Source organism: Topomyia yanbarensis, chromosome 2, assembly GCF_030247195.1.
Source record: "Topomyia yanbarensis strain Yona2022 chromosome 2, ASM3024719v1, whole genome shotgun sequence".
Classification (NCBI taxonomy): domain Eukaryota; kingdom Metazoa; phylum Arthropoda; class Insecta; order Diptera; family Culicidae; genus Topomyia; species Topomyia yanbarensis.
In genome coordinates this window covers 171134106-171206194 of record NC_080671.1, presented here as the reverse complement: position 1 = coordinate 171206194, position 72089 = coordinate 171134106, and the positions used below count along the sequence as shown (strand labels likewise).

The 72089-nt window shown below is 36.3% G+C and overlaps 1 protein-coding gene and 1 pseudogene across 3 annotated transcripts; one reads left to right on the top strand and one right to left on the bottom strand.

The window, feature by feature from the left end:
- Positions 1–4090: 4090 nt before the first annotated feature.
- Positions 4091–5565, top strand: LOC131679892 (uncharacterized; annotated as a pseudogene).
- Positions 5566–22313: 16748 nt separating this feature from the next.
- LOC131682115 (uncharacterized) lies at positions 22314–47448 on the bottom strand. Of its 3 annotated transcripts, none has more exons than XM_058963340.1 (3): positions 47068–47448; positions 25171–25282; positions 22314–25089 (listed from the first exon to the last, which is right to left on the bottom strand). In XM_058963340.1, the coding sequence occupies exons 2-3, from the start codon at positions 25262–25264 to the stop codon at positions 23435–23437; spliced, it is 1749 nt and encodes a 582-aa protein (XP_058819323.1). In that variant the 5' UTR covers positions 25265–25282; positions 47068–47448; the 3' UTR covers positions 22314–23434. The 3 variants fall into 3 exon arrangements, with proteins under 3 accessions (XP_058819323.1, XP_058819326.1, XP_058819325.1); XM_058963343.1 differs by lacking the exon at positions 47068–47448 and adding an exon at positions 46849–46867; XM_058963342.1 differs by lacking the exon at positions 47068–47448 and adding an exon at positions 45664–45979.
- Between the last annotated feature and the right edge of the window lie 24641 nt (positions 47449–72089).

Below are 72089 nucleotides of genomic sequence, written 5' to 3'. Positions count from 1 at the left end.
GCAAACGTTTGCATTCCAGTATCTTCACTGGCTTAAGCATGGGGTCTTTGAAACAGCCAGTCCCATATTTTAGCAGGTCCTCGCAATTCAGACTCGAATCGGAAACGACCCCACTGACTTCAACCCTGCTAGCTGGAATATACACCCTGTACTCCCTCGTAAAGGGCTCGTATCCAGCAATATCGTTTACCTGAGTTGAACTGTTAACCACCACCCGAAGCTTATCAGGCCGAATTTTCGATATTTCTGTCACGGCCGAATACCGATCCGTCAGAACTCGAGAAATCTGCAACAGATTCAAACACTTTTTTTCTTTGGTCCGAAAGAAGATCACAAATGGCCCGGTGGCCGAGCTCGGATATACCTTGAGCCGGGGAGCCGATTTTATTTCGACGTCCATCTCACCTTGAGATGAACCGCCGTCAGGGGAAGTCATTTTTGCACGGGCCTATTGCCCAGTGCACGTTATTAAGACAACCAAGAAGGGGAAACGAAAACTAATACTTAGCTTGTGTATGTAACGGTATCCAGACGGCTTACTAGAAGAACACTGTTTCACTTCACTGACCGGCTAACGGTACTCAGAAACAGAAACACACAAGAAGGGAAAAAATACTGAAACTTCAACTAGGCGCAGAGTGTGTAAATAACCTTGAACGCGGATTAACACTATTTGTCGCTATAGAGTGTACGGACCGATGACAAAAGACTTCTATCTCGACTGAGTGCTCGATAACGAATGGCGCAGATTCATATGATATGCGTTACGTCAATTACCTTGGAACGATCCACAGAACCTGCCACCATACGAAGACCGTTGTCGATGATTAGGACTACAAACTTTAGAAGATCGTAGACACGCGTCGCAAACTACCTTCGTGTCTAAGTTTCTTTTGGCTGAATATCATGTTCCCAATCTCTTATCACAAATTAACCTCTTCGCACCAACCCGTGTCCTCCGTTCTCGAACACTGCTGCAGACTGAAATTCGCAACACTAACTTTGCTGCCAACAGATTGATAATAGAGATGACCCGTCGCTTCGACGGTTATAGCCACATCTTCGACTTAGTCATTAATTCTACACAGTATCGTAATCGTTTGTTGCCACTTTAGATCATTTCTTTTTAGTTTAGTTCATTAAGACTCAGTGTGAGTTGGACTTCAATTATTTAAATACAAATACAAGAGAATGTCGAAGTTCGTTACAAATCTTCTGATCAGGCAGGCTATTTGTGGATGTGCAGAAACGGTTCAACTACTATTTAACTCAACTTTATAATATTTTCAATTTAAATGATAATACATTAAAGATTATTCTCGGCAATATTATCAGACAAGTGAGAACAACTATTTATTTATCTATTTAAATATTCAGATTTTTTCACAGATTAAATTTTTTATGAAATTGATACTTTTTATATCATTAGACAGACTGATTTTTCTTGGCAATTCTTCTACTAGATCCTTGAAACTATAGCAAAAGGCAGACCAGTAATTTTGCTTGTCAAAAATAAAATTGTGTACAAAATCTACTGATTCCTCTATAAAGAATAAATAATAACTTTAGCTCTATTGACTTACAATATTGCAAAACCGTTGGGACTCGATAAGATTACCTAGATTAAGCAAATATTATATTTGAGCCCACATAGCTTATAGGATTTTTGCATAATACAAAATATATGTTTCAAAAAATTAATCTTCTGAGCTAACCGGAATTTCATCTATTAAAGGACTGCTCACTAACCGAATAGAAATTCCTTAGCACTGATTACTGTTATCTTCTAATTAACGTAAATGTTTTTAAATGCAACATTGATGACACCACTAAAATAACTAGAAACTATAAATATTGGTGAGCTCATTAGTTTTAGCATCACACTTTCTTCCTACAAATCAAAGAGAACACATCGCACTTGCTTCTCCTGCGCCAAAAAGACTTTCTTTTAGATTGCTCTATTTTTGAATTACTGCAATTTATCCGATTCTTGTGAATCTTTTATAACATTTTTGTCAGTGGCAGTGACCACGGCTTACTGTCTAGTTACTTCTGGCAGTTGGATTTGCTATGATGTTTGCAGTTACACTTTCTAAGTCAATTCAAACATGTTGACGCTAATCTGCTCAGTAATTGGTTCGTTTTTAATTAGCACAAGTATTTTTACAATCATCAAAATTGGAAGTGATGCATGAATTCATTATGAAAGCTGTAATGCTCTTTGATTACAGGTTTATTTTACCAAAATTTGGGAAACAATTTCATTTAAAGCTGTTGCACCTTACGTAGAACGTTGTGCGGGTAACGAAGATGTAAGCTTTCGAACATGCCGATTTTTTTCAAACCGAACTGAGAGAATCAGAACGCAATTCCGAAAGCACTCGTTCTGAGTGCATAGAAAAGATAGAAGAAATGATGTTGAGGCGATTGAGATTAGCTGATTCTTTTTCCCTCCTCCGTGATTTCTGATCTGATTATTTCAAAACCAACAAAAAACAGACCAAAAGACTGAAGACATGAAATCGAAATTATTGGACTTATTATTTCAACCAATCACATTTTAGTCGCAACAGTGTTTTAATACGGAACGAATTATTCGCATGAAACTGAAATTAAGTTCCAATTAAAATGATATTGCGTTTAAATGACGCAAAAGCAAAAACCCCCTTCTCGGCTATATCGTTCTCAGTAAATTGAAATATTTGTTTGCCTAGTACGCTTGAATGTGATACCTAGTACTTATTCAAAGAGTATAGAGCCCACAGACCTAATACGTAACTTCAAATTGGGTGCAATTCAAAAACTTGTCATTTAAATTTATAATAGAGTTGCCAATATCGAGTATTATATATGAGTTTTGTTAAACGTGACAATTACTTGCTATGAAGCGTTCACTTTTGGAGAATTTTAGTGCTCAGTCACCCATAAAACTTCGGTTCGGTTGAATGCTTTAGCCAATCAGAGCAGTGGTTCTTTTATCTATTTCTATCTATTTCCAACAATAAAAATAATTAAACGAGTTTCAATGGTTGTCCAATAGATTTCGCATAAGCTCTTATTATTGACCAACTGCGTATAAGGAGTCGTTTAAAACCAGAGCTCGAAAAAATTGACATTCCCATATGAATGCGAATGGAAATTACTTTCAGTGCATATATTTTTTACCATCCTTTGTTTTTCTTATCCCGCCGCGATATATATTTTGAACGAAGACGCTTCATGCGTTCATTCATTCATTTCTCCAGAATTTCATAAAAGTCATTCCTGAACGCAAAGTTGCCAAATCCTTCATTCATGCGTCAGTTTAAGTTGTTGGCAGAACTTCATTCATTCAATTCATTCTCTTCTTGGTGAACTGAACGTTGTGAAAAAATTCAACCTCTTCCACGTTTAGTGATATTTTCCGATTTGGATATCTACAAACGAAAATGGCTGAAGGAAATTCTTCGACAAAGAAAGATGTGAAAAATCGAAGTGGCAGAAAACGGTCAAATGTTGAAATTGGTGAAGAATTTGTTAGTCGAGACGGAGAAAAAGCATTTTGCAAGATCGATATCAAGAGCGGCTGTACATACGTGCAGGTTGAATATGATATTGGAAACTTCATTCGCCATTTTCGTTCTCAATACGCAGAGAAGGCTCATGAAGTTGGCCTGCTGAAGGATTTTGATTTATCTGCGAAAAAGCCCAGGGTTATTGCAAAACGTCCTGTTGCCATCGATAAACTGTTGCTTTTAGATTCCGCGATTAAAATGGTGTCATACCACTAGTTCCCGCAATCGTGTTTCGAATGGGAAGGAATTCGGCAGATTTTCGAACCCTTAAGAGCTGCAGTTGGATGCAAGATTAATTCAACTGATATAAGGATGCACATGCAGAACGTCGCGGAGAGAATCAGGGAACTTTTGAAGGAAGAAATGCAAAATCGATTAGTTTCAGTAAAAATAGATTCGGCATCTCGTTTTCATCGACATATCCTCGGCATCAACGCACAGTACGTGATCAGAAACAAAGTTGTTGTGAGAACTCTGGGTAGGTCTTGTTACTAAAATATAGCATTTTACTTTAACTCGGATTTTGATTTTCAGCTATGATTGAAGTGAAGGAAAGCCAAACTTTCTTCTAGCTTTCTGAAAGGAAAAATAATGGATACATTGCTCAGTTTCGGAGTCACAATAGAACAGATCTTCTCCATAACATCCGATACCGGTGCTAACATGTTAGCGGCTGTTCGGTTGTTGAAATCAGAATTGGAGCAGACATTGTTAGCGGATTGGGACGAAGATGATGACAATACAGAACAACGTGACCTTACAGATGAGCTTTGTGTACCACATTTAACGAACGATTGAATCGCATTCGATGTGCTGTGCATTCACTTCAATTGGCTATTTTGGACGTGGTAAAAAAAAGTAATGAATCAGTGAAAAAAGTAACTGATGTGGCAAAAAAATGTAAGCTAACCAGGTACAAGTCGCACTTTGAATTCCGGAACGCCCACTATCCACCTGTTTGGTGCCAAATTCAGTGGGGTGGAATATTTAGAATGCTCGAAAGTTTTAAAATTCAAAAAGAATTCTTCGTTGAGCTTTCTGGACAGTTCCCAGAACATGGTAAGTTTTCGTTCAGAATGTGCTACCCCTTAAGTCACCTTTCGAGATCCGAGGAAAGTTAGGAGTGTCTTTCTTAATCTACAAATGTTTTTGATTTCTAAATTTTTCATGTAGCTGGGAATTTATAGAGAAATATGTAGATGCATTAAAGCCTGTATACATCTGTACAAAAAATATACAAGCTACTCATGTTTCACTGCCAGATTTTTACATGGGATGGTTGTTGGCTATCAGTGAGGTACAGAAAATTGAAAACCATCCTTTGTGCCGGAACTGGTAGAAGCGTTGACAAACCGGCTGAATAACCTCCGAGACTTCCGTGCATTCAAAATGGCGTTATATTTGGATCCCAGGTTCAACTATTTGGGATCAAAAATATTCACGGGCGACGAGAAGGACCAAGTTCAGGTACGTTCATACAAGCATTCCTATGATGATGATTATTATTATTGATTATGATTCTACACTGCAGGAATATATGGTTGATACTTGGAACCGAATTTCTGAACTTGATCCATGTCCAAGCTCAAGTCGAACGACTGAACCAGTAACAGAGACTAGAAATGATGACTTCGATAAATTTCTCACCGACTTGTTCGGAGGTTCGGCACCAGCGGAGTCTAGCTCTGATCGGTCCACTTTTTTACAACAGCTGAATGCTCTGGATGTGGAACCAAGGCAGAACCACGGCTATGACTCATTTCAGCATTGGCTAAACCGAAGTCAAACACATCCAGAACTTTACAGAGTAGCAATGGTAGTATTGGCTGTTCCGTCGAACCAAGTTTCTGTAGAAAGAGCTTTCAGTGCCCTTGGACTGGATTTGTCCAACCGGCGAACTGGACTTGCAGAAGACACTCTTGCTAACATACTACTTGTTAAACTGAATAGAGAGTTGTTCGACAAAGTCATGCCAAATTTGTACAACTGGAAAGAACCAGAAACATTCTAAATGATTTCGTTTGACATACTGTGTATATATTTCAGCTGAATTTTTTCTGCATTTCGCTAGTTTGTTTTATATTTAGTTTTATTTTATTTTATGATGATGTCTTTATTTTAGAATTTAATTTTCTTTCGTTGATACCATTCGCCTGTTTCCATATTTTTCTTTTTTTCTCATTACCACAAATACTAAAAAATAAGATTTTCTATTACGAATAATAACGATGTTTGAAATAAAAATTAAGATGCAAATACGCTACAGAGATGTTTTTAATGAAAAGAAAATGCTGTTAAAAATAATCCTCCCGAATACTACGTAGAAATGAAAAGTGTTGAATTGTGGATTTCGTATGTGACTAAATATTTGCATTTTGAACTATTCCAATTTGGCAGGTACTTGACCATTGCTAACCAGACGATCATTGCGATAATACCCTTCGGCAGGAGTACTATGCTATTAGCGCGAGGTATTTTTAGGCCGCTGATGTTGGCGCGTTTTAGAATTGAATCAAAATTACAAAAAATTTCGTCTATACCCAATCCTTCTCAATTATAGAAGAATATCAAAATAGATTATTTTTACATGAAATAACACGAAACACACGTTTTTCTACGGTACACATAAATGGGAGCAGAATCAAGTAGGGTGATGTGCCTATTATGGCAGTAGAGCCTATTGTGACCCTATTTCGTACCCCTTGGTTTCGAATCAAGCATATGAGATAATGACACTATCAATTTGGCTAAAGCAGGTGAGAAAAAATAAGCTCAAGTTATATTCTTTATTTGTTGTGCACATACGTATTCAGAACTATCCTCTAAATCCAACTTTTAATTAAAACAAAATCACCTTATTGAAATATCTACTATTCCGCCTCACTCACGTAGTGGACCGAAACTGGATGCAACGGCGCTTAGCAAAATAAACACTTACGAGCCAGCATTTACCGCCTCATATCTCGTTATTCCAGCACAAATATGCTAAACATTGCACTGATACATACCTTTATTTTAGCTGGAGAAGCTTTTTACGATAATTTCACTTTAAAATCACTCGTCAAACACTAGAATAGGCCTAGTGTTATAATAGGATAAAACTAAATACGGGGGTTCCTATTATTGGCATGTTTTGCTGATACACTACCACAATCAAAACCAACTTTTTGTATCCATCATACAGAGAAGAATCACTAGTGCGGCCAAACCAAAACATGAACTTGTAAATATAATGTAATGCAATTTCAGGTATAAGTAATCAATTACTTCAAGTTATTCAACTAATTGTTGATTGCAGATATTTTATTTTCATCTGCACATACAATTCGGATCGGGAGAAAGCAATGTGATGTGAAACTTGTCATTGCAGTTGCTAACCTTCGAATGGTTTTTTTCTGCCTGCGCAATTCTGGGCGCTCTTCTAGTAACAGCTGATGAGTTTCATTGATGTGCGTGATGTTTACGTTTGTTTTGATCGGCTGAAAAAAGCAGAATGATTCGTTTTACAAATCACACGTTGGCGTCCATGATCTGGATACCTAGTTAGAATCGACGCAAATGGAATATGAGGCATTGCGTTTCAAGTAGATTGTTTTTCGATGAGGTGGAAATTGGCACACCCATGAGGCGATAATTGGATCGTTGAGGTGGGAATAGATGCACAGAATGGAACATTTATTTTCATTTATGCTGAAAATTGAGGCAATTCTGCTAAATAAGCATTATATAGATGTTTAAGAAACAGTACACTGATACTTTATGCTGAGAAAGGTTATAGATAATATGGCTTCTTTTAAAATTGTTCAAAAAATAGTGCGACCCTCTCCCTAATGGTGCCAAAATAGGCTCATCACCCTAGTAGAAGTAGAAGTAGAAAAATGAAAAAAAAAATCAATCTTTGATTAATATCATCGTGGCAATTGAGACGGCGGAAAAACGTATGATACATTGAAACAACTTCAATCGAAAAGTAACGTTAATCACTCGTGTGATGTTATCATCGTTTCTGCCATTACTAGTCCCATACCGACTTAGCTCGTTTAAACTTGGGTGTAATATGTCTGCCTCTTTTTCACACTAACCCGGTGTACCATAACTATGCAAACGAAACCACGTGAGTACGAAGTCGACTTATTACAACAAATTTTAACCGTAGTGTAGTTGGTGTTAAATCAACGTGCTGCCCAGACAAACACGACGTATAAGTATAAGAAGAAAAATTTAAGATTTACGCTATTCTTTCTTATCAGTATGACGTATCACGTCAACGGTACTATTATTGATACTCGAATGGAAAGTTTTTACTGGTCTTTAGACGGAAACTAAAGTATCTTTTCTTAAACTGATCTGATCATAAAAATGGTTACTTACTCTGATATTTTATTCTGGGCTTATTTGGAATTGCAATAATATGTTAATATATTCAGTTCCAATAAAATATGCATTTAGTTGTAGTCTTCGAAATCTTTTAGCTGAAATTAAAACGGGATCGTTAATATATTATTGACGTTTTTTATTATGCACCTGATTCTTTTTTCTAAAAATTCCAAGTGATTCATCCATTTTCGGGTGAGCAGCTATGCTATACCATGCCTAAAAGCTTGAATAGGTTGGCGTAATAATAATACCAGCTTGAGATTGAAATGGGATCGGCGCTTAGAGTTGGAAATCAGACCTGCTATCAATTCTTGGGATCCATAAGCTTGACGAAAAAAATGCTTGTTTGATCTTTTCGGTTTCACTAAATCTGAATGTCAAAATTAAACTAAGCCTACTGATTGTAATAATAAATTCAACGTTTCATGTTAAATATATCTTCCATACTACAAGCGGCGGTGCATCCCGGTATTAGCGAAATCTATCCTGCTTTGGTTGATCGAAATTCCCGATCGAGAACTCCGGTCGGCCAAGTAGACGCTTTGAGTGCAATGTCCTTTAGTACGCTCGAAAGATCAACTCGAAACGAGACGTAATTGAGTTTCGTGAGATCGGTATTTTTTGACCAACATAATTGCTCTGGGTGTGTCGCTTATTCCCAGGCATTCTTGGGTCATAGCAACAATCTCCTCCACTGTACGGCTCGGGTCAAGGCGACTTAGATAGACCCAGAAAACAAAAAGTTAATATTCGTCAAAAGAATCAAAACAATCATCATTACATCAAATCGTGGCGTTTCGTGTATTTTAATGTCATTTGGCATCAGAAATACAAATTCGACTTTTAAATTTTCCTTTATTCCACTATTGAATATTATTCAGTTACTCCTTCTATGGGCTCAAGAACGACTTTGGTTTTTCATTAGTGCTCTAGATTAGCAAATCTAAGTAATTTTGCACTTATTTTAAAGGGAGGTTCTCATTCAAATGATCAATAAGTAAGCAAAATTTAGATTTTTTTGTATTACAATGAAAAAACAATTTATTTTCTAAACCGTTTAGTTTCAAAAAGCTTATATTTTCCTCTTCATTTACAATTTTTTTCAAGACGAAATGTAGATTCTATTGGTTATTCTTAGAGTGAAAAGGGTTTTCATTCGAGAGGTCCAAAGATGAAGACTTTAAATTGAATCGTTTTCTAATGAGATGTTCGCTGTTTTGAAAAAATATGTTTCAAGATAAACGCGTTTAAAGTTTTGAGAAAAATTTCGATAAATTATTCGTGGTAGAATGTGAATATTTTGTATCAATTATGGGTTTCAGACATCGGTGATTATGAATCTGAAGTCAGTTTATCGAAATTCGAAATAGCCGATTCAATATGATAGACCCCACTAAACAGTAAGTGTTATTTCAGCTAAAATAGAGAAAAAAGGTTTTGTGATTTATAAACACGAGTTTGAGTTATTATGTATCCAAATCAAAAAAATAATAATGGCGATTCCAATAAGGCGGACTAACATCTGTGGTTTTATGATAACTCTCGATTAGTCTGCGATTCCTCTACAGATCAAGTCATGAAATAAGTTTGTGAAAAATTCCACCCGATTTAACCGTAATGTCACACTAACACAGCTGCACGTTAATTAGTCAATTTCTTTTTTTCTGATCCGGCTTGAGAATCCCATAAGGGTTGCGGTCACACACATATAACCTGCGATCACCATGGTATCAAATCAATGCGAAATTTATTGAAATGGGTTGAAAATTACTTGGATTTGGTACTCTAGATCACTAATGACTCACCAAAGTCGCTTTGATCATATTGGCCACTTACCACGGTTATTGATCCCATATAAGCAGGAAATGAAAAATGTTCAAAGGAGGGAATAAAGGAAAAGTTTAAAATCAATGATGCCAATGGTGTTAGAAATTCAAAATGACTTTTTTTGGGTTTAGTCGATTTGGCCCATTTTTGCATTTTTCATTTAGAAATATTGTCCCGATCATAAGGAAAAAAAAACAAGATTATAGTCAAATGAAATTTTCCTAACGAACTGTGTTATAAACTAGGCCTCGTGAGTATTTAAAATAATTGAAAATTGTAATACGTCTCAGCAGGAGATATAATTTTAAATATCTTGCAAATTCTGATCTGAGGAGGAGGGAGGGTTTGTCTTACGTAATATCATAAAATATGCATGAAAAATGAAATCAATAAGAAAAAATATTATTTTCATAAAAAAGATACTATTTCTTATTTGTGCAATGAACATTTTGTGTATCAAACAATTTAAGTATACATCATGGTTAAGGAAAGGCGGACCTCGAATTGAAGTTTTTTGAAGCGACGGAATATGATTGTTATATTAGTTATGCGTTAGCGGCTTAATTGTCAATGGTTTTGGAGCAGTTACATCAATTTCTTGACTCTTGGTGGTACATTGTTCTGATCGTGAACTGGAGTCACAATCTGTCTTACAAGTTAAGAAGTGTTGATACCTTTATAGTTGGAACTCAGAATTAATTCACAGCAGAAGAGGCTATAAATTCTTTTGAGTTCTACATCACAAGGAAATAGATTCAAAGAAAGTGGAATATAGTGAAGCAAATTATGTTGACTAAATCAAAGTTGCAGAAAATCTCCCAAAAGTTATTCTGAAATTTCTACTGGGCGATATTAGGATGCAAATAAAATTACTGGAGATGATTAACGTTAAATTTTGTCCTGAATTTTCTTTTAATAGTTCTATAAGTATCTTTTTCGCAACCGTATAATTTAATGAATTAACAATATAATTTTTTAATTACTCAAATCATGATAAGATCTTATGTAGGGGGAGAGGGGGAGTTCACCAAAATCTTACGAACTCTTATTTGGGGGGAGGGGGAGGTTGAAAAGTTCTAAAAAAGCCTTACATAATTAGTGTACAGCCTCTATGTCTTCTGATCGGGATGTCGTCACTCTGAAAATCGTCAACCTAACCCGGCCAATTTCAGGATTTTAAACTCCGCATATCACACTATGAGTTGGTTCATTCAATAATAATATCAACATAATTTAAAACATAGACTAAAGGTACTTAATATGTAAACCAGACATTTTTTCACCCGCAACATACCATATCCTCATTCCGCTGTTCATAGTGATTCCCAGAGGGCCAATATGACCAAAAATTTACTAGTACATAATATGGATATGTCGTTTCGAAACTTTCGCAATCAGTGCAAAACATGACAATCAGATATCTGGCTTTTCGAAACCAAACATTGTAGTGGATGTAGTTTTATGTCTACGCATATAACATATCTATCGTTTCAGACTAATTATGAGAAAATAAATTCGAGAAAAAGAAAACATTTTTGTAGTCAAATTTATGCATTCAGGAATCTCGTTTTCACAGTTTGTGCGACAGAAACCCTTTTTTGGAATGATAGAAAACTACATTCCATGAGAATAACAAGAAATTAAAATACTACCGTTAAGCGGGTATGCTTTATGACCCGCGTAATCGCCATTTCGTACCAGCTTGCAAATCACTACCTGATATATTGTGGTACCATTGAAGGCCGGTTGTTGACCTTAGCTGCGTAATTGTATTATCTTTAAAACAACCAGCAGTTAATGCCCTGTGCGAGCGGGAAGCAACGTGGAAAGTCCGCCCCACATTCATTAGATTCATTCTACAACTGAGCAGTGTGTAAAAAACGAAAACTGGACGGTGCGTAATCACTATGACTATATGAGCGGTAAGCGTCGTCCGCTAAGCTTTCCAGGTAATAACGAAAGTGAACGAGTGTTGGCGAGTGAACCGATCTGAATTGATTTCTTTATGATTTGGTTGCGCACGTTAAGTGATTCCTTATTCATCTCTTACTAAGTCTTGGATTGCTCCAGTGGTATTTCTATACCACTTACGACTTTTATCAGCATCCAGATTATACTTCGTTTTTCTCAGATGCAGTGCAGTAACAAAATTGACGTGAAAATTTTAAAATGCGCGTGTTGGAGTGCAGCCAACAAAAACGACTCTAACGAAACCTTTTTTTAAATTAAAACCCTATTATGAAAGATTTGCGATATTAATTTGTTTTGAGTTATGGTTTTTAGTTTCTTAGTGGAGTATATGGGTTATATTGTCAAAATACGTGTTTTTCACAAGCGTAATGAATAAATTCTATTTATTTTACTCGTTTACTTACTGCATTGACTTCTTCTTATTTCAAGTATTCAATTTATGTATGTTTGCCATTTTATTCATTTAATTAATTTTATGCTTTTCATTTATTGTATACATTTTTCGGAATGTTCATTTCATTTGCTTCAATTACTACATCACTTTCATTTGTTTTATTTTTATATTCAATTCTACTCATTTTGTTAATTTAATTCGTTTCATGACTTTTATTATTTTACGCTTTTATTGCGTTTCTTGTTCAAATAATTTTATTAATTTTACTTAATTGATTCAATTATTTATTTTTAGAATTTTATTGGATTTATTCATTACATTCATATCCCTTTCGGCTCAATTTGTAGAGATCGTGTATGTGTATGTATGTGTGTGTACATTTTCTAATCACACCTACTTTTCTCAGAGAAGGCTGAACCAAATTGCTCAAACTTATAAGGTATTGCAATTGCTCTGAAAACCGACTTTTCAGTTCGTCGAGTTCGGCAAATGTCTGTGCGTGTGTATGTATGTGTGTATGTGCGTCTGTGTGTATGTGACCAAAAATGTCACTCATTTTTCTCAGGGATGGCTGATCCGATTTTGACAAACTTAGTCTCAAATGAAAGGTGAAACGTTCCCATAGGCTGCTATTGAATTTCTAATTCCGACTTCCGGTTCCGGAATTCCAAGGTGGTGAGCACGATCACGCAGAAAATGTCGATTTTAATAAATTCTGCAATGAATGTATCAAGGTGAATTTTTTTCCAAAATATGACCACAACTACTTCGATTTGTAGTATTAGGTCACCAACTTCCATTCAAAGTCTCTTTGGCCACATTGGCCACCATCATCGGTTCCGGAAGCCCCGGCGAAAGTATCTAAATTCAGAATAACAGTCACATTGGTTTCTCGAAGATGGCTAGACCGATTCAACCAAACTTAAACTCAAATGAAAGGTATTGCGCCCTCGTAAATGGCTATTTAATTTCATCCCGACCCGACTTCCGGTTCTAGAGTTACGGGTTGTGGCGTGCGATCGCATAGCAAATTGCGATTCAAACCGATACTCCAATGAAAGCAAAAAAGGTAAAAATTTAGCTAAAAGGTCTCTCAAACAACTTAAATTTGCAGTTCTAGGTCACCGACGGCCAGCCAAACTTTCGTTGACTACATTGACCACCATAGACGATTCCGGAAATGCCCGGGAAAAACCGCCATCTTTCAAAATTAACGAACTCACATCAGTTTCCCGGAAAATGTTGGGCAGATTTTCACAAACTTAGTCCCAAATGATAGCTATAATATCTCAACAGATGTCTATAAAATTTTGTACGGATCGCTTATATGGTTCCGGAAATATAGACCAAACTGTCCGGTCACATATAAAATTCCCATGTAAGCCGGATTTCAATTTTTTTTTGAAATTTCGGAAATCGAATTTTTGATGCTAAACATCTTTGAAATGCATGAAACGCCGAGATTTCATGTTATCTCGAAAAAACAAATTTCATAAAAATCGACTTTTTGGGACTCCCCATTTTGCACCTTTTTGCATTTCTCAATAGTTCAATTTAATATTGCCGTGGCTGGTTTTCCTTTTACAAAATTTTAGAATTCGAATAATGATTTCATTTCTTGAATATAGTTGTCATGTCGTGTATAATAAAAATGTAATATATGGATTCTAAAGTTTTTTATGAATATGAACAACTCAAAAATTCTCGTGTTCATGATTGAGAAAGGCATAATTGCACCGCTAGGTGGATTAAAACAGGATAATTATTTTCAAATGAGCGCTATAGCATTCCCATAAGCTACGATTAAATTTTTAGTTGATCCGACTTCCGGTTCCGGAGTTACGAGTTTAGGAGTGCGATCACACATAAATTTTTGCCTTTCTCATATAGAAAAGATATACAATTGGGTGTCCGGAGCAGCTAGTGTCTTAGTGCAGATTCTACAGAGAGTCAGTATTGGATTCCAATTAGCTTAATTGCTTTAAATCCTATTCCTATTACCACCCCGATCCCGTGAGTTAGAGTAACGTTTGCTATCTGTTTTGAACATGTCGGAACGAATATTTGAGTGAAAATTATGATACTTTATTCAAAGTTTCCCTTCACTCAAACTAAAATGATTTTTTTTAAATATGCATTCCCAAATTTGTACTATTTTATAGGAATAAAGTGAATAGATTGATACCGAATTGTTCAAAATTTACTGTTTGTAGGTCGAACAATAATTGAAATAATGTAGCACCCTTCCTTGTATTTTTAACACATTTGCATGTCCTGAAAATTTTCAAGAAAAACAATTCATTGGATATTATTTTTCCACATATAAAAAATCTCTATCAATCTTTGCAAATAAACAAATTTTCAAAATATCCGTTAAAATGTTCCATAAAAGCCTAGCCCTCTCACGAACATTCGATGCTGGAATAGCACAAACGAAGGAAAGGAAGAAACAGGTTAGAAAGCCAGCCAAATGTAGGTTAAGTGAAAGAAAACTTGAAATACCCATGCCGATAAGTCGTTTGAGTGTATTGTTTCTCTGGGTGAAAGACGTGCGCACTCGGTCGCGAAGAGGGATGCTTTCTTTCTTTCTTTTTTCTTCTTTCTTATTTGGCGTGCACTATCCTCAACACATCTTCGTAGGCATGTACCACTTTGCCCGTTTTCGTAAATAACACACTTTTTTCCATCCACTCTCCTGTATGATGAGATCCGACGATTTCAAGGCATTAGTTATGACGCGAGTGGGAAACGCAAATGGGATAACAATGAAATAATAAGGTGTTTTGCGATAACAGGTGTTATAATCACGATGGGTAACCATGGAAACGGGCAAAAAATAAAACATGAATTAATTGAACTACACCCCTACAAACTAGTTTTTTTTCAAAAGTGATGAAAGTGAGTTACAGTAATTAAAACAATTGATGTTATGCTGTTGACCTGGCTTAAATGTACTAACAAGCAAGTAAAAAGCGCATTAACCCATTATGTCCTAGCGTATGAAATTTCATACGCAAAAACAACACATTTCTGGATCATATTTGTTATACAATAAAGGCGTTTTCTAACTTCTGGTCTTCTGTGAACGTTAATTAATACCCTATAGTTTATAATGTGTATGCTCAATAATATTTTTTTTATAAAATTCCTTTGTGTTTTCGAATGTCAAAGTTAGACAAAATTCAAACCAAAATATGAACAATACGTATTATTAATTTTCTCTTCTAAATCACATTCTTGTTTCGAATTGTGAACGAAGGGCCATAAGAGATGTGAAAGATGTGGGTCAGTGCGAAAAAATCGAAGAAATTGGTGAAACAATTGCGAAAATTCTGCTGGTAGTTCAAGGTATGAAATTTCATACGCTAGGCTGAACCGATATCTTTTTTCCTAAGGCAAAATTATTTCCTCTTTAGGACCAGGAGGGGATTCACAACTTTCTCGCTGATTTTATCGTTGAATCAGTGCATTCAAGGCTAACAAATGCTTAATACGTAGCAAATCATACCTGGTTCCACCCAGAATATTTTTTATGTAAATTCTCGTGAGAAAATGTTCTTTTTCTTAAAATAATTACAAAGTTCGAGGGAAATATGGTTTAATGCAACGAACCAATCATGAGACGAAACGGCACGAGAAAGGAGATAAGTGTTAAAATCATTCAAAAAAACTTGTAAATGAATGATCTCACAAGGTTGAAGATATTATTCGATTTTATGTTGAATATAAAGATTTTAGCCGAATTTTCTCTGTAATGATTTTTGATACCCTATCAGCCCAGCGTATGAAATTTCATACGTTAGTTTTTTTCGCAACAAAACGTTCCAAAGTGGTTATTTTATTTTTCCCATACTTAATTCGGCATAATATGAGGGCTCACGAAGTATTTTACAAATTACCAAAAGTTTTAACATAGCTGGTTTATAATGGGTTAAAATAAATACGAACAAAAAAGATACAATCCAGCTAACAGTAGGTAACATTCCCATTTTTATCACTTGCTAAATACCACTATTAATTTACTTATGGGTACCTACATTAGATAAAGCACTAAACTTGACCTTTAAGTTCCTCGAAAAAGTCCTCATGCAAAATTTGAGTGCAATCGAAAAACAATGATGCGTCGAGATCTGGTGTAATGTTAAAAAATGTCTGTGGTACAAGCAATATTTTTGAATTGAGATGGGACTTAAGTTTGGAAATGCAGTTTTTATTTTTTATGTATGCCAAATGTTTTAGAAATCAATGAGATGTCAAAATCTGATGTCAATTCGAAAAAAAAACAAGTTTTTTTGATTTTTATTTGAAGTTTGAAAATTAAAAGTACCAGAGAGGCAACTTTTGTCAATACAATTTTTATGAGAAGATACAAGATTCGTTGTTTCATGCAGTTCTAAGACATTGGGCATAGAAAATAAATTAAAATCAGCTTTTTCAAACCACAGTATCAAGCTAAATCTTGAATCTTCCAAGTTTCATAAAGGTTATCTTAAAACAAAATTTAGAATGGTAGTAGATCTCGACACTTCATTACATCCTAAACCATTTATCATAAAAAATTGGATTCAATTTTTGAATATTTTAAGGGTCCTTTTGTGTTTTTTCGCGGGTGCAAATTTTTGTACTTTATCCGTTTTACGCAACCCCTTAACCGCGTTCGATTGAGCTAAACTTTTTACTTTGTTGATGTGCGTCCGGTTAGGAAATTCGATGAACATCTGTTTTCCATAAATGCCATTGGCACTCCAATATACAGCCGTCTGAATAGCTGCTCCCTCCGTTGCCTTCAAACACCTAACTGATTTCCTAAGTATACAATAAAAGATTTGTGGCTGGAATTTACATGAAATGAACGATAGTCAAACATGAATTATTTAGGAAGAAATTGGGTCATTTCCAAAGTCCTTATATAGGAAGGTCCTAGCATGCTTCAAAATGAAAACTGTGCTCGTATGTGTGACAGGTTCTAAGGCGAATGGTAGCGTCTACGTAATCAATACCGCGTCTTATAGGCAGTTTTCACGCATGCTAAGACCTTGTTTAAAGGGACTTTGGGCCATTTTCATGTACACAAATTATTATTTGAAGGTCGAACTGAAAAATTGCCAAAGTAAACCAAAGGGCCGCAAAACTGAGACTCCGCCAAGGGCGCCAGAGGACCACGCTACGACTCTGCCCACTACATACTTTAGTTTTACATGCAGAATTCCAGGAGAATATCGATTTTTTGAACACGCTGAGCTGATTTTTTTTGTTCAACTGGGTTCACTTGATCCCTTCAAATTCGTGGAGATTTGATCCCCTTCGTCATGATTATACACATCACTGAACATAACAAAATTCGCTCCATAACAATTGAAGTAATTGTTGCCAGAAAATAACAAAAATAATTTGTCGATAATGAACTCTTCGGTGCACAGAAACTTAACTGTAATTTTTTACTACAGTATAAGTAGCAACTATGTATTCCACATTTGAAGTTTATCAACCATAATAACGGCCAGCTTTCAAATAATTGATCAGATTTTCAGAGGTGAGAGATGCGTAATATTTAGTAACAAAAATAACAATGTCTTATCACAATAAATAAATCAATACTGCAGTCCATGTATAACATTGAATAGGGTTGGGTGCCTATGTTGGCCCTATTAGAGAGAGTACCAAACTATTTCATTAACTATTAATTCCATTAAATCAGCGTCTTAGCTTGGTGCCTAAGAACTAATATAATAACAAAAATGCCCCAATTATCGCACTACAATTTGAGCCAATGCGTTGAGCAAAGATGGCAGGCGTTGCTCTAGCCACAGGCTTCATACAGCGAAACACAGCGAAAATAGGCCCATTACCTTACATGCTCTTTTAAACATGTTTTCAAAGAGAAATCAAGTGTCTCCAAATTAAGGATCGTGTCTTCACTAAGAATTTTCCATTTTTTGTAGTTTTCCAGAAATGCTCATAGTTCTTGTTCAGCGTAATATTTCCATGAATTTTTTTATGATTATCAGTCAATCCTAGAAACTATGTACAACTACTCAAAATGCCTAGTTTTTTATTTATCATTTCATGGAGTTGGATTCAAAATTAAAAAAGGCATCAAGTCTCCTCAGTCATTTCAGGAAAACATAATTTCAGGTCAAGATGACGGCAAACTTGGGCACCAAACTTGAATTTGCAGGTCTTGATCACTAATGGTCAGCCATAATCGCTTTAACCATATTAGCCACCTACGACGGTTTTTGATTCCCCAAAGAAAGTTGCCAAGACTGGAGTTAATGCTATACATATTTTATAGAAAATTCTTTGTTGTCAAACGGTGGGATAACAAAATTCTCACAAGTTTCCTATCTCATGCCTCCACGCGAGTCTAAGTCTATTGATGACATTTGGTCCTTAGACCGGCGACGACTGGGTGCTATCAGCCTTCTGCCTATAGTAGCAGAATGAGAGGGTGCGAACAGATCTAGTCGAGAAAACATTGCCGTAAAAATGAATAGTTGATCGGAAATTAGCCCCAATACGACTAATCTGACTAGTATCTATGATCACGGGTCAATACGTATTGAAAATTCGCCGCGTCTGTTTTTATGAACCTAATTTCAAGCTTTGTGATTGCTAACAAGCCCGTGCATCAGGTTAACAATCCTTTATATTTCCCTTCAGTGTTCGTTATTATCGCTCCTATACTTGTATTCCACAAACAATCCGATATGGAAAATAAGAAATACTTTCCTTGATTTATAACATCTCGCGCTATGTTTGCCTGTATAATGTGTTATCACTCGGTAGTTTTCAAGCCAATAAATATATCGTAGAGAAGAAGTAGCAAATTCTGTGTAAATACTGTTGCAATAAATAGTGATCCGGCCCATTACGCCGATAACATTAGCTTTTTCTAGGCAATACTCCCACGGTCGGCTGTGTGGAGTTCAAATTGCTTTTGTTTAGGGAACATAGTATACTCTCGGTAGCCGGCTGCCCAAACCAAAAACTAAACAAGATCTTCTCTTTTTCGAGTGATCGTGCACTCGAAGACTAACTAAACAACTACCTAATAAAATATGCTTTACAGGTCGCATCGCTTGCTTGGAGCGAATCCTAGACCTGATACCCTTCCAAACCACCAACTCCGCGACACCTATGGAAGAGTCTGATGAATCGTCGTCCTTCCGTTAAGTAGGTGGAGCATCAACACTTCCTGTCTACCTTATCCTTTATCATTCCTCGTGAACGATGGAGATGGGGGCGGCCGGCAATGATGGCTATCATGCTGTTGAGGTATTAATATGGGTCGGATTGGTATGAATTCCTACTTACCATTTCCTAAGCAACTCTTATTAGACAATCAGCAGTCAAACATGATGAAGTCATTTCATTTCGATTTAACCTCCGTTTCTGAAGGTACGGTAAGGTTAGGGCGCTCACATCGGTAGTACCCATGCATTAATCAGCGTTCTCTCGTTTTTTTCGTGCGTTGTTCCCGGTTTTCGTCTAGTTTCTGACTCACGGTCAACTGTCATCCGTACTTGTAACTTCTGGAGGATCTTTGAGACGGTCGAATGATGTTTATTCTTCGGGCTTTCCAAGGCGCTTTGTGACACGTCAGCATTTTTCATATGGGTGAACAAAATCTTTCCACAAACGGTCATCCATGTCAACCAGAGGTTCACTGAGGGCCATTCATGTACCACATGGACCAAAAATGGTCGGATTTCAATTTTTCTCGAACCCGAACCCAAGAGCTTGAAAATTACAAAGCCCAAACCCGACCGGATCCTGAAAATAGAATATATGAAGGACCCGAGCCCGAACATTTTAAAATTGATTAATCCGAATCGAACCTGAGAATTTTAAAATTTGAAAGCCCGAATCCGACCCGAGCCAAAAAATTTAAAATTTAAAAAACCCGATCCGAACCTAACTTCCTAATACGGAGAATCAACCAAAGATCCCAAAGATTTTTAATCTTTAGGCACCCGAGCTGGGTCTTAGGCTTATCTAAAAATAGTAGAATCACTCGAACCTGAAGTAGCACCGCACTGGAGTTGGTTGGGTTCGGTTTCTGTAAATTTAAACTTCTCGGACTCGGGTCGCGTTCCGGGGCTTTTAATTAAAATTTCTCGGGTTCGGGTCGGGTCCGAGTTTTTGAAATTTTAAACTATCGGGTTTCGGTCGGGTTTTTCGAATTTGAAATTTTCGGATTCGGGTCGGGTTCGAGTTTTGAACAAATTACTACCTAGCACTTCTTGGCGCTGTTTACGTCTATACACAACACCCAGTCTCTTTTTGTAGTAATTAACTTTACTTCGTGATATGAATGGATGACACATATAACCGTAATAAATTTTACCACCTTTGAATAGCTAGAATATATTTTTTTCTGATGGTCACATATTGTATTTTTTATTCAAATATAAAATTACTGCTCTTCAGATTCGCAAACTTCCCGAATTACTTTATGTTTTAAACGAGCACTCATGAGGCAGAGAAGTGCGCGCGTTGAGCTATGTGTCCTTTAAGGTGAGCATGCCAGTTAGTCTTAAGCCAAAGCTATGTCAGCGGATACATGACGAATAGGGATTCTGTTTCGTGAATTTGAGGATACAGGACGAGCCGGTCAGAATTTTTGGAGACCTCCGCATACTCCAATTCCATTCCTGATCGCTGTGGAGACGCCGCTAACATCCAAGTAAGCTCCGATTCTTATCGATTCATTCACACCGTACACTTGACCGCTGAAGGTTTCCTGTCCGTCTACTACCAGAACGTCCGTGGAATGAGAACAAAAACTCAGACCTTCTTGCTTGCCCTTACTTTCTGCGATTACGATATTATTGTTCTCACCGAAAGCTGGCTATGCGATGATATATTAAATTCCGAGCTTACGACGAACTACGCTGTTTATCATAGCGATCGTATTCTACCAGCCATCTACGCCGCGGAGGTGGTGTTCTCAAGATGGTGTCCCTCAAGGGAGTCACATAGGGTCACTTATCTTTATATTATTCATCAACGATCTCTGCACGCGCATCAAGTCCGGAAAATTGCTCTACGCTGATGATCTGAAAATATTTCGTTCAATTGCTTCGGGACTCGATTCAGCTGTGTTCCAACAGGATATAGTTAATATTGAAAAGTGGTGCTCGCTGAATGGAAGGCAGATCATCGTCGATAAATGTAAGGTGATAGGTTTCTGGCGCTCGACAACTCTAAGGCGCTGTGTATATACCCTTCAAGCGTGTGTCATCCAAAGCGTGGAATCTATCCGTGACCTAGGAATGTTATACGACAGAAAACTTCGCTTCGCCGACCACGTCACAGCGACAACGGCTAAAGCTTTTGCAACATTGGGTTTTTTGAAACAATTGATTTCGAGGATTTCTACACTCTGAAATCCATATACTGGTCCGAAGCATTTTTGAATACGCTGTACAAGTCTGGGTACCGTACAAAGCAACCGATTGTTCAAAGAAGCTTCGTACGGATTGCTTTACGCGGTGAAATTTTTTTACCCATTTTATATATTCAAATTGCCAATTTTCGGAAGTTATTCGAGCTATCAAAAAATGGGTACTTTTTTGTTTCTGACAATGAGTATGAGTTTTTATCCATTTCACAACCACTCGATGAGGTCATGCCAATGGGTATATCTTAATAATTGGTGAAAAATCCTTAAATATTATTTCAAGCGAATCAACCTTCAAACTAAGGATAGTAGCGGAACCTGAATATTATCGGCCAGCTTCGGAGTCCGTGGCGGAAACGGAACATTTCGGTAATGCTCCGAAAACAACGGCTGTTTAGACTACTGAGGATGTTTTATGTTTTATGTTTTTTTTAATTCAGAAATAATGCCTATCATGCTGTTGAGATTTTAATATGGGTCGGATTGGTATGTATTCCTACTTACCACTTCCTAAGCAACTCTTTTTAGATAATCGGCAGTCAAGCATAATGAAGTCAGTGTTCAATCCACCAAAATCATCGTCACAACGCAACGCAACGCAAATACAACAACTCCACTTATAGATACGAATATTAGTTCCAACGATGAAACGAAAAAATAACATTTCTCAATTCAATAAAGTACGCCATTTTTCTTCCTTCCTGGAGCATTATGCAAACATTTGCTTCATAAGATTAACGTCTCAGTAGTTGGTCTGTGATATGAAAACTAATAACGAGCAGTATATTTTTTAAAAATATATATATTTAAATACATAAATTTGATACAAATTATACACATGATGTTTCATATCTTTCCTTAATTACGATTAAAAATGACAATTTTAAAACTACCGAATAATAGCTACTATAGAGTCAGTAGTACTGAATTAATTAATTTGTAAGTAGTGTTTTAAGATCAGTTCTGAAAGTCGGCTAAACTTTGTGGAAAGGAATTTTCGAATTAATTTGATGGGTTGTATTACGAAGATAAAACGATGTCGATCGCGTTATAGCATATATACGATCTCGTAGGACTGGACACGAAAAGGCCCGCACTATCACCTAGTTTTATATCCCGGTGATGGCATCAAAGATATAACAGTATTACTGAAAATTTCACAAATTTCTTCTTCAGTCGCTTACTCTAAATAACTGTGGTACTTATATGACGAAAAATAAATTAAAAATAACCTTCTCTTCTGTTCACTGTTCAAAAAATTACATAAAAAAGAAGGTCAATTTGCTCAAACTGCTGTATCAAAGAAAAAAATATATCACAATTCCGAAACGTCGTGCCTATTCACTAGACAGGTCTATTGTTTATAACTTCTCCAGCAGCTATTTATGTTGTTCCGTCAATCGTTTTCACTGTCCTATCATCTTCCCTGAAGATAAATATCGTTTTAACTGCTTGTTTATTTTAAATGTTGCATTAAACAGCTCAGTTAAAATCTAAATTATCATACATGGACTGTTTTGCTTTCGCACTATTTCCATCTCACTTGGAACCGGGCTACGGTAAACTCTCCACTATCGGTAATTTCAGCTTGCGCTACCGTAGTTTCATAGGACGACTTGTTTACTTAAAAAAATAACAACTGACGAAAATGCTATCTTTCTGCCTTATAAGTAGTAATAAATATTCTCTTTTGCTTATAAAAAAAACTGTTCACCATATCTTACCACTGAAAGGCGCACACACATTCGTTCCCAAGTCTTTTTTGCACTACACTCTCGAACTGTTCAGGCCTCGCATTTCACACATCATTTACAAACCTTTTACAGAGCTCATCACAATTTGGGTTTTTCTTTTCTCTCTCTCTCTGCCGAACTAGATCTCGCGGTTACACTCGTTCCGCTTCCGTCACTGTGCCGCGGCTGTGACACCAAATCCGCTGCCAGTGGTGTTGGAAATCATCATGTTCTTGATAGTGGCCACTTCCGACTCCAGCCGGGCCAATTTCGACTGGAGATGGATGTTTTCCTCAGCCTTCTTGCTGATGACGACGGACGCCGGAATTGAGGTAACCTTTCCGCCGACGATGTTAGTCGCCGATCCTGTGGATGCCATTGCCATTGGTGAAACCGAAGTGGATGGAGGTGAGCATGGTAGCGGGACCATCATTTTCTGTTCCGCCTTCGTGGGCCATTCTGTAGAGATGCCTGAATCGCGCTCATCCGAAGAACCATCCCCGTCATCCCAAGGGGAAGATGATCGCAGTTGCGGTTCTTGTTTAATATTCTGCAGGGCAAGCAAGGCGGAGGCTGCGTCCTTATCACCAAGATGTGATTTGTGTCTCAGCTTAACCGGTAGACTGTTGTTGTGATCGTGAATCTGTTCGCGATCGTGTTCGTCATCGCCGGAGCTGCTGTGACTGCTGTTGGAACCGGTTCCGTTGGATGTTTCGTACGGTGATGGAGCACGGCGACTAAGGTTGAGCACGTTAGCGGTAAGCAAAGCGTTGATCTCTCGCGGTGGTGACGAGTAGAGGTTGCCGTTGTAGCTTACCGGATAGTTTGGAATAGAGTACGGACCAACGTACGGATGATGCGAGATGTGTGGTCCGCTAATGTGCGAGTTTGCTGAGCCGAAGGTAGGAACCGGTAGTGATGGAACATCGATACGATCGCGATCACGTTCACGGTCTCGATCTCTCTGATCAACCAGTGATTCATTGCGATGCTCGTCACGCTCGAGCAGGTCGACTCTGGCAAGAGGGCTTCGAATTGTGGATTCGCGTTTGTTGCTATCACATCGACTGCTACCGTTGGTCATTGGTTCGTACTCGCGGTACATGGCTGCAGGTGAATGGTGACTATAGTGTGAGTTTGTGTGCTGAATTGTGATTTGCTGCAGCTGTGAAGCGATGGACTGTGGCGGAGGAGGAGATTCGATGTTTGGATTGGGGTGAATGACTGCGGCTTGTTGCGATTGTTGCTGGGGTGGTTGATGTATCGAGTGTTGTTGCTGTATAGCCTGCTGCGGCGTATGCGGTTGATGAAGATGCTGAGGTACTTGCTGCATTGGTTGCGGCGTTAACGAAGGCTGTGGTACCGGTGTCCTTGACAACGGGAATACTAAAGGCGGAGTACTATTGATTTTGACTCGTTTAGTAGAACTTAGCACTTGTTCATTAGTCGGTAGCGTAGCCATGATTTGATCAACACTGACTAAATTTTCACCGCAAATATTATACTTGTTTTTGATCGCGTCCAATTGTGCTTTTAGCACGTGGTTTTCCTTAGTTAGCTCGACCACTCGCTGCTCTAGGACCATATCATTGAAGCGACGCTTTTCGCGGGAACGTTTTGCCGCTTCATTGTTACGGCGTCGCCTATCCCAGTAGCTGTCGTCTTTCTTATTGTCTGGAATGAACTCACGCTGCTTGCGCTGAGAGAATAGCTCCTTGCGCTGCAGATGGGATGAGAGATCGTATCCGTTTCCATTGTAATCAGTGTCCGGACTAACGGGACTACCGCGTCCGGTTGATTCACTGCTCATTAGCAAGGCACTGTGTGCTAAAGGGGAATAGACAGGAGAAAAAAAATCAAACGATTAGTATAGTTCCGGGTAGCGCTTGCGGGCTAGGTTCAACTGACCGGGCATGTTGGAGTTATTGTGATTCTGGCCGGGTATTTCACCGTTGATTGGCGAACCGTTCTGCTGTCGTGTTACAAAATCCGCTACCATCATACTTTCTCCTTAGTACATCTACAGAGAGAAACGAAGGGAAAAACAAACATCTCGATTAGTAAAAACGTGCTACACTAACTACGCCGTTGAGGCAGAAATATTCGACTCGGTGAGAACTTTACGACAGGTTATTCAAACTAGGCAAACAACAAGCGGCAGTTAAGCGTGTGCGCCTGCAGCGGTTCGGATGAGCGCAGAGGGTGTGTTGTAATCACTGGAATAATGATACACGTGAAGTCAACATGTGACAACGTGCACTGCTCTAATGGCGTATGCATAAATATTGTGTGGAGAGTGGCGGTTATTGATTTTTATCGTAGCCTCTTGCTTCCCGCCTTCCCAGTCGGTCTACCAAACACGACGCAAGAGCGGTTGGTTTCAAGTCGCAGTCATCTTCGTCTAGTTGCAGCTGAAACGTGATCGTCGGAGAGTTTCATTTTTTCTGCTGTAGCGGTTTTTTTAGCCAACCACCACATGAAAACAACATTGTGTACGGGTGAGAGGGATGGAGAGGTACACAGACAGACCGATTGTGAAGGGGAGAGACGGAGAGACCGAGATGCCGGAGAAAACAAAAACGGTTGCAAACGGAATGTGTGTGTGCTAATTTGTTGACCATTTCTAGCTCATGAGGTGTTTATTGACTGGAGGTCGTCAATCATGTCCTTTGCTGAGTGTTTGTTTACTTTTTGCTGAGCTTGGTAATATTTTTGTTGCTGAAAATCGCTATATTTATGTTGGATCGTACGCTTGCAGTTCGTGGAACTTTTAAAACTTCAAAGAGATTGTAAACTAGTCAATGAAGAAACAAATGAAACAATTCCACGCCAAATTTGCCACCAAATATGATTCTACTATATTATTTTTTTTGGTTCAGAAGACAAAAATATTCGATGCATATTTTATTTTAATATAGAATTCTCGAGAATTTCTAGATTAAATTTCCACGCTTGGAAAAAGTACTATTTTCAATTGTTCATACTGTAATAACTAAAGAATATGCAAAAAATTGTCCATAACATAAATTGTACCCCGTTTTTTCATCTTTCGTATGAATTATTTTAAAACTCAGTTATTTTTCCAATTTGAATGATTTTTTTTGTTGGATGAAATCTAGAGAAAATTTTCAATAGGACGTAAGTAACATTGAGAGCCTCTCTTTGTTTACTTTCTCTTTCGTTTATTACGACGCCATTACAACACTTTGCACTAATTTTCCAGTACATATCGAAAGCCGACGGTTTTTACTAGAATATTAGGCAAAGAGTAGAGTAGTAAATGTTGAATTGGCCGGGTAATGAACAGAAGAGAAAGACCAAAGAGAATCTCTCATTGTTACTTACGTCCTATTGAAAATTTTCTCTAGATATATAGGTCATTTGATGCGGAATAGAATGTTCTTCCTAAATTTCTATTTCAATAAAGATGTTTCCTAATAAAAATGTAGAGCCGTTTTCATATTTATAATGAAAAAATCGCAAAATAATGGTTACTTTCATATTGTTGTCCCAAAACCGCATAGTATTTTTAACAAAAGAACATAACCTAGCATACCCTTGAAAAGGTCATTTCTTCTTCTTTTCAGAGCACTTAGAAAATTTAAAATCGGTTGAAAAATGGCCACGTGAAAAAAATTTTCGTGCTGAAGATCCTTAAAAATGTTTTTGCTATAAATCAATATTTTGAGGGTATATTAAATTGACCAAACGTGGTTTTGTGCTGAATTTGGTGAGATCTACAAACCTTATCAGATCATTTTAAAAGTACATTCATTTTTTTTAATTTTGTAGCACCGTGTACTTAATACATATATGAATGTGTCTCATCAGCTCTTACAAGACGAGCCCCCCAATTGCGCTCGCAGGAAATAACCACGCGAAAGCTAACAACTGGAAAGGCTAGCTTCTCTTGCCACGAGATGAATTTTGCAGTCAGCGATCAGTTGAATAACTTGCAATAAATGATTACTCATACGTGAAATAATTACAATATAGTTCATATTTTAGTTTGGCCGCACTGCTGAATGACCTGAGTATTGGATGCGGAAAAACATTTTTAATTGTTGTAGTGTCAGGCCCGTAGTGTGCGGTTGGCCAGCTTCGAGATGTATAGGTGTCCATATTTTTTCTGTACAAGCGTTGGCTGTCAGTTTTTTCTAGCAAACAAGAAAAAAGGAAGGAGAAAACTTTTTTACTTTTTAACGACATTCCATTAGCTGGGGATTACTGAGTAGGGAAAGTTATGAAAAATTAGAGCCATAGCATTTAAAGTAGCATTTAAAGTTTTATATAGCACGCATACAAGTGCAATCTAAGTTTTAAGAGATTTTTCAAAAGTGTATTAAAACCGCAATTGTTATTTGGGTAGTACTCAAGAGTGCGCAAGGATATGAAATATACAGATCGGAAAACTAGAAGTGGTAGGGTCATTAGAAACAGGCTGAACATCTTATCTTTTGTCTTCTGTTGGTAGGAGTAGGAGCTCATAAGTGGATCATCAGAGCCGCATTCTTCCTGAGCGAAGGTAGCCTAGCGTTTTGTCGTGGTGAGCGGTGTAGCTTTTTTAGTATTTCTGCAAATCAGGGCTTCCAGTATCTTTTTAGAGAACGCTTCAGATTCTCCAGGCGCTGTTGGTACGCGGGGCATGGTCACGGATCATATGAACTCAGAGACGAACCTTGTCGAACAAGACGTAATTAAGCATAACAGTTCCATCAAATGTACAAGTAAGAAGAGACACCAAGCCTAAATCGGTCGCACTGGGGTACAAATGTACCCAAGCCTTCTTTGGAGTCGTGTAAAGACGAGAATTCGGCATAATTCAATTTAGGGTTCTTAGTAAGAGTAGGAAAAGATGGTATAACCAGTTTGCTTATATCCTTCATGGAAGCAGGTGTCAAAGTTTTTCAGAACAATGGCGACTGCTGTAACAGTAACTTGGCATATTACCATTGCATTACTGCACAGAACTTTTTTTTCATTTCAATTTCTACCCCATTTCGGGTATTTTCCAAAACCCGATTTTTAAACTTTCACTTTTTCAAATAATTGCACTTTTCCAAAAACATCGAAATTACATTTTATGCCGTTTCTAGACCATTCTTTCAACTTTTTGAATTATTTGATTTGTTTTTCAAATAAGTTGAAAATTCGCAACATTATAGTAATTTTTGTGAAAAAAGTCAAAACCGCGATTTTTTTCACTTTTTTGTTCAAACCAATTTATGTATCATTGATTCAATAAATTCCGTACTTTCACTTACACAGCTGTTTTCGCAATTAAAAAACGAAAAAAAAATGTAGGGCGATGAGCCTATTTTCACCATACTAAGCAAGGTGCCTCAATAATTCGTTAATTTCTCGCCTTACAATCAATGGAATGCGTAACAATTGACATCAAACGCGTTGTTTCGTTGTTAAGAACCAATATAATAACACAAATGCGTTCAAAACAGAAAAATTCTCGTGTTTGAGTACAATGAAAACTCGAATCGAGTGCCCCTATTGTTGCGCTACCATTTGACTCAATGCGTTGAACAAACATGGCAAACACTGCTCAAACAGCTTCAAATGGGTAGGGTGATAATAGAAACATGGCGCAAATAGGCTCATCACCCTATTATATATTTCTTTTGTTTGCAATTGTAACCTGCGAAAATTGCGATCAAACGTGTGGGTTACGTTTGTACCCCAGTGTAACGATCTAGGGTGGAAAACGCAAGTGCAACGTTCTAGGGCTAAATATTCTCTCTAAATAATTATTAAAACAAACACGCTTCTTCGTTGAGAAATTTTCAAAATTGTGATGAAAAATTCGCAAAATGGTAGTTTTCAAAATTCTGTCCTAAGACCACATAGTATTATTAGAAAAAGAGCGTAAGATTGCATAGCGCTGGAAAGGTCATTTCTTCTACTTTCCAGAACACTCAAAGAATTGAAATTTAGTTGAAAAATGACCGCGTAGAAAAAAATTTTATGACTAAATATCCGAAAAAATGGCTTTCGCTATACATTGAGTTAAATTTCTTATTATGGCTAAATTTGATATATTTTTTCAAGTTACGAGTTTTTGGACTTTTGAATTTTTTAAAATTGAACATCTTTCAATCACTGATAACTCGGAAACTATTCGATGCACGGAAAAATATTAACTAATAAATGTTGCGTAATCCTAATAGTTGTTGTTATTTAAGTTATGTATTCTGCAAATGATAGAAACAAAGAGAGTGTTTTTTGTCATTTTATTTTTCTTTTTTTAAAATATTTATAGTTATATTGAGAAGATCGTGTAAAAAAATCAGAAAGAATTTCGAAGTTCTTCTCGAGATATTGCAATTATAATAGGCCTAATACTGGGCGTTTAGTACAACATTGCGCTTTTAAATGCGATAATTGTAAGATCTCGCAAAGTATTTTGTTATCCACGCCAAAATTTCTACATAATCCTTTTAGCATGATTATTACTATTTATAGCAAAAATTAGCAAAAAATATTTGGTCCAACTTTAAAAACATTCAATTTGTTCATAAAAAATACAGAATATATAAAAGTTATATAACATGCTAAACCTTTTTCGTATTTTTTTGCAGTAAAATCACGCAAAAACTTTTTTATTTAATATTGTTTTCAATACATCGAAAAGTCCGACCGAACGAATACATTCACCGACCATGTCCGCCGCGAAAGTATATGAACAATATTTCGACTATTTTTACACTTCCAAATATACTATCCGATGAAATAATATTTGAATCACATATATTTAGTAGCGTAGTTCTATATCAATAGTTCCCACTGCCCCATTGTCCTTTATATATTTTATTTGCCTTTTATACATTTATAATAATAAACATAGACAAATTATTTGTGTGTCCATCGGATTACTTACACAAACATTTTTCATTGAGATTTTTTCCGCGAAAGATGAGCACTGAACATCAGCTGATAGCGCTTGAGGATCATTCAGTTCGCTTTCATGGTTGTAGCTTTCGTTCATGCTATCGTCACTGCTCTATATTGATGATTGCTTTGACTTGTTTGCAACGGTTGCAATATTTCTACCTGAAGAGGAAGCTGGAAAAAACGCATTTATGCGAAGGAGCACAACAATTAGTTGTAAATCCAGGAGTTTACATGTCAACTTCGTCTCTTCAGAATCTGACACTGGACTGAATTGATAAGTAAACCTAAATTATTCTCTCTCTGGACATTGAAAGTGCGTTCACAAATAATGTTTCCAATTTTTGGCTAGCGTCAGCTTGGTACCTTAGTCAAGTTCCAGATTCAGAAGATGCAAAGTCGAAACACAAACCCATCCATTTATAAGTGTCACTGATTGGGCAACAGTTGGTGTTGAAATTTCTGTATTTGTTTTGTTTAATTTGGTTCTATCGCGCAGAGGTCTTCATACGGTCCTGATTGTTCACAGCATCGACATGTGAGATTCTGATTGTCATATGTATGCAGCGTCGTCTGAGAATAGGCAGATCCAGGTTCCGGTGTAACGATGGAAGAAATGGGATACTTTAAACGTATTCTCACATCTGAAACGCCATTGAGAATACCTGCGAAATAGGGGCCTTCATTGATTCTCTTCGACGCAGGGAACTTATGACGGCATGATTTTTTTCTAATAGAAGCTTCGGATGTTTCCGGAGACAGATCGTGTTATAGCATAAAGCAAATGTTTGTTCTATGGGTAACCACCAAATCTTATACGAACATTTCGGTTATGTTGAAACTGAATTTATTGAATTCGGCACACATTTTATCCATTAGTAAGCGCTCCACTTTTTGAATTGAGGGTCAAATTTTACCCCCCTGAAGTCCACAATCCATGGTTATTACTCGAGGTCGAAATGCAATCAAAAACAATGTATGATACATATTTTGTTGTAATAATTGAACTACATTTTTCTTTATTTCCAAACAAGAGAATCATGCGAATTATATTTCAGACTATCCTACATTTTGTTTTTCATGTTTACAATAAGTATTGGAATATTTAATGTATGTGTGATTCCACGTCAGATTTACAACCAAAATTTTAATTTCTTCCGAATTGCGTTCTTGCGTTCATTAGTTAAAAATAATTGACTCGTATTTTTTGTTTTGGCTGAATATGATATTTTTTCAAGTTACTAGTTTTGGAAATTTTGAAGTTCATAAAATTAAATATTTTTCAATCACTGATAACAAATTAGCTTACCGAAAAACATTTACAAAAAGTTATTTGACTTATTAAATATTCAATTATTGGAAACAAATTGAACCTTTTTGAAATAATAAGAATCATGTTAAAAAAACTATGGAAAAATTTGGGAGTGGATATCAAAATACTTTGCGAGATATTACAATTATAAATATAAAACAAGGCAATTTTACATTACACGTCCAGTGATACGCCTGTTATAATTAATCTTGGAAAATACTTCAAATTCAATTCTGAAATTTTCACACAATCTTCTCGATATAATCATAAATTATTTTAAAAAGGCACGAAAAAAAATTGGTTCAGGTTTAAAAATAATGTTTATTTCTAAAATTTACAGAAACATAACTTGTTTATTATTCACAAATATCAGAAATAAATTTCCGGTGAGATCCGAAAGGCGAAAATGCAACTTTTATTATTTAATGATTCTTTCCACAAATATAATAGATTTTGAGTAATCAGTGATTGAAAAATATTCAATTTTATAAAATTTATAAAATTCATAAATTTATGAAATTTGGAAAAAATGTTTTTTAAAGTTGGAAAATTCATAACTTGAAAAAATTATCACATGCAGTTAAAACAAAAAATTCAAGTAAATAATTTTTAGCTAAAAAATACAAAAAATGAGGGAACTAAAATTTATCTGACGTATAATGACCCATTTTCTGCAAATGTTAGAAGCAAATAACTTTTTAAAACAGAAGGCCGGACAACCTTTATTTTAATAACGTAATCACAGACATAATTCCATTAAGAATATTAGGTGAAAATTTCAGAATTTCGAAGTATTTTACAAGATATTTCAATTATAACAGGCATATCATTGGACGTTTAGTTTAAAATCGCCTATAAATTTTTTACAATTGCAATATCTCGCAACATATTTTGATATCCACTTCCAAATTTTTACACAATCTTTTTAACATGATTCTTAATATTTAAAATAATGGTAAGTAAAAAATTTGGTGTAATTTAAAAAAAGTTAAATTTTTTTCTAATAATTGCAGATTTCCAAAGTTTTATAACAAAAAAAATTGTGAATTTTTTGCGATAAGCTTATTGGAAAACGCAACTTTTTTTATTTAATATTTTTGACATGTATTGAATCGTTTCTGAGTTTTCTGTGATTGAAAAATGTTCAATTTTATAAACTTCAATAGTTCAAAAATTAATAACTTAAAAAAATATAAAAAATATAAAAAATCAACCAAAACGTGTCAATTAATTTTTAGCTAAAGAATGAAAGAAAAAAATTTGGAAGAAATTAAAATTTTGGTTGTAAATCTGACATGGAATGACTCGTTTGTATAATAAAACTAGTAACCGTGTAACTAGGATGTGACCTGTATATTTTTACATTTCTTATAAAAGAAATGTATAGAATTCGCTCAAACTTTCAAGATTTTTTCCGAGGCCCGGAGGGCCGAGTCTTATATACCAATCGACTCAGCTTGACGATTTGGGACAATGTCTGTGTGTGTGTGTGTGTGTCTGTGTGTGTGTGTGTGTGTGTATGTAACGGACAAATTCTCATTCGTGTTTCTCAGCAATGGCTGAACCGATCTTATCCAAACCAATTTTAAATGAAAGAACTAAAAAACAGTATGAACGCTATTAATTTGTTTTTGATTCTGATGTTTAGTTTCCAAGATATGAATGTTTGAATGCGCAAAAATGGCGTTTTTTGCAGTTTTTTTTAAATTATCTGCCGAAATTGACAATGTAGATTAACAATTTATATGTTTTTAGACAGCTTTAACGAATACCTTTCGAACAAGCTATAGATTGTTGAAATCGGACTATTATCAAAAGAGATATTTAACATTAAATGCGGACGAAAGATTTTTATCATTTCCCATAGCCAGAAATATGACCAAAAACATGTAATCTATTATTAACGCCAAAACGGCTTATTTTAGGTTAATTGAATCTTCGGAGAATTTAATGGAGACAATATGCCCTTTCTTTTGGTATTGTGCTTTTGCTAATTAATCCCCCTATGAGTGAGATATTTTCACAAATTTTCTTGGAAATGATTATATCGAAATGATGCCTTCAGCAAATTTGTAGCTCTTACTTTTGCGAATAACTTTACTGAAGACTTCAAATATCTATTTTGAATACTTAAAAAGTTATGGCTTGTTGTTTGTGGATTACTCTTCGTCGCCTATTTATTGTTCAATATAGTAATAATCCATTGAAATAAGCCAAACATTATTTCGATAAAACGAATTTTGTATTTCATTTTACTATCTACAACTAGAAATAATCACCGAACACTTCCAAGTTGTCTGGAAGGAACTTGATAACTTATCAGTACAAAAATGTTCATTTGTGCGAACCTTCTCTCTGCAATTTTTCTAACTTATAACCATCGGATCGATCTGAAACATATCGGAAAATGAAAGCGAAGTAAATAACTCCAAGCATCGGCGTAGCCAAGAGAAGGTTTTGGGGTTTAACACCATACAACCCCCCCCCCCCTCAACCACACCCAAAAAAAAAATATTGGATTGAAGTTGAAAATTTATTGATGCAGACTGATTTAATTCAATATTACAATAACAAATATCTGATCCGTAGATTGATAACCTGTTGTTGTAAACATCATGAGGACTTTTGATAAATTTTCGGAATGGGGTCCTCCTGATTTGCAACTGATCTATTGGTCTTGATTTCACAGTTGTCTAATAGCATCAATATCAAATTCCTGTCTGAAAACATTCCAATAGAAAATTCCAGAGTTCTGTAATCAATCATAATCCTCAGATTTATTTTCAAAGTGATCTCGTTTTTGTAGAGATGTACTGTAATAAGGGTCTTTATTTAATAGGAAGCGAAGTTAAAATTGATTTAATTCTATGAAACATAGAACTGCTCAACGAAAAATGCATAAATTTCAACAATTGCTTAAAATGTTTTTGCCTTTCTCATTCACTCTAAAATTCGTCGATCTAATCCCGACCGGGAGGACCGAGTGTCATATGCTAATCGACTCAGTTCGTCGAGATCGGAAAATGTCTGTGTGTGTATGTATGTGTGTGTATGTGTGTATGTTGAAAAAATGTGACCTCTGTTAATCAGAGATGGCTGGATCGATTTGCATAGTCTCAAATGAAAGGTACAATCTTCCCATCGGCTGCTATTGAATTTTTCATTGATTGGACTTCCGGTTCCGGAGTTACGAGTAGAAGAGTGCAATCACACAACAAATTCCCATATAAACTGAAATGAAAAATTTTCAAAATCAAATTTGTATTTTTGATGCCAAATGACATTATAATGCATGAAACATTGAGATTTGATGTAAACTCGAAAAAAAAAAAACGTTTGACAAAAATTGTTTTTTTTAGACTTTGGTACTTATTTGCTCTGTTACTATTTTCTGAAAAATTAATTCTGCATAATTTTAAAACTTCAAAAATTACGGTTTCGGAATTATGACGTTTAGACATTAAGATCGATTTTCACCAAACCCCCACCAATTGTAAAATTGGTATTGTAAAAAAAACGTAAGGGCGATACTTCAATGCTGATAGGTGGGACCGTAAAAGTAAACAATCGCCAAAGGGACTATACTACCCATGATCGCTTAGTTGTCCCGTTTTCTATGGGATTTCCTATCTTTATGGGACTGATATGCGATCATAGGCAGTATATACTATATATACAATCATTTTGTCAATTTCAATAGCAAACACAAATTTTAATTTAATAATTTCAAATACTTCATGAAGTTTTGGGTTTCGATCACTGAATCATGCAATCTAGGATGTAAAAACACAATAGTTCTAAATTGAAAATAAAACCAAGTCTGGAAATATGCACTGTTGATTTTCTTTGAATGCACTATGTGTCACAAGGGCGATTTTTCGGTACAAAAATCAATAACTCCCAAACCGTTCATTTTAGAGAAATTATGTCTGAGAGAATATTTTTGGGGATTAAATTCGCTTTCTTTTAAAGTAAAATGTAGCTAGGGTGGTCCTCTCAAACATTCTTTTCGAAAAATTATTTTTCGAACAAAATGGTATAGCAAGGTACTTACTTCAGCAAAGTTGTAGAAAAATGTTTTTCAGTTAACATTTTCAAATGAATTAAAGTTATAGCACTATCAGTTTTTATGTTAAAATTATTTTTATTCTTTAACTTAGGGTGTTTCTGAAAAAGTCAGTTTTTTAACTATAACTTTTTAAATAGTTAGTCTATCTTCATACTCTCTATGAAGCAATTTTAGTACTTTTCATTGCGCATATTTCTGCTGAAGAATGTGAATCGATATCATTTTTCGTTATCGAGTTACGATTATTTTTTTAAATAAAAATGATAGTTTTCAATGTCCTCTAACTCAGAAGGTTGCAAAAACTAGCAGCTAAATTTGTACTCTTTTGAAAGTGCATCAAAAATACTATAAAATATTTCAAAATCAAAGTCAGCATTTTTGCCCTTCGATGTCAAATATAAACAACAACACCACGAGTCGTGACAGTTTAATTGGTATCAATCTTATTCATGAATCGAATCGCAGTAGCCGACGACTGCTTTGATCAACGCGTGTAGTGCTTTGTATTATTAGTGCTGTTAAAATGCATAAAATAAAGTTGTTCGATCTCTGGAAAGTGGCCAAAGGTGAAAATAAAAATAAAATAAAAGTTGTGTTTGAGGAAATAATGAGATAATTAGATGTGGGACAAAATGAAAAAAATAAGTTCACTCAGAATGCAAAAGCTGTAACAATTAAAACATGTAAAAGGTTTGATCAATTTTGGAAAGACAGTAATCGAATTGAGACGAAAGTGCTCGATAAAAATTCGAAATATTTTGAGAAGCCGTGAACAGTTCCTACAAAAGATTCAAACTGCACTTCCTCCCAAACCAGCATTCACAGAAATTCGTCGCTTACTTAGAACAGAATGAAGGGTAATCCTTAATTCATTTGCTTTTTAAGGCAAAATGCGCTACATTTTATATTATGTCAACACTTCCATTACCAACAAGTTTCATGAGCGAACAAGGAGCTGAGGCTCGGAACGATCGACTGAGTCACGGTAGAAATTGTTCAAGAGTCGCGAACATGGAAGATGTTTTCTTTAGAGCAATGGACTCGTCTAATCCGGTTCTTGCAGTTAGAAGATCCCGATACAGTAAACGCACTGAAATAAGTTCAATATTAAATGAGTTAGCACTTTGAGAAAAGAGACACGATTCAGATAACTATAACTATGAGGATGACGATGATAATAAAGTAGTTACGTAGAATAGTAAAATAAATATCTGTCTGAGCCTAACGTTTTCAATATTTGTGTACATATATTTGACAAGCTCAAAAAATCATTCAACAACTCGACTTTTTGATCTAGTAAAGCAGGTTCTAAATGGCAATGACCAGACCCTTAAAAACAGCCGTATGCTGATGTCATTTAATCATAATGTTGATGTCAACATTTTTCGCTGAATGACAAAAAAGCAAAAGTTGATTTTGAGATATTTTACAGTATTTTTGTTGCACTTTCGAAAGAGTACAAATTTAGCTGCTAGTTTTTGCAATTTTCTGAGTTAGAGGTCATTGAAAACTATCATTTTTATTTAAAAAAATGATCGTAATTCGATAACGAAAAATGATATCGATTCACATTCTTCAGCAGAAATATGCGCAATGAAAAGTACTAAAATTGCTTCATAGAGAGTATGAAGATAGACTAACTATTTAAAAAGTTATAGTTAAAAAACTGACTGTTTCAAAAACACTAAAATGACACCCTAAGATAAAGAAGAAAAATAATTATAACATGAAAACCGATAATGCTATAATGCTATAACTTTGATGCATTTGAAAATGTTACTTGAAAAACATTTTTCTACAACTTTGCTGAAGTAAGTACCTTGCTACACCATTTAGTTCTAAACATAATTTTTCGAAAATAATGTTTGAGAGGACCACCATAGCTACATTTTGCTTTAAAAGTAAGAAAATTTAATTTCCAAAAATATTCTCTCAGACATAATTTCTCTAAAATGAACGGTTTGGAAGTTATTGATTTTTGTACCGAAAAACCGCCCTTGTGACCCATAGTGGAATGGTGGGTTTTTTTCAAGAAAAAGCGTTGATTTCTTAATTCTCAGTCGCGTTGGAAATTTGAGTAAAGTAGAAACTTCAAATCGATTAAAAAAAATCGATTTTTTTTGGCTCAGTACAATATACATAACCCCTTTAGAAAAATCAGTTTTCCCACCACAATGCATTGATTGAGGAATTTAGATATTTTATTAACAGAGCATTAGCAATAATTCGTTTGTATGTCTATTTTATGGGCCATTTTTTCGCCTTCCCATTGATTTGGTTTGAGATTTCTAGCACTGATGTTGTCCTATGCTGATTTGAATGATTCTCTGAGTCCTGCCACTATCCCATGTAGTATGTGTTATCAAAAACATCGCGAAGCATCAAGTTCTAAATGTTCTCAAACGATATAATATCCGAAGAGAGTGATAAGAGTTATAAGAAATGTCTCATCACACTGTTAGGTGGATTAAAAGCGTTTTTCTGGTAAAATCTAGGGACTGTATGCTTTAAAAGTACCGTACGCAAAGTAACCTGTTCTGAAGAAAATTTCCATGAACCTTAGTAACATTGCGAGCCTTCCATTGTTTACTTTCTCTTTTGTCTGTTTTGACGTACAGTGGAACGAAATCAAAAGCATCCAGAGATTTATATTTGAGACGTTGTTATTAGTTATGGCACTTCGACGACTTCGGAAAGGTTTCTGTATATTTTGAGCACATTAATAAAATTATAGTATATTTTAGTACACAGACGAAGGAGATTAATTGACTACTAAATAAAATGTTGATTATTACTTGATAATTACCTGAATAAAGCATTCTTTTTTGAGAAAAGCATCTTGAAAGTTTGAGTGAATTCTATACATTTCATTTATAAGAAATGTAAAATATGCGACACTCCTTTCCTCTTTTAAACTGCCATAACAAACGAACGAACCGCACCAGGGTTTCCAAATTTTGAGAAACATTGTTGATTAGGTTTTTAAACTAATCCTGGAAGATTGGTCTAGTTTAATGGAATTTAAAAACAGTTACGCTGAAAATATATGGTGAAAGTATGAATGTGGCACATACTGTAATGCAAAAGTTAAGGTATTTTATTGGAGTCCGGGAGTCGCGCTAGTGGACTAAGTGCACGCTGCTCTGAAAAGCTAGCGAAATCGTCCTAAAGTATCAGCGGCGGCTCGTTCAGCGAGCCATATGCACTTCCAGGTTAAGTATCCCTTGAGATCCTCCTATGCATTATGTATGTAAATAGGAATATAAAGTATATATTTCTGGACAATCGTGTACTAAGTTTAGCACCTATTACCTGCTATTCTGCAAACTGTAGCCTCTTAAAGTTAGAGTAAAAAAATAAAAAACTCATAAATCCTTAAAGAGTTGGATTATTCCGCCAAAAATATATTTTTAAAGCATCTACATCTTTTCTAAACATTAAAAGAATACCAAAATTTTAATTAAAAAGCTACAGCAAAAAACTTTTTTCAAGGGGGTATGACATGTACATCTGTTTTACTTTATAACTTTTTTCTCTACAAACTTTTTATAGACACTATACCATTTAAACAATAAATGAAAAAGTTATTTTTTCATCTGGGTATATACTCCCTTAAATTAAAGTTTGCTACCATTATATACATGTACTCAAAAAATTAAAAAAAAAACCCTTCTGAAGACATCGAAGTCCTAAAACTGAGTTTCGGCCCAAACATCAATGTCCATTTTTCTACATTTCGTCCCACTGTGCGACGTCACTTAAAACATTGCACTAATATCGAAAGCTGACGCACTATGGTCCCAATCTGTAGGAGAAAGTAGGGCAATTCGAACCCCCAGCTGTTTCTCAGTTATGGTAATATTGTGAAAAGCGTATATATATAATTTTCCTGACTGTCATGTAGCTCTGTTCTGTCTCACAAAATATTGCGGTTCTCAGTTTTCGTGTGCTTGCGCTAGGAGCAAATGTTGCTTCAGAGCGCTTTTGACATTAAAAATGTCTTACTCCACTATCTGGGGCTAGGTGTCATTCTAAAATCTAAACTATCTCCCATGTAACGAAACTATGTAAGGTTTGCACGCTTATAACTCCGATATTACTAGATGGATTTTAATCATTCATACACCAACCGATTCAGAAACACCTAACTTAAATATTGGTAATAATTTAATATCTCCCAAATAAAAGTAGACTTTTGGAAATTGGTAAAATTAAAAAGTTCACAAAAAACGGGAAAAATACCATTCGTGAGGCAGATTTCTCAGACACAGCCGTCAAAAGAGGGCAGCTTAGTTGCTCAATGAAACACGAAAAGTCATAAATAGAAGCAACGCATGTCCGTTTAAATCAGTTGTTGCTCTTATCCCACACGAGCAACATCGTCTCCGGGCGATGCAATAAGCGCTATCGATTTTCGGTAACGTTGGCATTTGCACACACTCGCACCTAAGTGACTAAACTATATACGGTTAGTTTATAAATAGAGGTGACGCGTACCCGTTTGAATCAGTTTTTGTTCTTATGTCGAACGGGTAAGATCATGGCTGCAGCGTCTGGGCACTACAATAAGCGGTAGACGCTATGCATTTTCGGCAGCGGTGGCCGACTGGCCGTGTGCGGATTTGTCGGGTACCAGCATGGTGTCACAGAATGATTTGCAAAGTGGGTGGGCGGGGTGGTTTGGATTTAATTCAATACGGTGTGTGCTGCTTAAGAGTGTTGCGTTTGAAAAAAATATATTTATTTTTATGCATGCGTGTGCGTTGTAACTTGTTAATCCATGTTTACGGCGCTTTGTAGCTGCGTAGGGTAAAGAGCCAATTGGTTTTCATGTTTCATATTTCGGTTATATGTTTTTTATCAGTAAGGCATCTGACAACGTGCTTCTGTAGTTATTGCACTGTTCAGCAGCGTAGTATTTTATATAGGAGAGTACACTCAGGTTTTTTACGCGGATTTTAAAATTTACGCGGTTTTCATTAACGCGTTTTTTTTTAAATTTACGCGGTTTTCATTTACACGGCCTGTATCCCCTGCGTGAAAAATCTGAGTGTAATTGCATCGGAAACAATCACATTCCCAGCAGAACTTTTTGTTTTCTAATTTCAAACACTTTTGTTTCGTACTGCACACAACGGAAAATTTTAAAACAGAACTTACCGTCCCAGCAGCAGTTGAAGCGGGTGTTCTTTTTCGATTCAAATTCAAGCCATGTCTTAAGCGTTACTGGACTTAAAATTGTTTTCCCAGTTTAACCAGTCAGAATATCTGTCCTACCCTATGTATTTAAAACACAGTTCTAATTGCGTTTTAAGGTATACAACAAATACGGTTGGGTATACTAATTTAAATTTTAAAATAAATCTGTTTTAAATTATGAAACAAACCGCTGTACTGAAGATATAATTATGTCAGTCCTATTACCACATAAAACACCTATATAACATAAAACGCTGCAGAATTGGTTTAATAATACAATGTTTACACTACAGAGTTATAACACGTTTTAATAATTAGCAACAAGAAAAATGTCACCAAGATAGCATAAAAACCCCTTTTAACTGGTAGTGCGAACGTTGCATAACAATGTAATTTATCAAATAATTTCATTTTTCCACCACTAATCGATCAAGAAATACTTACACTTAAGATTGTTTACTTAAGTTCATTAGTACATTATTGAAAATTTAAATGGAAAATGAAATTTCATATTTTATGGAGAATCTGTATATTTCCGTTGGCGGGCGTGGGTTTCCTCATCACAGCTCTCAATATGGAACTTTTCTTTTGAATATATTTTCTGGACAGACCAGCCTATTTTTACTAGATGGATCAGCCAAATAATGCCAATCACCTAGTGAGATACTTGATTAATTAATAGATTACCGTTAAAAGACCTTCAATAAATTATGTTTTAATGGGGAGGGTATATAGCAAATTGTAACATATGAAAACAGGCGAGTGAACAAGAACGTGTGTCGATATGTGTGATAGATAAAAAAGCTATATTTTTAATGTCACCGTGGTCGTGTCCTGTACACAACCCTTTAATTTTTTTTTGAAAGATGTGTAAGCCGAAAAACAAAATTTTTGTTGGCAACAACAATTAATTAAATCAAGTGCATTATCGTGATTTTGGATCTGCCGGATTATATTTTTTATTTATATCCTGTTTTGGGCGACACTATCAACTATTAGTTAGGCCAAAATAGGAATTCAACTCAATTTCAAGAAATGGATGGTCCAAATTGGAACAGGGTTGGGGTACTTCGGACCTTTCATGTACTTTTGCGCAGAACCGTTTATACAAAATACGGTAGATGATAGGAAAAAATCGATTTAGAAAAATGTGCGCAATTGATCAGGTTTTTTAGAAAAAAATATTTATTTATGATTCGGTTGACACGTTTCAGTTCTTTAGCTCATAAACTCTTACTAGGTCCGAATTGGTCCAGTTCCTCCTATTTAGGAATACAAAACTGTTGGTGTCCAAAAGGTTAGCTTTAGCTTTATAATGCCTTTGTAACACTTTGGTAGTATTTTGATGGCGATTGTTTCGAATTAATTAATGTGATTAAGGTACTCAAAGGATCAACCGTTTAGATATGGGAAGTTTACCAGCGCACAGTGGCACTTATTCATAAGAAGTAGTAAAAAATTATAAAAAATTGGCATATACGGTCAGAAATTGGGATTATTTTAGGTCGCTGAATCTATTACTGCTATTAGTTTTGAAATTCCATAATTCTTGTTTCGACTATTTTTCTGCAAAATCCATTTGAAAGCGGTGGTTTTTAAAGGGTTAATATGCAGGTCAATAATAATAGCCAATCTCATCTGACAGCAGAAATACTTTCCAAAACTAGCAAAAACATTAATTTATGAACAACATGAAGTTGTTTAGGTACCTAATTTGAGAGAATATTTTTGACCTACAGGGCGTCTCCATATGAAAATTTTCAAAACCATGGGTATACAAAATTTGACGCAAAAATTAGTAAGATTAGGCTTCTTTATATTTATATTTAACTTAATTAAATTTTGAGTCAGTTTGATGCTCAGTAACCCATAAGAAACCATCTCTAAAATTGAAGACGTCTAAAGAAGAATTACTGATATTAAATTTAATTTCTTGATAGCTTTTTCTTATTGCAAAACAAACGTTAATGATTTCTGCACAAAAAGCTTACGTCTATCGTTTAACACAGCCATTCTTCTTTCCGAAAAACTCAAATCAAGCTTGTAGTTCTAGAGATACTGCCATTTGAAGTTCTACCATATGAAAAATTCATTTGAATTAATTTGAACAGTAGTTCTCGACATCACTTGCTTCAACGCCATGTTAAAAAAATCATTTTTCATCCGATTATTGTAAAATTTTAAGATAATTTTATTCCAACTTAGAGAAAAAAATCGTGAAAGAATTACAAGACACTAATTTATTGGGGTTTTTGTCACACGCCCATGTGCTGTGCAATGTTCTACAAAATCGGATCTTAATCTCAAGGAAGTGACATGCATACAGTTACACCACGTGAGAAACTGTGTATAGGTAACGTATAAAAGTTTATCCGAGACAGAAAAATATTGCAAAAAACAACATGCAACACGGCGTCGAATATGACAATGTAAAAACCAAGATCCTATATTTATTGTAACACCATGGCTTAAACCCTGGAGGAAACGGTCCGTTGAGCGAAAACGGAGTTGAGATAAAGCGAGCTTTTTTGGGAATAAAAAGTTAGTTAGCTAGAAGCGAACGACCACGATAGTCAGGCTTACCTATTATATTATTAAAAAGAAGAAACCATATTGAAATTATTAAAATTAAAATGAATTGGGCTATACCAATATATTGAACATTGTTACCAGTGATTGAACATCACAATATAGATGACGATAATGTTAAAGTGAGTCTAAACGACCTTGCACCGCGAATTAGACCAGAACACGTTGAAAAATTTATGTCAACTTGCGGAGAAGTGGAACCCGCTATAAACCATACTTGACGCAAAATTTGCAGTGCCATTCGCAACTGGGTTAGTATTGTTAAAATGCTGCAAATAATGTTGTCCACATACCCTGTTCTGATTCCTACGTGCCAGTTTGGTAACCAGACGAGAAAAGGCAAATAGGCTGAGTCCCAAGTTGTGGTAGACAACACAGCTAATGCATCACCACCAAGAAAAAGGTACTGAACACGCAGCACAAGACCTTCATGTTCGCAGTAACTTTGTGTTACTATTTTATTTTTACATAATGTAAAACTCCATGGCTTAGTTATGCTAACGCATTGAGTCGTGTGAAAACAACAACATACAACCTTGGCTAACTTCGAAGGCGACCCTGATACGAAAAAAGTTGCGAACCGCTGTGATATAACATCTAATATTTTTAAACAACTTTTTGTTATTCAACAACAAAAATATTTTGATTTCTGCGGTCTTACAAATTTGGAGTAACGGTGCTGATACAGTGATACAGCGGATGAGTAATACTTTTCTTGATCATATTTTTCTCATCTTCAAGATCCGAAATATGCAAAAATTAAAAGAATCTTTTTTTTTTTGATTGACAAATTTAATCTAAATAATCAGACTACGTCTAGAAGAAGAATTTTTTTTAACAATTGCAGGTTATTAAAAAACGGGTCTTTACTGTAGTACCAAAAATCAACAATACACACAAATAAAAATTCTGCCCCAGATGTTCATTCTGCAAAATTTAAGAACACCAAAAGATTACATAACTTTTCTGAACACGTTACCTTGTTTTGATGTGAATTTTGTGATATAAACGATCCACAGTGCTTTCAAACCCAAACAAGGCGACCAAAGGTTTTGTTTGACTTTAAACTTATTTAACTGGATTACGCATTAAAATAAGTTGGTGTCTTAAATCTTCGTGTAGGGCTATTAACTATCTTGAAGATAATATGGTCGGGGTTAAGTCAGACCGGACTAAAAGACACTTTATGGATTTCGAGAAAAAACGAGTTTAAAGTTTGAATCGCAGCATCCTTTACATTATACAGTAAGATTCCGTTTTTGGCATGCTCCATTTTTGGCAACAAAAAAGTTCCGTTTTTGGCAACAAATGGGTTCCGTTTTTGGCAACATTATTTTTGTTCATAGTAAATTTTTTGAAAAATGCCCAATAATCATTTTGGTGTAATAATGGATATCACTTTTGACTTTATTTCCAAACAAAGGAGTCATATTTACTAAATTTTGTGGGGGTGGGCATAGCGAATTATGTTAAATTTGTAGATTTTTTTCTATTGTTTCATTCCATTTCACGTATTCATATATAATTAACGTTTTTGTAACATTCATGATGTCACAAATTGAAAATAAAACCTTTTAAAGTAAGGTTCCATTTTTGGCACGGTTCCAGTTTTAGCAACTGAAAAAAACTTGCATATTTCGAATCTGGAAAAATTTGAATGTAGCCGAAAAAATTCTTTATTCTGTGCTATCATTATCTCATTTTTTGATGTTTTGCGACTTAGTCCGATCTGACTTAACACCGACCATATTTACCTATATATTTAAACGGTGATGTATATTTGTGTGTTGATATGAGTACCTTACAACGTCAACGAAAATCAGTAAATATTTTTGACCGTCTTGCATGGATTTGCGATCACTGTGCAGAGTGAGAAAACTGGTGTACTAAGACGTCTCCTGACTGAGACTGATGAAATTGCTAGCATTAACATACGTATAAAAATATCTAAACAATAACAAATTAGAGTTTTCCATAAAAACGTCGTTTTACCATAAAAGCTCCATTTTTCGAAATGTCCACTCTACATAAAAAAGCTGCATGATCCCTGAATCATACAGTTGATAACAGACAACAATTGTACCAATCATTGGTTTTCGTAATCGTAATCTAACTTTCATGACTTCATCGAAGGCAACGTGAATCACACATGCAGACCCCACGCAAGTGCACACCGTTGGAATTCCTACAGGTTACAGAACGATTGTCTCAACACACGTGCCTCAATGATGACAGAGTCGGTCGGATTCGATAACACCGCCACGTGTGCACGTGTCTCTAATAATTTGTTTCTATGTCAGAGCTAGAACCGACACTGTCATTGTTAACTTACTCATGGACCTGTTCGAACAAGCACACAAGGCAGTTGTTACGAAACTATTTCATCATCCCATTCAATTATCACATTCTGCGGCTAAGACAGTGAGTGCTCTGTGCACCTGCTCTCATTCTTGACCCACAGCACACACAAACATCACCGCCACCATCACCACCAGTTCGTATATCTTGTTTGTCTCAACATAGTTCATCAGACGACCTCCTCTTTCCGGAGCGGATCGAGAGGAACCAACGGTACTCGTGTGCAGACAAACACATTCTGTCATGGCGAATCGTTGATAACGATTATTTTGCTGGAATCATTCAACAGTTTATCCACGCACATCATCACCCTTGAATCACTCTGTCCAAAAAAAAAATGTTCAACCGTCCTTCACTTGTGTACAGTTTCGACACAAAACACAACCGCCATTCTACGCTCAGAACCCTGTCACAGGCTCGAGCAGAGAAAAACGTGCACCGCGAGTACAGAGCCGCGTGCCTTCGTCGCTGTTACGTCATTCTCGCCATCATCATCATCATCATCATCGTCACCACCATCAGCGACCGTCGCGACAATCAGTATCGGCGCAATTTCGCCGTTTTGTTATTGCCCGAGAGCGCGGCAAACACGCGTGAACCCTCGAGACGCTCTCGTTCTCTCTGACTGTGCTGCCGCTGCGCTACCTTCGCACCCACCGTTCCGAGACGTACCGTTCCATTCGTCTGTGGGACCACGGGAGTGATGGCATTTCAGGAACGTCCTACTTTTGCCTTATCTGTACGAATATGCTGACTTAGAAATCTAATCACTCCCGGAGCCCATTCAGTGTTAGGTAACAGGCCTCTGCATAGCCGCGCACACAGCAACACGGTATTGCACACCACTGTTCTAGACTATAGCAAATAAGGCGAAATTTGTTTGCACTGAAAATGACGTCTCGGGGAATTGGTGGAATAAACACTGAGTCACTTTGCTACCGATTCCGACTAACTGGCCCACTTCTGGGAAGCAGTCGCGATGTGTTTTGCGTTGCAGCCAGCACTATTTTTTTTTATCCAGTCCCTGTCTCTATTCTTCTACGAGTTCATAGCGAAGGTCAAGGATGATGAAATAAATACACTTGAAAATAATGTTCGATTTACGAAATCATCGCCGCGCAATTACGCCATATTAGGCGAGTTTGCCCCTGCATCGTACCTAAATGCGATTTTTTTTTGTAACCGGGAGATGAGGTCAAAGAATCTTCAATGGAAACTGCATGCACCACAATTTAACTGCCTTTGTTGTCTGGCTGCGCGCCGGTTCAAAGAACTCTCCAAAAATATACACACATATATAGCAGAACAACACTTCGCGTATGCTCACCGAGGACGAGGAGTAAAGAACTAAAAAAAGGCGAACAAGAACAACACTCACTGTTTAACAGTCTGTCTGGACGGGGTTGTTGGGGGACCTGGGTCTCCGAAAATAACACACTCCTGCTGCTCTCCTTATTATATTCTGTTTAATAGAGTAATCCTTGTTCTGATTCTCGTTTTTAATCGAGTCTAAGCACACACAAAAATCACGGCACTGTTTTTTTTATTTTGTTTTTTTTCTCACAACGTCTGGTCTGCAATCCGTTAGGACCCTTGATTTGCCCAAAATGCAATCCCACTGGATTGAACTTATCGAAAGTTATAAAACGCGCGCACTTGTCTTGTTTGACCGAGATTTGAATAACGTTCAGACCCGCAGCGGAACTCTGGCGATTCGCGTGCTCTCTCGAAGCGAGTATATGTAAGACTAGCTCGAAGCGCTCCCAGGAAGGTACCATGTAGTGTCGAACGCGCGCTGTTTTTCCCCCCAGCTTTGGTGGTGTTGGTGCGCGCCAGACAAACGAGCGCAGCGTAGCGTAATACACACGCAGACCGCCTGGCAAGGGGAGTGAAGTAATACTTCCCAACCAGGTTGTTGATGTTGGTTGGTTGGTCGGTAGGATAGTTGGTTAGCCTCGGACGGTCGGAGACGTGTGTTGAATTCTGTTGCGGTCTCGTTCCATCCTTTGTCCGCCTCGGATTTTTCCACACAATTCCATCGTGAACCAAGCGTCTCTATGACCCACAACAGCCGGCGAAATTGACGCAACAGAGAACGTAGACCTAGGGCACCGCGCAATGACTACAGGATCGCTATTGCATTTAGCCTCCCGCATTCTGCACTCTCACTTTGGTTGGCACTTTCCACCCACCACCACCACCACCCCAGGCCCAGCACAGACGTCTCTCGAGACTGCGCTACGTTCGGCTTCTGTTTTTCACTCACTAGATATGTAGTTAGCTTGTTGGACTTCAGTGTGCTGAAAATAAGCATTCCTTTTACTACACTTTTCCGTTTTCCCTTTTGCGTACATGTGTGAAACTGAAAACGTACCTCACAAAGCAGACGATCGCTTAAGATAAAAGTACCTTTTGTTGTCCCGTTGAAAATGAATTCATTTTTATTTTGTAATCGTGTGATTTTGATTGGGAAATAAGAATACAGTGGGATTGGGATTGTGATACATCAAATATATAGGGGAAACTGGTGGGTAACCGGCACTGGTCGGTTACTGACATCCCTCCGTAACTTTTGACAGAATGCAGAGATGGACATTCTGACAAATATTATTTGTGTGTTATATGACAACGTTCTTTTGGTGCCGATTGCTGAAGCAAGCAGATTCGTATGTTCTGTTCTACAACCAAGATACTTTTTAAACAAGTCAAAATCTACTTTAAAAAATTTTATGATAATTTTCTTAGTGTTATAGAAAGAAGTAAATCGATCGAAGAATTGAACATTTACGAAACAAATTTAAACTATTTTATGATTCAACATTAAATGGCACCGAAATCAACGCCACAGTTCTTTTTGTTCGGTTTCCAAAAAGGTTACTAAAATCCGTTGTTGGCACCCAAAACATGGTCGGTTGTCGGTAACCCTTTTTTGTGGCAAATGGTGAGTTCTCTATAACCTAATCAATATGTGTATTTTCGGAACGAGCTTTACGAATAGATGCCAGAAATCAATTTTTGACGCCATTCTGAAAACTAAGATGGCGACTTCGGGGTTAGCGTTTTTGACAATTTACATGGAGAAAGCACACCTGGTCGTGTACTCATTCGAATCGGAGAACTAGATTTTAAATTACAGCCATTTTCTGCGCTCCAGTTCTTCCACGAATATAGTTAATACAAAACTTTAAACGCAATTATCTCGGAATGAAGTTTTTTGTTTAAATGTACCGTTGCGATGAACGTGATATCTCAAAAACAAAAACATTCGATTTTCATAACTTACATTCTCGTGTACTTCAACGCTTTCTTTATTATCAAAAAACTTTCGATTCTTTGCAGTGAATTTTTGTTTAAAATTTTGAGCAACGCAAAACTCAATTTTTAGTCAACATGTTCTTTTGCAAGAATTTTTTTTTCATTGGAGAACCGATCCGTTCAAGTACACCACAATACATTTTTCTTCAATAATCTTTTTATTTTCGGATTTCAGTTGAGCGGTTCGCATGCATTGTATATTTTAAGAATTCATTATGTTACAATCATAAAACATGCTAATTTGGTTTATAATGAGCATTAGACCGGAAACAATTTTGATTTTTTTTCGGAACACAGTTTAACCAAACGTTAATTTGCTTCAAATACCATTTGTCAAATAAGTGCTATTCCCGAAAACTCTAGTTTACTGACAAGAGTTTTAAAGTTTGCATGTGAAAATATATGAAAAATAGGCAATAGAAACAAATTCAGTAAAAAATGCCAGTATCATCTAGTGCATCCCGTAATCTGCGTAAAAATATAACTTGAGGTGTAAGGATCAACATTGCCGAAGACTGCAAATTGATCCATCCAGATATTCTCATATAAAGTTTTGTGCTTAGAATAGGAAATATAAAAAATTCGGCTGGTCTTCAATAATAACTCTTTCGGAGAACCTCCAATCAACATGCAACCTTCAACAAAGCTGTTCGTTATAAAAATAAGCTATGCGGTCATAAGTTTTGAAGTATGCACAGTTACCGTGGAATTTTTTATTTGATTTTAAGTTTTTATTTCCGAGTTTCCATATATATTACTATAGAAATTTGAAATCTCTTGTGGGTGAACTAGCGCTATCGGAAACAGCTCATATTTTGCATATGATTTATGCATCGAATTACCAGTGCTCCAAAAAAAATCAAAATTGTTGCCGGTATAATGGGCATGTTAGCAATTGGCCACTTCATTGAAGGCTTCAAGAGCAATTTTTTCCCATTTCATTGGCATATCATTATATTTTATTTAAACCAACCATTTTTCTCAATAAATAATACAAGATCGGTAATTTTAATGTTTTTATTTGTAAAACTATCCGATAAATACAATGGCATAATCATTTTCAAAACAAAAATACACGAATTGTGAGAAAAATGCAGTTTAAGTTTTATACTGGAAATATAGCATATTTGGTAGCACTGTAACCAAAAATCAATATTCTTCCTAGATTCCATGACTCATTTCCTTCAAAAATGCATCTCATTGATTGTTTATAGACCAAATGAAGCCAAAGATATGAATAAAAGTTAATGATTGATGATTTCTATAGAAAATATTCCATGCACGATTATGACATGCCACACAAATTTTGACATCAATACACACCCATGTAGGGTTCGTCGCGGTTACGGTAATTACCGCACCCGCGCCGCAAAAACTGCGGTGCGGTGAGACACTTTTTCCCGCGGATGCGGTGCGGGAAATGAGCATTTACCGCGCGGTATTACCGCAACCGCGCTTCAAAAAATAATTGATAAAGTATGCAGTCTGCATTAAAAAGTGAATTAAAACTATGACTTTTACCATTTGAGAAGGACGCAACTAGATTTATTTTCTGAACGAATGCTTAGCAATCTCATTATTAGGAACATCTCTCTCTCTCTCTCTCTCTCTCTCTCTCTCTCTCTCTCTCTCAGAACGTTCGATTTTTATTTATTACCCTACAATAGAGAAACATGATAAACATTTAATTGCTCTAATGGGGGTTGGGCGTAGCGTATTGGTAAATCGATTGCCTTGTACGCAGCGCACCTGGGTTCGAGTCCCGACCCCGCACATAGGGTTAGAAATTTTACATAAGAGATTTTTCTAACCCGAAGAGGCGAATGACCTTAAGGTTAAAACCTCTATAATTGAAATAAAAAAAAATAAAAATTGCTCTAATTTCCATAGACTTAACAATGATTTGAAAAGAAATCCGAATATAATATGTATTCGTCCTATCGCTACTTGATTTTTTACATTTTGGTCATTCAAATATGATAAAACATACTGTTACTAAGAAATAAAATCTATAAGCTGTGTCCAATATAATTTAGCACCATTATTTTTACGACATATTTTGAAAACTATTTGTTTTATACATCAAAGAAAAAATTTACAAACGAACCATTTCAAATACATAAAACGCAAAATCCAATCATTGAAAAACAATTGAATTTTTCTGTCAAATCCAATTACAAAATGCATCATTTCTCCTGATTCCTCTTGGTAATCGTGGAATTATGAATTCTTTTCAATGGCATTTTCTCGACAGTGAATTTTGATTAATTTGGAGAACTTAGAAATGATACTACGACTTAAAAAACAATCCAAAGAATGTAATTATCATCATCAAACCAAACGAATTTGGAGGAATTTTTTTTCGCGTGCGTCCATCGTTCATCCAACTGGGAATATTTTCTACCAAATTAACGAATAATTTTTTTCAGTTAGGAGTATTTTGTAACTTTTTGAAAGTAAAGCTTTCGAAGTTAGTGTAGGGCATTGCGATTTTTGTTGTGTTTCTCAAAGTCTGCCTCAAGGTCTGCTGACAAATGTTAAAGTTATCCCAGATGCCAAATTTTGCATGGTTTGGACAGTTTTTGCCTTAATTGAAAATTTATCTCGAAACTTTAACGTGGGGGTTAGTTATTTTTACATAGAATCTGCATACAAAGTTTGAAAGAAATCGGTTAAGTAGTTTTTGAATGGAAGGTAACACCGCAAATCATATTTTTCCAGATACGTTCTACAAAAAGCTTCGTCATCGAGTCGTTTGTCGATATTTTTGCATGGAAAAATTACAGCATGTTATTGAAATGATACACTATAATGTACAAAAGTTTTGATCAGTTCGCTTCACGCAAAGTTTCAAAAAAATCGAGAAAAAATGTTTTTTTTTTCACGCCAAAACCCTTACCACTCTTAATAAAACTTGCAAAGTTGAATATTTTCATAAATGTTACATTCTGAGGAGTCCGTCAAAGGTAATTTTCGTGTAAATAAGAGTAACATTTTACTATATATGGCTACACAAAACAAATGATTAATTTTTCAACACAATTTTCATGATGCATAATTTTTACCGCATTACCGCGCGGTGCGGTGCGGTAAATGCAATGCGGTTGCGGTAAGCGGTGCGGTTTTATTATTTTTTTGCGGTTGCGGTGCGGACTATCCATTTACCGCCCACATCCGCACCGCGACGAACCCTACACCCATGACACGTGTGAGTGCGACTATTATGTATCACATGAAATAAATAAGAGTGATAAGTTCATATTTGTAGTTAAACGGATAACTGTGGACGTTTTACAACGGATTTAAGGTATTTGGGAAACCGTATTGTGGTCCGAACCAAATTTTCAAAGCGAGCATAAATTACTTGTCACTCAAATTCTTGCAGATTTATAAGACCTTGTTAACTTCAACAAAATATATCACTTTTACTTTTTAATCGATTTATTAAAAAAATTAGCGAATGCAGCTCTAGATATGGCACATTTAGAAACGAAAACTATGAACGATATTAAAACCGAAAATGAAATTAGATGGTTTTGTCCGGCCCGACCACACTGTGCCGCGAACTGGACGACTTGCTCCACCGGAATCACCGGACCGACCTCGGCACCTGGCTGGTTGGCTCGGTTTCGGGAGAACTTCTCTCGCCGGGGAATTTTCCATCGGTGCACGCCGGGGAATTTTCCATCGTCGAGGACTAGATCCGGGTATTTCGCAAACAGACCGGGAACTAAATGGCTAAACGGGGAAGTAGTGCTAAATCGCACTAGGCATGGAGCCAACGGGCACAACAACTCGAAGAGCTCAGTAAATTAGACAACCTGGAGGTTGCCGCTCAGATTGTCCTCGTAGGGGAGGAGCTCTAATTCTCGATCCATAGCTAGCTTTTGTACTGTCATACAGAAATAGCCACTTTATGTGGATGGTCGACAACTGGTGGTGTGTCGAGGAGTGGTTTTCTAGCCTAATTGAAGGAATTAACTACTAAGCAGTTAAACTAGAGTAGGTGCTATGCAAATAAAAAACCCCTCCCCGAAGTAATATCGCAAGGTAGTGCCGGAAAAAATTAGCCTCGCCAGCAAAAATTGTTTTAACTGGTTGAGTGGCTGTCAAAATCCGTTCCCTGAGTGAGTTTTGCTCATTTTTTTCTGCTCCGGGTATTTTTAAACATGTTTTCTGGTTTTCGGTCCTGCGGGTCTCGATTAAGTTCTAGGTTTTCAGAGTGATTGCATTTATATGAGAAAGGTAGAAACAATTTACAAGCTCAGACAAATTGTGAATAAATGATTTGCTTAATAATTAAGAAAGTAGTCAGAATAAGAATATAACAATATGCTAATAATATGCTAATTTTTGGTTTCGGTTCAAAATTTAGTTCATAAAAGCAACCAATCTTAATTTTAGAACTTGTTTTTTGTGAAAGCTGTAGAATTTGCTCATGAGAAAATCTGTTTCACACTAGTAGGTAGGAAAGATTTTCAAAATTAGCTACGCGTTGCCAAAATAAAGTACCGTTAACAACAATTATGATAGAATTATGCATGCTGTTCCTTCCTACTAAAGGCGGAATAAAGGGTATCCCACATCAAATAGCATCACACAAAAATCGCTGTAGAAAATAACTTATTGCGTATTTTTTTCTGAAAAATTTTGGTAGAAGTAGTTTAGAGTGTATTATTTACACCATGTTTCTATTGCTGTCAGTTTTTCGAAAATTGGAAAAAATGGCGTAACCCGAAAAGCAACGTCGCTAAATGGTTTTGCAGAAGCACCTGGAAAATTCTCAACTCTCTCATCGGGACATCGGAAATCAACTGGGAATCGTGCAGTCAACGGTCAGTCATGTGATTAGGGACCATTCATAAATTACGTAACGCAAAAATTGCCCAAAATTGACTCCCCCCTACCCCCATGTAACAAATTGTCATAAATTTCTTCATCCCCCCCTCCCCTGTTACGTAACAAATTCCTAGAATTTTTTTTTCTCGGTGAAAACATGTTACGTAACGATCCAGCTAACTCCCCCTCCCCCCTATGTCACAACATGTCACAACTTGTTGTACCCCCTCCCCCCCTAAAAGCGTTACGTAATTTATGAATGGTCCCTTAAACGTAACTACCAAACTTTGAACATCGAACGGAAGGAGAAATGCGGTCAGAACGGATGTTCTGTTAGTGATCAGCATCGCAAGCGTGTAGTGAAAGCGTTTAAGCGGAGTGTTCTGTAAGTGAAGCTTCTAGTGTGATCGCTCCTTTGGATAACTATCATCCCACATAAGAAATAAGGCTAACGTACGCCCATCACTTTTCAGCGATCATTGATAAAGTAAATCGTCTACTAGTTTTTGGGTACAAAATATTCACCGAATTCCGGTCGTCAAACGGTGGGATAACGAAATTCTCACATGTTTCCTATCTCATGCCTCCACGCGAATCTAAGTCTATTGATGACATTTGGTCCTTAGACCGGCGACGACTGAGTGCTATCAGCTTTCTGCCGATAGTAGCAGAATGAGAGGGTGCGTACAGATCTAGTCGAGAAAACATTGCCGTAAAAATGAATAGTTGATCGGAAATTAGCCCCAATAAGACTTTAATCTGACTAGTATCGATGATCACGGGTCAATACGTATTGAAAATTCGCCGCGTCTGTTTTTGTGAACCTAATTTCAAGCTCCGTTATTGCTAACAAGCCCGTGGATCAGGTTAAGGCGGCAGTAGGATTTTATCTTGTTAAAAATCCGGAGTGACTTCAAATCCCTACTACACTTTTTTCCCAGTATTGAATTTGTGGAGCATATGCAAGTTCACTGTAGTAGTATCATACCTATCAACGATACAAAGTTTTTCCGCCCAAAGTTCAGCTAATTCTACAAGGTAGTATTTTTTCATAAAATCGCTTGGATTTTTCAATTTTTCAAACTTTGTAGCTCATTTTTATGTGTGTTTGTTCGATTTGCTCAGTCATCTGACAAGAAACGATTGAGCAACAGAAATTGATCAAAGCAAACACAGTTGGAAAAGTGCAGTTTGTTAACAATCCGAATTTTGAAAATTTTAATAAAAAATAAAATCTAAAAAAATCAATTGCGAATGTGGTGTAACGCCGTCCAACTACTCGACTATTGCAGTTTAATTTGAGATACGTGTCCTAACTGGCATGTTCAATTCGATGCCTTGCAGTGCTAATCAAAAATTCTAAAAAATCATTTGAAATTCTGAAGGTAGCATCGGTTGCTTTTATTTATTCCATACCGTACCATGGATACATTGGCTAGTGATGAGCATGAGCATGAGCATGATGACCGTACAATTCGTAGTTGCTACTCCGTGATTGACCAGAACAAGCAAAATTGCACAGAGAATCAACGAATGGAGCCTGGGAGTAGCTATCCATCCTCAATGTGCACGTTTCGAGAGTTCTATACGTTGAAATGTCAATAACGGCGCCGGCCACGTCCTTACAGTCATCGGGGAAGGAAAGGAATGTTAGTGTAACAAACGTTGTTATGGAGACCGTGTATACCTCTGCATCTCCTCGTTTGCCACGGGAAGGTGTTTTTGTTAGTAGGGTGGGGTATAGAGTTAGACAAAATCTGGATTCACCTTGATAAGTGATACGATCTATGTCAGTCTCAGAACTGTTATCATGTGCTTATTGATCTGGGCACCCGGCTGCCGAGAAATTATGATGGATTTATCGTTTATTGAATTAATTCGGAAATGCACGGTTTATAAAAAATGCAACTTCAACTACGGACAGCCGCCTGTCGGGAGTGATTTGTTTAATTGAATCAATTGTCAACGATTTTATTATTACTTTCTACTGTATCCCGGCGAAACACGAATTTCCAAGAGTAATATGATATAATAAAAAGCGATTAGGGGTCGTACACAAATGACGCAGCTTCCTTTCGGCGATTCTCGACCCCTCCCTCCCCCCTAGTAGCATTTGGTCACAAAATTCTAACCTCCCCCTCGTAAATAACGTAGCTGTCATGGATACATTGACTAGTGATGATTGAAAACTGAATTCATATATGATAAAGGATTTGTAACAAACGTAAAAAATAAATTTATTTTTATTTATTGCGATATATTTTTCAGCTGCACTTCTAATTGCCCCGAATAATGATGACTGACGGTCAGTTCTGCCAACAACAATAATTAAACGCGATCAATTATGTACTGGACAAAATACACTTATTATAGAAGAATGATACTTTCGATGAGATAATTTTTCACATTCTTCCCTAACGCATAGCCATCAATGCACTTCAATCCTTGCATTAGACGATTCTGTCATTGATACCCCATGCTGATATAAACATCAACGATATATCCATAAGTGTAAGAATTTTAACTGAAGTCTGCAACGTTTTATTGATTAGCATGAGCCGTGCTCACCACATTACCCGTGAATTATATACCCTGTGTATGCTGCATGACATCGAATTGTTTTTAAAAACGAATGTGTCTAGTTTGGAAATCAACAAAATAATGCAATAATGACAGCGAAACTACACAAGAGTAACATGTGTTCCAAAAATCATTCCGTCATAATACAGAAAATAATAGTTAAACTACACTAAGCGATATCAACAGGTTCAGAAGCTCTGGACACCATCAATGATATCAATGAAGAGAAAGATACCCAGCTTCGATATTTTCCATACATTCCATTGGAGACACCCTTTTATCGTCCTTTAGTACCAACTGTTCAAGTAAAATCATACTAGTGGCCTATTTCTTTATAAGTTTAGCAATGATTTGATTCTTTGGTCATTTTCATGTCAAGTCACCTGATCGAGAGTTTAGGTTATGCCCCGCGATTAGTAACAATCCAAGTAGTGAAGGCTCGAAACTATGTCTTCGATTTTTCTTAGAAGTTTGGTATCTTGGACACCATTGAATCACACCTTAGTGAGCATCAGTGTTATTTTAAATTTCACCAATTAATTCATACAAGTACATAGTCAAATCGGTCGACTTCCAGATCTGGATTTTTGGATAAACAGTATTTTTGTATTCGATTCTCTAGTTTTAATCATTTATACTTACACAACTTATAATATTTATAATTGCGTCACGATAAGTAATTAGCATATATGTATTTTGTCAATTCATATGGCGAATCATGCACTCTGACGTTCTCGAATTTGCAGTAAGTGTACATAATGGAATTGATGTTATTGGGGGAATTGCTTATCTACTCTTCCGTCCATCATAACATGTAATAGATATACTCCATATGTATAATTATGAGTGATATGTGCCACTTGATTGTCTGACAGCCTGCTTTTCAAAGGTTTGTGCAATTTAGATGTCATTAAGTAATATTTGGGTTCGGATATCACATCGCATTGGCGATGTAGTATATTAATTTTTCTAAGAAATATTACCAGGGACTTTAACATGCAGGGGAAATACGTATTGTTTCGTCTTAGTAGGATAACGGCGGATTTTTGTTGTTATCAACCAATAAGTGATCTCTGATTAAATGAAGCTTTCAAAGAGTTAGGATCAGACAAAAGTATTTTTTTACTGAGATGAGATGGGCTGTTGGTGGACCTGTGGCCTTCATCTGGCACGGTCTATTCTCTCGTTGGTACGTAAGTCTTCATGACTGGATGGTGGGAATTCCTCCTTACAAGTGAATTCAAATTTCTCTCGGGTGGGGATACATGTGGGTCCTGCTAGTTGTCGACTCTTTTGATCTTGGGTATGTTGGCTGGCTCAGGGAAAGAGTGCAGGAATGACACCTGGGAGAAAGCTGATTGTTTCGCTCGATCAATCACTTTGGCTCTTGGAAATGACGAATCACTTCTTCAAAACGGTGTGATATGTTCGAATTGAATGCTTAGTGGTTCAAATGTGCACTCGATTTAGGTCTTGAGTTAGGTCGTCTTCAAGTGCAGATTGTCACTACTCTAGCATATTTTCCTAGTATACATCATAACACCTACCAATATCGACTAGAACAGCGATTATCAAATGTTATAAGATCGAGAAGAAATATAGCACAGTTGTAGCGAGTAATGGCCAATATTGTTAGCATCTTTTATCATATTTAATAATTGTCGATTCATCCCTTTCAGACTTAAGAGACGAAAGAAGATAATTGGAACAAAACAGAAGCGGTTTCAATTCGAAATTTGTTTATTATAGATAATGACGACTCAAACGCGCTGGCAGGAGAACATTTTATAGGAGTAGACAAACTGAAGTACGCGACTCCACACTTTTGGAAACAAACATGTGCAAAAAATTGTCCTCCTGCCGATGGGCAGTGTATATTTGGCAAACAGTTTTCACTTCGTCTGATTTTGCAAAATTTGTCTCACGGGACGGATCGAGATCAACTATGCCATAGGTTGCAGCTCTAACAGCCCGCGATGTGCTACATTGTCGTTGTTTGTTTAAATAACTAGAACCGGTGTAATTTGGCCACACCTTTGCTAAACATTTGTTGAACATTTTACTGTCCGTTATTATCCGAATTTGAAAGATTTATCAAGATAAAATGATAGATTTTGATCGATTACCGTTTCCATTGGATTGACTGGCAGATATTTTCGAAACGAACCACAATACCTTGAAGCTTCTACGATTTATAGAACAAGAATGTCAATATTATAAATGTAGTATAAAGTAAACCCGAAAGAATAACTCAGTGGATTAACCAGCCAAAGTGAAAATTATGCATTGAGCAAGTGTATTGGGTGATACGCTTCTGCACTGCTACTGCAAAAGTGAGAACAGACTAACATTATGTTGATCCTAACAGAAACAGACAGTTCTCTTATGAAGCCAACCGAACAAACATAGCCCCGGTTCCGTGTGATTCTAAAATCTAATCCGCGCCGTATTCGCGAGTACGCTACCTGTTGTCACATGATTAAAAGTCCACCAACTCCTGTTGTTGATAGTGCCCATCGTCACTTCATATTCCAGATGATATATCTCGACATCTACTGCTTATTTCGTTTTTGGCTCAGCGTTAGTGTAAGGTGACAATTTCAACCGAACTTGCCCTGACCCGCATTCAAAAACGAAATCAACAGTTACCACATTCTATCAGCTAGGTACATATGAAGTAGGTAATAAACAGGCCACATTACACTCAATACTTCAGTATATTATATTGTATATTGCTTTTATTACAGGGAATAAAAGTTAAATTTTCAAAGAACTACATTTTGACGATTATCTTATCCCCTGACCAGCGAATTTTGGAAAAGACTGATCATTGCGCTACTCATGACAGAATTTGATGCTATTGAAGCACGAATCTTTGGTGGAATCCTCGCCAAGAAAATGAACGTTTTTCAGGATCACTATCTGGTGGTTCGGCAAATTGATGTCGACATCAAATACCCGTTCGTTGATTCTTCCAATTGATTCCCAAGCCTAAAAGAAAAACAAAATTTTGAAAAAATGTTTATTTTGCCACTATACTCACAAATCGAAAGTTTGTTTAGATATTTCGCCATCATTTGCGGTATCCAAGGAAATATAACAAACAAACTTTCGTTTTTAATCGACGGTGGGTACTTCAACGGAAATAGATCAGTTTATAAATTAAGCAACATTCAAAATATCTCGAGGGGCCAAATCCCTCCTGCCGCCTTAACAATCCTTTATATTTCCCTTCAGTGTTCGTTATTATCGCTCGTATACTTGTATTCCACAAACAATTCGATATGGAAAATAATAAATGCTTTCCTTGATTTATAACATCTCGCGCTATCTTTGCCTGTATAATGTGTTATCACTCGGTAGTTTACAAGCGAATAAATATATCGTAGAAAAGAAGTAGTGAATTCTGTCTAAATACTGTTACAATAAATAGTGATCCGGCCCATTACGGAGATAAGATTAGCTTTTCTAGGCAATACTCCCACTTTTGGCCGTGTGGAGTTCAAATTTGTTTTTTAGGGAACATAGGATACTCTCGGTGGCCGGCTGCCCAGAGTTTAAAAAGAACCAAAAACTAAACAAGATCTTTTTCGAGTGATCGTGTACTCGAAGACTAACTAAACAACTACCTAATAAAATATGCTTTACGTGTCGCATCGCTTGCTTGGAGCGAATCCTAGACCTTATACCCTTCCAAACTACCAACTCCGCGACACCTATGGAAGAGTCTGATGAATCGTCGTCCTTCCGTTAAGTAGGTGGAGCATCAACACTTCCCGTCTACCTTATCCTTTATCCTTCCCCGTGAACGATGGAGATGGGGGCGGCTGGCAATGATGGCTATCATGTTGTTGAGGTTTTAATATGGGTCAGATTGGTACCAATTCCTACTTACCATTTCCTAAGCAACTCTTATTAGATAATCAGCAGTCAAACATGATGAAGTCAGTGTGCAATCCGCCAAAGTCATCGTCATAACGCAACGCAAAATATCCAACGAATTCCGGGATCGCTTATGTTTCGAAGCGTTATATTGCTCACTGGTCCGCTCACAGTAGGAATTCGCAAACGTTGTCTGGTGATTCTACTATGCAACTTGGAGCCAAAGAATTAAAACCATCCAGCGCAGATTCACACGATATGCGTTACGTCAATTGCCTTGGAATGATCCGCTGAACTTGCCACCATACGAAGATCGTTGTCGATTATTGGACTACACACCTTAAACGATTGTAGACGCGCCTCGCAAGCTACCTTCACATCTAAGCTTCTTTTGGCTGAATATGAAGCTCCCAATCTCCCATCACAAATCAACCTGAATTAATATATAATTCGGAAAAAGTTGAATATAGTTGACCAAAATTGGTATTTTTATGTAATAAAGTCCAGAGGATCGTTTTAAGATAATCTCACGAAACGTATACACCCATTTTACCCCAATTTTTCACAAAACTAAAGTTTGAAGTTAATCCTGGCTTTATATTCGGTAAAAGGCTATATGCGGCTGATCAAAAGTGGTAATTCTTATGTATAAAAGTCCAGGTTATCGTTTGAATATAGTTAGACTGACCGCCAGAAACATGTGTACTTCTTTCGTTTTAACACTCGGAATACCAAGGGGGTAAAAAGTTACGCGGACTACCAAGGGGGTCTAAAAAAATGGGAACGCTTACTTTGACCGGTCATATCTCAGCCGTTACATAATCGATTTTAAATCTGTCTTCACCAATAGAAAGATATGTCTTTTGTGAACACGTCAAATTAAAAAATAGAAGAATAGAGTTGTCTACCGTAAGTTACAGTAAAAAGAGTATAACAAAGTCAGTGAGAAAAAAAATGGGAACGCTTCTTTGACTTGCCATATCTTAGCTGTTTGCTCAGCAATTTTAATTCTTTCTTCACCATTGGATAGGTAAATCTTTTATAAAAACAGTGAACATAGAATGATGGAAATCAAATTTGTATATCTGAAGTAATTGTAAAAACAGTAATTGAGAGTCAGTACAGAAGAAATGAGTTTTTCTGTTCAAACAATCGTATCACGACCGTTTGTCAACCAATTTCAATTTTCCTTACACCAATGCAATCCTTAGAGCTTCTAGACTTGTAATATATGCAATAAATAGTAGATTTTCAAAAATTACTATGCTTTTTCGAGTTTTTAGGAGATAGGATTTTTACAATGTACGTGGCATACGGTTGATTGAAATTCTTTGCGACTTGTTAGTTTTACGGTTTGAAAATTACCTGTTTACTCAATAGTTGTACATATTATACATGGATAATATTATATCAAAATGTTTGCACGAACGTGGAGAAACACATTATTGTATGTAAGTTACTAAATAATAGAGTGTGTTAGGACGATTCAGTAAATAAATAAATAGAAGTTCAGAATTTTAAAATATTCATCATATAACTTTAAATTTGAAGCGATGACCTATACATTTTAATACACCAGTCGATTGTAATTGATGGCGGCTACAATTTCTAAAAAAACGCATTTTTATATTTTCTCAAGAAATAGCCAAAAGTACGTAGAAGTACAGAAATTTCATTTAGTTGGCAAATAACGTCGAATTCAAAGCGATGGCCCATACCTTTTTATATACCAATCGATTATAATTGATTTTGGTTACAATTTCTGAAAGAACAATTTTTATATTTTCTCAAAAAATAGACAAAAGTACGTAGAACTACAGTAATTTCATTTAGTTGACAAATAACTTCAAGTATTCAAAGCTATCACCTATGCAATTTATACACCAATCGATTGTAATTGATTTTGGCTACAATTTCTGAAAGAACAAATTTTTATATTTTCTCAAAAAATAGCCAAAAATACGTACAAGTACAGAAATTTCATTTAGTGGGCAAAGAACGTCGAATTCTAAGGGATGATTTATACTTTTTTATACATCAATCGATTGTAATTGATGGCGGCTACGATTTTTGAAAGAACACATTTTTATATTTTCTCAAAAAATAGACAAAATACGTAGAAGTACGGAAATTTGATGTAGTTGGCAAATAAGGTCAAATTCAAAGTGATGGCCTACACTTTTATATATATACCAATCGATTGTAATTGATTTCGGCTACAATTGTTGCAAGATAAACTTTTCATATTTTCCCAAAAAAAAACGACAAAAATACGTAGAAGTACAGAAATTTCGTCTGATTGGCACATAACTACAAATTTCAGTACTACTACGTATTTTTGGCTAATTTTTGAGAAAATATAAACAATTGTTCTATCAGAAATTGTAGCCGCCATCAATTACAATAGATTGGTGTATAAATAGTGTAGGTCATTTTGATTTGCAGTTATTTGTCAATCAATCGAAATTTTTGTACTTCTACGTATTTTTGTCGTTTTTTTAAGAAAATATAAAAAGTTTATCTTGCAACAATTGTAGCCGAAATCAATTACAATCGATTGGTGTATAAAAAAGTATAAATCATCCCTTAAAATTCGACGTTATTTACCCACTAAATGAAATTTCTGTGCTTATACGTATTTTTGGCTATTTTTTTAGAAAATATAAAAATATGTTCTTTCTGAACTTGTAGCCAAAATCAATTACAATCGATTGGTGTATAAAATGCATAGGTGATAGCTTTGAATACTTGAAGTTATTTGTCAACTAAATGAAATTACTGTAGTTCTACGTACTTTTATCTATTTTTGAGAAAATATAAAAATTGTTCTTTCAGAAATTGTAACCAAAATCAATTATAATCGATTGGTATATAAAAAGGTATAGGCCATCACTTTGAATTCGACGTTATTTGCCAACTAAATGAAATTTCTGTACTTCTACGTACTTTTGGCTATTTTTTGAGAAAATATAAAAATGTGTTTTTTCAGAAATTGTAGCCGCCATCAATTACAATCGACTGGTGTATTAAAATGTATAGGTCATCGCTTCAAATTTAAAGTTATATGACGAATATTTTAAAATTCTGAACTTCTTCGTATTTACTGAATCGTCCTAACACACTCTATTATTTAGTAACTTACATACAATAATGTGTTTCTCCACGTTCGTGCAAACATTTTGATATAATAATATTCATGTATAATATGTAGAACTATTGAGTAAACAGATAATTTTCAAACCGTAAAACTAACAAGTCGCAAAGAATTTCAATCAACCGTATGCCACGTACATTGTAAAAATCCTATCTCCTAAAAACTCGAAAAAGCATAGTAATTTTTGAAAATCTACTATTTATTGCATATATTACAAGTCTAGAAGCTCTAAGGATTGCATTGGTGTAAGGAAAATTGAAATTGGTTGACAAACGGTCGTGATACGATTGTTTGAACAGAAAAACTCATTTCTTCTGTACTGACTCTCAATTACTGTTTTTACAATTACTTCAGATATACAAATTTGATTTCCATCATTCTATGTTCACTGTTTTTATAAAAGATTTACCTATCCAATGGTGAAGAAAGAATTAAAATTGCTGAGCAAACAGCTAAGATATGGCAAGTCAAAGAAGCGTTCCCATTTTTTTTCTCACTGACTTTGTTATACTCTTTTTACTGTAACTTACGGTAGACAACTCTATTCTTCTATTTTTTAATTTGACGTATTCACAAAAGACATATCTTTCTATTGGTGAAGACAGATTTAAAATCGATTATGTAACGGCTGAGATATGACCGGCCAAAGTAAGCGTTCCCATTTTTTTTACCCCCTTGGTATTCCGAGTGTTAAACAGCCATGCATTCCTTGCGCTTATGTGATATCCCAAGTAACAATTGAGGTTTTATAGCACACTACAATCTAAGTTTTAAGAGGGACTTCAAGAGTGTCATAAAACCTCAATTGTTACTAGGGATAAAACACGCATATTTCAATCTATCGGTAGCAATTTTCGAAAAACTTACAGCGATAAAAAATATAGTGTAAGCAATACACTCCAAACTACTTATACCCAAATTTTCATGAGAAAAAATCCAATGGATTATTTTTTACAGCGTTTTTTCCGTGATGCTATTTGATGTGGGACGCCCTATAATAGCGTTTTTCTCGAAACCGCGTTTTTTCAAATTGGCGAACGCATTAATTCAAAAACTAATCAACGAATTGACCTAATTTGGTTATGAAAATGCATAATATGTGTAGCCTGTCGCTGAACCACAGAAAACTAAATAAAAAAATTCTAACTATTAATTTAAAGAAAAGTGAGCGAATTTTACAGTAAAATATGAGATTTTTCAGTTGGTTCATGAAGTAACTACAAGTCTAAGCTATACAAATCTCGTTGAATTTCCTGTGTCAGACAATTTTACCAAGAGTTACCGTGTTCGCCTCGGCGCTCTTCGATGTGGAAACGGTTGGACGTCTACTCTTGGACCGCTCGTATGTGTGGCTCTGCGTGACTGAAAATATTTGTCTTTAGTGTGCACTAATGAATGTATAAATAGATCTTAACATTACACAAAAGATTCATTGTTGACTTGCCTTATAAATCGTACAAAAAAAGGCCTTCGGTTGGAGTACTTTGCACCGTACGCCCCTCTAAATCAGTAAAGAATGCTAAAACTAACGCTTGTGTACATTCCATCATTTTCAGTTACGCGATTGACACCGCGGCGACAATTGAATTGTGGAGCGTAGGTCATACCTTCGCTGATTACAATAAAATACAATTAAACCTTTTTCTTAAGTACTTTAAAATATATATGCAATATCTTAATATAAAAAGTTCGTTCAATATTTTTTTTCATTCTTGGTTAACGGATGAAAATTCTCTCCCTTTTAAACGTAAACTACCCTAATAAACGAACGAATGGGATTGGGTTTGCCAAACTTTAGAAGAAATCGTTTAATAAACTCCTTAATAATCTAACAAATAAATTGGTGTAGTTCGATACAATAGAAAAAATATCCTCAAGAAACAGGGTGCTCTTATTGATGCGATACACGGTCAATAATAATAGATGGATAGTATTCGGAGAAATTTCTTGTGGATGAGGTTTGAACGACTTTGTTTCGAATCGATCTGATGGTTATTAGTTAGAATATTCGCTGTCAGAAGGTTTTCCGTAGCTTACTGTACTACATCGGATTTTCGGGTAGAATGTTAGCGCTTCTACCCTATGAGCGCGTTTCGGTGAATGAGAAAAGGCGCAAACTCACTCACTCCGAACTGTCTGGAAAATCCAATCGAAATGCACTAAATTAATTCGAGGAACCGAACAGTGCTGTCAACTGAATAGTTCCTGTGTCATTTCTGGTGTTTTAATGTTGTTTTAACCGGACATTGTACGAAAATGTGTTTAAATGGTGTTTATGCATGGATATTTGAATATATGATTATATGAAATCTACATAAACATGTTCTACAAACCAACGAATGAATATTTTATTATGCTTTTTTCGAAGTAATTTACTTAACTTCGGCATTACCCCATACCTATACATACTGCCACGCTAACGCATCACAAGCCATTTGTTACAATCGCTCGAGAGCGTCGGGAAATTATGCCAGGTCAGGAATGGTATCGCACCATACGTTCAGCAGACAGACACAGGCTGGGCAGTGAAACTGAGCAGCGGCGTGCCGTGTTGCGGGTGCTTTTTCCTCGGCGACGATGCTCTGCCGTCGCCGGCAGTCATCGCAATCCCCGTGCTCAGAACCCAGCCGCTAGGCGGTGCAGTTCTTTGTCTTTAGAATACGACAGACCAATTTCGCTTTCTTTATCTCCAGCAGACAGGGCCATGCATGTTCCGAAGTACTCGCTCACCTATTTTCAGCCAAACAAAGAACGTTCCACATTCGAGAAACAGGCGTAATATCAACGTGAACTCATTACCGAGGCCGCCAGGCGCGGACTGACGTTGTTTGTGTGGCACAAAAACAACCGCACACGCGGTGGATTATTGAATCACCAATTAGATCAAATGATGAGATGTGTTACCTAAGTGGTAATTTGGCTTGAACCTCCATCAGAGTTGATTACGTACCATTTGTCGTGATCTAGACTAAAACAGTGGCTCGCGGCATCGACTATCGAGTGTGGTTAGATGACTCACATGACTGAAAAGCTTTCCCCTTTACTCACCGGACACACGTCATCGATTGGCTGTGTTTCACCTGTTCAGCTGTGTTACCTCACTATATAATACTACCTCCCGGAAAATGCTTAATTATACCATCACAATAGGATGATCGGTGGAATGACCCATAGTCAGCGGGTGACGCGATCGAGTAGCATGATTAGAACCTATTGCGTGTTTATATCGAGAATTGCGTCTTTTCGAGAATATTGCGATGAACGATAGCTGCAAAAAAAACAACTTGTTGACAGGAATGCATATTCGGTACGCAATATGAAAACAGGGAAGAATTTGTCTGCGATACGAAAGCATGCGCTCGTGTCTCTGGAGATAACACGTTGTTTGTTATTGAGTAAGGAAAATGTGCGTGTAAAATTCCTTATCGAGTAGCAAATTTAGGTTACGCGAGGCTTATGCAACTGGCATTTGACTTAGAAGGTCGATATCGGTTTCAAGATTAGAAGCAACAAATTGCGCGTGAATGAACCAGTTATCTGAACTTTTTCTTTTGTTGACCTTCATAAGGTGGTCTGTGTAAGATTCGAAAACAATTGAAGGCACGTGTCAAAGACAAAAAAGGCTTGAATTTATTGAAGATTCCTGACGAAGCGATTTTCGGCCGCGACAGAAATAGCGAAAGTTCGCCCTGATAAGCTTCAGGCGGTGGTAAATAGTTTGAAGCAAACAAATGATATTGCGAAGCAGTAAAAAAATGGAGAGAGGGTGCCTGAAATTTTGATTTTGAAACGAACAATACGTAATACGTAATAACCTCATTTCATGAAAATCAACGAAAAAACGTGTTTGAAATTACTTTGGATGTGAAATTAATTTAAAATTTCGCAATAAGTTCAAAATCTTCAGGGGAAGTCCGGACTCCTTGGATCCTCCTCCAGGATCTGCCCCAGGTCTACGTACCAGGTAACCAGCTTGAAATAGATGGTGTCGTTTCCGGTTCGAGTTTTAATTGCACTGATCTGCTGAAACACGGGGTTGGCTATCTTGAAGACCCCATGCTCCAACCAGTGAAGATACTGGACTGCAAAAGATTGCTTTCAGCGTCAGTCGCAGCTAACGGGTAGCAGACATATGTCAACTCATACTTTTATTGGGTGATCTTCGCTTGGTCTACTCTACCTAATTATCTTAAGGTTTGACAAGGTTCGTCTGCTTTTTGTGCTACGTGTCATGAACTGCATTTTATGTTTTACACCGACGGGTCAAGTCTCAGTCTACTGCTTTTCGGTATACCCTTGGGATTACTTTTACCCACCGATCACTACATTATTGTTTCGGACAGCCTCAGCTCAATAGTCTCTCCGTTCGGTGCAACCTAGAACGCACAAGATTACCTTAGTTTGTGTCCCCCTCATATTGCTCCATTCCGGGAAATGGAGAAGTGGACTCTCTAGCTGAGATGGAAGTATTAGAAGGTGGTATTTACGAAAGACCAATCTGCTTCAAAGAATTTGTGATGTCTCGGCTCATGTCCAATCACTACACGTTAGACTCTCATTTTAGACCAGATGGGATCGCGAATAACGATATCTGCGCTTGTGGTCACGGTTATCGCGATATCGAACATATTGTGTGAGTATGCACCAGTGTCGTCTTTACCCATGATGTCATTGGGCCAGGGCTCCGCGATGAGGATAGACATAAAATCATCCTGGCTGTCTGAAAAGATTTTTTTTTAAATATAGTGATGAGCATTCCTGGATTAATATTCCAATCACAAGTAGAACATTCTTGGGCTGATGATTTCAGTTTTGGTTTAACCTGAAACCTCAGTATATGAATAAAAGACAAATTTTGATTCACGGCGACAAACACTCGACTAACCAAAGAATCGTTATTCGTTATCCTACAGCAAGAGACAAGAGGCTCGAAAATTAATCTGAAGGGGATTCGATTTCAAAGCTCTCTTTTTTAAGTTGTAAGCTTATTGTGCTCACAAAATAGTATCTGTAACTACACTCCTAGCATTTTTCCATTTTTAGCTGCTGCTTTCAAATAGCCGTTAGTTTGGCGTATTGCAACTCCAAAGCTGTTTTTTTATAACGGTAAGATGTCAAATCTGACAAAAACACCTTAGAACCACAATGTTGTCTAAAAAGAGGTAGTCGACGTTTATGAAGGCAATTTTTGAGGTAAATTTTTTGGTTCACAATCCCAGTTGTTACATAAATTTGACTTTTATTACCACAACTTCAGACTACTTGCCAGACTTAAAATGTCCTGGCCACTTTTGCATAAATGCTTGTTTATAAATTTCCCTAACATTAGATATATCTCAAGCCCTCGCAAAACCATGACGTGCCTTTCCCCGAGTCGTTTACATGTTTAGGATGGAACAATGTCGAATTCTTGCGATGTGCGAGCTGAGTTTTCTTACGTTTGCCTGGCTGAACTCTCTGTTTATGTTAAAAAGTATACAAAGAATTTTCGCCAAATTTACGGCAAACGTACATTACACGTTTAACTATATTTCAACGAAATTTGATTATTCTGCATCGTTCGCAGAAGGACTTGTAGTGCAGTTTTGTTGTGGAAAAGATTAAGAGAGAGAAACCTAAAAAATTGACAACCTAGAATCAAGACAAACAATTATTAATATTTCCCGTTTTTGTCCGCATTTAATGTATCAAAAAGTGTAAAACTTCAACAATAGACTTCTAAACAAGAAAAATTTGCCCATCTGTCAATATAGCTTTTCATCTAATGTCAATAGATACTAGGATATAAGAAATGTTGTAATATTTACGAAGGCATACATATCGTATTGAATTCAACTATAGGGGCCCCATACTTCAATAGTGCCTAGGGGCCCCGAAGGCCATGGTATGCGCCGAGTATCGAATGTCTCAGTTTGGGATGTACTGGCAAGCCGCGATCTCTCTTGTATGTCCCTTAAAGATACCTTTTAAAAACCCATCAATGTAAATATTCAGCCCCCTCTTCTTTTTTTCTTCTAGTTCTCAGAAATACTCTCTTCCGAGTGTACCGTACACCATCGATGGTTTGATGCGACTTCAAGGTGACACAAAATATCTCTGCAGAATGAGTTAACAAATATGAGTACAAGCATCACACACGCAGCTTGGTGTGTTATTGATCTGTTCTGAGCGGTACAACGAAATCGTCTGGAGGAACCCCTGCAGGTTCGAAGAGGATCATCCGGAGTCTCAGTCTGTAATCGAGGCCGTTGATCTCCTGTTTACCTGAAGATGTAAGTTTATATTCTTCTTCTACATGCCATCATTGTCCACCCTCTCTGCTCTGTCTCTACACGTAACGTTACGTGTAGTAATGGGAAAATTTGGAGTTTTCATTTTCAACGAGAAAAGTCAACAAGTCCATGAAACAGGTATGACAGTGTTGGTCTAACAATTGTTGTGTAGATCCACTGAATGTACTTGAGTTTGAGTCCCCAAGATTTGCCGAAAGTCAATCTACATTTGCCGAAGGCCATGTAAGTTTTCTTGGTTATAATATAGATGTGAGTTGTCCTATTAAGTTTTTAGTCTTGATCTGCGACAATAATTTTAGAGTCAAAGAACTGCAACGGACGAGCTCGGGTTGAAATCCTTCGTTGCGCGAGAAGCACCATTGATGTTTTATTTGAATTATCTGATAGTCCAACATGAAGACACCATTGATCAAACAACACATAAGGCTTTGTTGCATCAAATCGTAAATTGGGTTAATGCAAATACCGGTAATTATTACAGGTATACCTCGATTTAACATACTCACGATTTAACATACCCTCGATTTAACATATTTCGATTTAACGTAATTTTTACCTCGATTTAACATACATGCAAAAAAATTTTAATGTCAATGTTACTAAAATGAAATGTTAAGAATCAATATCAATTTTATTCTATGATCCACTTCCAATGCTTAAAGAAACATAACTTATTTTCGTTTTTTCGCTAGATTATGTTTAAGATTCTGAGATACAAAAACATTCTTATTTTGATACCGCACAGCAAAATGAATACACGAATTTGTGGCTCGAGTTATTTCCTGATAATAGTTTTATGGGTTTTTATGTGTAAGTTAAAAATAGATAACAGGAAAGATATGGTTGATGGAAGGTATAGGGCGGTGACGAGATATTGGCGGATGGTGAGTTCCACTAATAGGCATTGGGGCTGTAGCAGTTATTACGAAACTGTTGGAAATTTGTAATGAAGTCATGAGAGTTCCTCGATGTTAACGCACCCAACTAGAGCTTGAAAGAACGTAAGCTCGATTCTTTCCAAAGATAATATCTTTTCTCAGGCTGTATTGAACAGGTGAATTTCTCAGTGCATGTGGACATTTTTCAAAAAAAAACTTCATTATGGATCGATTCCTCTTGCAAAAAATGCAATAGACGATAATGATGGAAGATACAAGTCTTCCTTCAATGTACGACTCCTGGTAAGCTCACGGTGTTTATTTATCAATACCGGTGCCAGTCATTACTTAATCTGAACAGAAGAAGCACACAAAAGCAAGTAGACACTGATTGTGATTATATTATTCATATATTACTGCGTATTCTGTATATCTGTATATATTAATCTTAACAACTGCAACGGGTAGAGAATGGTCATTAGTAGAGATTGGGATTCGAATAAACTGGCATTTGCGAACGATTTAAGATGATCGAGGACTCTGGATACTTGGCCCCCAGGAGTAACATAATAAATGTTCACGTTTAAATAGAAATCTAGGATATAGATCCAATAAATAATAAGCTAATAAAATATGTAAAAAAGAGATAGATCCAAAAAAATGAAAAGAAGATTTCCGTCTTTTTCGCCTGTTACAACGTGGGAGCAGGAAACCAGTGGATCAATTCTTGCCTTTAGACATCACATGCTACGCGGCTATTTTGGAGATCGATAATAGTGACATCAACATTCCAGTGAATTCCACCTTCTCGTCGTACATAAGGATTAAACAATTTTTTTAAAAATATTTTGTATTGTAATTAAAATGTCATATTCATTCTGATGAGTTCGACTTTTAAACTGAGGTATTGTATCTGTCGCGCACAAAATGATTTAATCCAACTTTTCCTTAAGGAGAACTATAGCGCTACAATGGCTCGATTTGGGTTTGTTTTGCAAGTAGAACTCCTGTGCTTACAAAACTCCGTGACTAGTCGTTTGCTCGTGAACTCAAGAAGTGTTCTCTTTTTGAATTCTGTGAGTATCTGACGGACAGGTTGGTCTACCAAGATAAAGATGAGACAAAATAGAAACACAAATTTTATTACTTACTAAAATTAGGCATTGTGCTCTTCATGTACACAATGGTTAATCCAAATTTGTTGACTATTCTTATAAGTTATCCTGAATTCTGAGAAAATTTTGCGACGAAATTTATGAAATGAATATCTGTTAGAATTGGCGAATACTTGGCAAGGTTAAGATAAATATGTTGTTTATGTTCAGAAGAGCAATCTAATTGTTTAATTGCGAATATGTGGTTTCTATGACACTGTTAGGTGGATACAATCAGTAATATCCTCGTAAATATTTCGAGTGATGAATAAAAAAGAATTCTATTCGAAAACAAATATTTCTTT

What these genes read in the sequence shown, in the direction of transcription:
- LOC131682115 (XM_058963340.1), bottom strand. Translation starts at nt 25,264, where the DNA reads ATGATGGTAGCGGATTTTGTAACACGACAGCAGAACGGTTCGCCAATC. An exon ending in CAATAACTCCAACATGCCCG is followed by an intron (nt 25,090 to 25,170) that starts GTCAGTTGAACC and finishes ATTCCCCTTTAG; the next exon opens with CACACAGTGCCTTGCTAATG.